This window comes from Schistosoma haematobium, chromosome 1, assembly GCF_000699445.3.
Source record: "Schistosoma haematobium chromosome 1, whole genome shotgun sequence".
NCBI classification, from domain to species: domain Eukaryota; kingdom Metazoa; phylum Platyhelminthes; class Trematoda; order Strigeidida; family Schistosomatidae; genus Schistosoma; species Schistosoma haematobium.
Genome location: NC_067196.1, coordinates 48,343,940 through 48,404,887, shown reverse-complemented (window position 1 = coordinate 48,404,887; position 60,948 = coordinate 48,343,940). Strand labels below are relative to the sequence as shown.

Here is a 60,948-nt window from a genome sequence, read left to right as displayed (position 1 = left end):
TTTTAGGCCTTCCGACACTACGTTGGACTTTTGGCACGTATTATTATCATATAATACTGTTGGACTCAGTCTTCCTCATAACGCCGTTGGTGCAATCACCTGCAGAGGAATCTCCGTCAATCAAGTGAACTCAGTTTGTGGTTGTTATCTCAAGAGGCAGCTTACAAGTAACATTCATTCCATAATAACTGTTATTATCTGTTTGTTAATATACCATTTGTATCCTAACTGTATTTTGTTACCCTTGGTTTTACTCGCAGACGGACACCTAGGGTTTTTACTGTTAACTTCCTTGGTATATTATTATTAACCTAGTGTATCGATATATATTGTATAAGCTCCTTTTGCTGGGAACCACCACAGATGTAGCGGTACAGGTTCCTACCACACGATACTAGAAGTTGGACATTTAGTAACGAAAGTAAACTTACATCTTTTGCGATAGTCGCCGAATGTCTTACTGAATTTACTTGACGTATTTCATTAAAGTGGACAGGTCTGTACAAATGGTCCTCAACCGTCATTCACCAAAAAGACCTAAGTATGAATAAGTAATAAATTCCATTTCTCATGCGAAAAAAATATTAAAAATATAGTGGAGGAATTATTTGTGACAAAATCAAGGAACTAAAAGAGTGAAGAATATGACTTTCCTACTTATAAACTATCCTAATTTGTGCATATTCTAGTTATTCAAGATTGTTTCGAAGGTCTGAGTAGCGAGAAATCACCGTCAGATAAAGGTTCGTTAATCAGGCCAAACAAGCTAGATACCAGAAGGTTATACTTCAAACAGATGCAAAGGGAAGACATGCTGGAAAATCTCTAGAGTTTTCAGGGAGCGAGGGGAGCATATGAAATATCGCAAAACAGTTATGATACACAGAAATCAAAAGTGGTAGTGAACATTTGTTGAAACTTAGTGATCTGTCCAACAATATGTGTTACTCGGTTATTAAAATAGCACAATAATGTTTATTTCTAAACATGTCTTTAAATTAACATGGTTCTTAATATATTTTTGGGATATGTCGAAAAGAGTTATTAGCATTTTGGGGACCGTAAAAGACACACGCCGTTCCGTTTCAACGGCCTAGAACAGCCTGACGTGAGGTGGCCATTCCGTATTTCAATTTATGTGTTTTGGTTGGTTATCCGTTGGGTCACATGGATTTTAAGTGTTCTTATATTTAAGTGGCCCGTTAGTCCAGTAAAATCACAAAATCACCACAATAAACAACAACCAAACTTTCTCCACTTTGTGGTGTACACTCTAATTCGTTTGCTGATTAGTAACTTGATCTCGCATACCGATTTCTCTACTGAACCTCACCACCTTTACTTAAAACCTGGGTAGGTTTAGAAAATAACATGATGATAAAAACTTAACGGTTTCGGATAAACAAACTTTTTGTCAATCACTGTTGTACGCGAACTTTAAGACGAAATGTCAAATAACCGGTAGGTTTTAAGCTTTCACCTTGAGTGCAAGTAATATTTCCTGATGTTGGTAAAATGTTACCGCAGTAATTAGCTGTTTGTATTCTTTTATAATTACTCGAGACGGTTCTTAGTGCTTCATGATCAAGAGATATCTCTTTCGAAGTGAGCGAGGCGTTTCAACGTATAAAACTGAGTAAGCATTCCGGAAACAGGACTGAATTCGACAGTTTACTAAATGGATTGTAACAATCCAAAAAAGAATTATGTTATCCCTTTTCGTACTACTTATACCCATTAAATGCATGTCGAAAGCAATGAAATTTAAATGCATTTTTGTGATGTTTCAGTGTACATCTGGTCATAATCCAAAACCATAAGGTTTAACACCGTGAGAACTCTAGGTAATATGGTAAGTATCATTACCATGGTTTGACTTGACGATTTCTAATAAATTGAGCATTGGGTAGATTGTTATAAATAATAACATATTTGTAATATCCCGATGACTAGAGAAATTAGATTTTCCGACTTCTCGTGACTTAGTGTAAGCTACTCCTTCAGAGAATAAATAACCAAATCAAAATTAGTCCAGTTTTCAGTTTACGGTCTAAGTTTCCAAACTTACAGTGTTCTAAATGACTTTGAAGGAGGAAGAATATGTCATAAAAGTATTCACGGTGCTTCACAATCATCCTAGTGGTACCTCATGGATGGTTTGTGATCCATAGATTAGAAGAGTGTCTTCAAAAGGTAAAGTTAGAAGCTGGTGTTACTGCGATCACTATCAATAGATGAAGCAGTTGAAAGTATTAATGAACGAACCATGTGGGCAGATCAGTGCTGCAGATGTAAAGAGCAGGAAAGCTCATCACTCCACAGGTAAGCGTATATAAGCACTGAAGATATGACAATAGCCTGTCGGTGCTAAAAGTATGATGCACCATGACGAGTACTTCCGATTATCAACCATCTCAAACCCTTTTCACAGAAAAAAAGCTATATTGGAACCCAAAATGATGCGATTTGTTTATATGGCATATGAAAACGGTGGTTCGATGTTTATAATTTACAGTGTCAGACCCTATGAGGGAGATACAACCATTTGCGAGTGCGACTGTTGAACGTTTGTAACATCCCGATATTCTTGCCGCCATATGCCACTGGTATACATAAGGAGATGGACTCTTGAAGCAAAGCCCAACCACTTGCAAAGTATAAAGCGCATAACTGGTCACATTCTTAGGCACTCCAGTTGATAGAAGGTATACAACACAAATATCTTCTATCATAGTGCATAAGTATAGTCCCTTTAATGAAGCAAGCAATATTTACAGACTCGACGAATCCAGAAAATGAACAAAAAACAGATTGGATAAATATGGTTAGCGGTTTGCGGTGATAATGGAAAAGGAAGCTGACAATTACTATCTGAGAATAATCAGTAACTAGGTAATACTCCAGATTCTCTAACGACTATTTTTGTGTTGTCTTATTAACGATAGAAAAAATGATCGGAATATAAGAACATGAGGAGACGTGACAAGAACTGTTTATCATAATTTTTCGCGGTTGCGATTCAAACTAACCTATATTTATAACTTGTAAACTGATTTTTCTGCATCAAGTGATGTCCTTTATTTACCAGTAGTAATGATGTAATAATAAACCTTTGCCCAATTTTTAGTTTAGCCTTAGGTGTTGTTTGATGGGGAGGTGTACTGATAATCTTAAAGGGTAACTGTTTGTGGAAATTGGAAACAGCTAAGTGTTTGCAATTCTGAAAAACAGCAGATTAATCATGAAACAAATGGCTAGACTGCGTTGTGAGTATCACATTCAATACTCTGATGGAATAGCTGCCAACATAATGTAGCTATAAATGTCTTACTTGCTGTAAATAATGCCATCCACTCTCCAACCCTCATACAATGTTAACTGGCCGTTTAGCATTGACGAACGAATTGTAGGCACCAAATAATTTGACTCACGAAATTCAAGTAGTACAATGAAACGTTTGGAAAATATAATTACGACGTCCATAATTCTGACGGTAACGTATTATTTACATACAATATGAAATCATCGGAGGGCACAATCTAGATATTACACATCATATGCATCAGATCTCTGTTTATAATTTGGTCGGTGGCTGCAGATTCTGTTTACAGAAACCCATTCGTTAATTATATAACAGAAACATAATAAATTAGTACTAACGACATATTTCAGTTAACATGTCCGAAAAAAAACATGCATCGTTCTACTTATAGAGAGTATGTGACTACTTAATACGATACCTACAGTAATGTTCTGTACAGTTGCTGTATGCGCTCAGAAAGCGGGATGGAAAGGCTATCAACGTCACTTATGGCTCATATAATTTTTCTCCCTCAGATACGTTACATATTGATATATCATTTCCATCAAAAATGATGATACTAATAATCGTAATAATTGTTTGTTACCGTGCACCAGAAACTCATATAACATTTAAAAATGGTTTAACTCAGAATCACATCGACTTTTACTTAAATGTAAGTTGTTTAGCACTTGCTAAACAACTTTCGTGCCTTAAGGTAACCCTCGTGCTATTGATAGAAGAAACCAGAGAAGTAGTGAATAGGTCTTTATTTCTATCTTCGCGCAGTCACAGTGGAGTGTGGGATTATCCGTTCAGACAAACAAAGGCTCTCAACATTCAATATAAGATAATAGCGAATATAACGCTTATAAAAAATAAGGAAGTGAATGAATACTTGAACAGTACTGTTTTAGCATATGCTTGGTTGTTTGGGGTCAACTCTTAACCAACCAACCTGAGCTGTTACACAACTACTAGATATCCTTGTTCATCAACATCCCTCGGGATGGTAAATCAAACGTTAAGGGTTTTCAGAGCTCATTTTTGCTGAACGAATCTAACCACTATTTCAGTTCTAAAGAATCTATCCTGAGCTATACGTTCGGTAGATTACTTTTTTTAGTTTCACCATATTTAATAGTTACCTGTGGTTTTGCCTCAGCTTACTATTCGTTTTTTTTGTTTTTCACGTAAAGACTAGTTTCAGTTTATCTCACTCGTTTTATCCGTTTTTGTCCGTTTTCAGTGTGCTTTTTAGTGTTTTTTAAGGGTCTTAGGCTTTTGCAAGCATTTATTACATAGTTTGCTTCAACATAGTCATGAAAAACTCATGCAAACGTCCGGGATGCCGTTTTGCTGTTACAACTGGCATGCAGTGCGACAACTGCAAAGGTTGGTTCCACGAAGCATGGACAGATATGACAGCAACTGCTTACAACAGACTCAGCAAGTCAGACCAAAAGTGGGTATGTGTCACTTGCAGCGCGGACGCTGTAGTCTTGCTGAGTAACATCATTGTCCTACTGACAGGCCTGCGCAACAAGTTATCAGTTAACTTGGATAACGGTAGTAAAAAAACCGGTAGACAAACAAGAGCGTGCGACGAACACAAAAATAGGGATGTCGACAGGTATACCATCGATGGAGCATCCACCAAAACTAATGATGACGTGTCGAGGCTCAGCACCATCATTACGTTGACGGTATTAGACTCCCTAAGCAAACTCGGGTCCCCCAGCCCAGGGTCCCTGAACACAACAGTGGTTCCCAAAAACCCTGTAGGTGATTCGATCCACGTTAAGAGAGCCCGAAAGAACCCGGCGTCACCGCCTAAGCCGAGCAACCCAAGTGTTGCTGTACGGAAAACAACTGGTGATTTGGTCGCACAGTCTACCCCCAAGACCGTTCGCCCGGTCATCAAACAGCCCAAGACCCCAAAACGCGCCTTGATCTCCAAACAACAAGGTATTAAACCTGAACCCATCGTGAAACCTGGTAAATTAACAACAGTTCGTGACGATTCTCTCATTATCATGAACCTCGTTGACAATCCTGACCTTCCTCTCAGTCTGCAGGACAAAAATGACAGGATGCTCTGGGGTGAATTGAACAAGAAGCTCGAACTTCCTAGAATAGAGCCTTTGACGGTCACCCGGCTCACTTGAGGGAAGGATTCTAAGAATCTAAATCACCTGAAGCTTCTCCGAGTAACACTTAGGAATGCTACCGACGTAGAGGACGTCTTGCTAGCAAGTCACTCGCTGAAATTCGATGGTAACGTAAGAATATTGCCCGACATACCGTACTCTGAGCGCAATATCATACGGAACACCCCTAAAGAATCTCGCGAGAAGTTTTTCCGCAGAAGAAACATAATTGTGCAAGGTATACCGGAAAATGTAGACCCTACTCAATGAAATTCTGACATCAGGGCATGGAAATTCATCAAACAGTCCTGACTCAGCATGTGACGAGACTAGCCAAGAAGGATGGTGATCCTAGACCTCGTCTAATGAAGATAACCTTCCCATCTTCCCACATGGCGGCTGCAATTCTGGAAGCATTTCGTGCCGACAGACGTCGATTGCCAAGTTGGCAAGTTGGAGCTGGCCGTTTCACTTGTGGACTGTCTAAATGATAAAAAACGTGTAAAGGACAGGGCCTACCACCTCGGCAAATCTCATAGGTGGGCTACCTGTCCATTCACGTAAGGCTCACAAAGAAAAACAGGACGAAGCTCACGCGTTCCAAATTGAAAGCATAAATTGCTTATATATGAACGACGCGAGTCTACCAAACAAACTGGATGAATTACGTGAACTTAGTAACGCTAATAAGGCCCGTCTGATAGGAATATCTGAAACCTGGATATCTTCTCAGTTCTCGGACCAAGAGTTAGCATTGCCTGGGATGACTTTGTTCCGCAACGACAGAAAAACAGGAATTGGGGGCGGAGTAGCCATATACATAGGCTCTTGCTTGGAGGTGCACCAAGTTCACAACCTCGAGTTTAACAATCTTGAGGAATCCATATGGTGCTCTGTTAGATTGTCAAGTATTCGGGGTGTCTAGTCGGAGTCATTTACAGGAAGCCAACTGCCGACATCGAGTACGATAGTCGTATGCTGGAAGGACTATCCCGCTCTACCCGTCTCGGTTTCACACACATTCTGATTCTAGGGGACTTTAATCTCCCTAGAGTCAACTTCGCGGAACACACGTACACTGGAGGCAACAACTCATTAGAAGCTCGGTTCTTCAACCTCATTGAGGACTTGAGATTACATGAAAATATGAAGTCGGCAACTCGTTGGAGAAACAGTCAGACACCATCGCGCTAAAACTGTGTATTCACAAACGAAGAATTTCTAGTTGACAACCTCTCAATCCTGGCTCCTCTGGGAAAAAGCGATCATGCCGTCATAGCCTTCAGTTTTGTCAGCAAAACTAAGCTAAGGTATCCCACCAATAATTTGCGTTGGAATTTTAAACGGATGAATGTGCCAGCTCTACACGACTATCTACAACAGGTGGTTTGGGATGTTCACACTCAACTCGATGTGGACGCCCATTGGGACTTATTACTGCACACGCTCTTATGTGCTACAAATCATTCAGTTCCTCAAACGGTCCCCAAAAGCTGCAAGCAACCTACGATCATCAAGAACCGCACTCTTCGCCTGCTAAGCCGCAAAAGGCACTGTTGGGCGGAATACAAACGAACTAATAACGATGGAGCGTATAGGCAATACAAACATATAAGGAACATATGCACGAAGGCTATAAGAGAAGAAGACTCCAGTACCAGATAAAGCTTATGGATAAATTTTTCACTAATCTGAAAAGCTTATTCCGTTATGCAGCCTCTCTTCGTCAAGCCAAAACTGGAGTTTCCCAACTGCTAGGTCTTAACGGCCCGACCAATAACGATGGCGACGCCGCCTACCTTTTGGCTGAACAATACTCTCGGACATTTCAACCGACCCACATCAACTTTACTGATGACAGTTTCATCTGCAACTGTAAAGGACTTTCCGAAGTGAACCTAAGCGCTGACTTGGTGTTCCGGAAACTGCAGCACTTAAGAACAGACACGTCTGGTTCGGATATGGTCCATCCTGCTATACTAAGGGAAGCAGCCTCAATCCGGGCAACGCCGCTTAGCGTGATGTTCCCACACGCGCTAAGCTGAGGAAAACTACCGGAAAATTGGAAGCTAGCTCACATCACACCAATTTTCAAAGGAGGTCAACGCAGCGAACCTTCAAGTTACCGGCCTGTGGCTCTTCTCTCTACACCTTCAAAATTCATGGAGTCCCTGATATGCGACGGTATAGATGACTATTTACTGTCCTTAAATTTCTTCTCACCCCAACAGCATGGTTTCAGGAAGGGCCACTCTTGTATAACCAACCTGCTGACTGCGGTGGACAGATGGACAAGCATCCTCGATCGCAAGGGGAAGGTTGACACCATCTACCTAGATTTCTCAAAAGCTTTTGATAAGGTTAACCATTTGTGTCTTATCAATAAGCTCAAACGACTAGGTATCAAACCACCTCTAATCAATTGGCTCACTTCATACCTGAAAAATCGACACTTTAAGGTCAGGACTAATTTCACGTTTTCTCAGGCTATGGAATGTCCTAGTGGGGTTCCCTCGGGCTCAGTACTGGGACCTCTTCTCTTCTTGATCCACATCAATGATCTTCCTAAACAGGTAACGTCAGACTTATTACTTTTCGCCGACGACGTGAAACTTTGGAGAGAGAGACGCAACGAAGACGATATACAGGCACTTCAGGAGGATCTGACTCGACTTCAAAGTTGAGCAGACGATAACGGACTTACCTTTAACACTTCAAGGTGTAAAGTAGTCCATCTGCGACATGTCGCAGACTACAGTTATAACTTAGAAAACTCCTCTCTAGTAGTATCCCAAGTCGAAAAAGATTTAGGAGTCCTGGTGCCCCATGATTTAAAGTCTTATGCTAACTGTGACAAAAATGCCTTCCGAGCAAACCTTGCACTGGTAACAATGAAGCGCATTTTTGGACAGTTTGACGGACGAACTTTCCATACAATCTTCAATAGTTTCATCCGTCCCCATTTAGAGTACGGAAACATAGTACTTCCTCCCTCACTCCAAAAGGGTAAGGACACTTTGGAGTGTATCCAACGGCGAGCCACGAAATCAGTTCGAGGACTCAAATTTAAACCTTATAAAGGGCGCCTCCAATCACTTAAGCTTTACCCATTAGAGTATAGGCGTCTTAGAGGTGATTTATCAATGGCTTATAGTATTCTTAACACTTCTGGACATCCTCTTAAACACCTACTTAAGCTTAGTTCGAATAATAACCTAAGGGGTAACACCCAGAAGCTGGAAACACAACATAGCAAAACGGAATGTAGACATAACTTCTACTCCTTAAGAGTTGTCAAAAGCTGGAATTCGCTGCCGGCCGAGCTAGTCCAAGCGACTTCTCAGGAGTCCTTCAAGAGGCAACTTGGCCTATTCTTAAGGACCAAGGACAGCATTATACTATGATTTACCAATTTCTTTTCCTCTTTTATTGTTAACATACCTAGGTTCCTGCCTGGAGGATTTGGTGATCCCCTGCTACTAGACACGGAAGCCTGTTAAGAGAAAGCTTCTTCTATTTCGTCCACAACCATTTGAACCACTTAGAATCTATCTCGGACTTCATAAATAGTTCGTTTTACTTGCTTGGGTTCAGGTTGATACAAATAAGCATATTACAGTCGACTTAACATTGATCGGACAACTAGGTCAAACTACCGACAAACTGGGATAAAAGCTATGAGAGAAGCACAAACATTACGAAAACTGATGTGTGACAGCGAAAATAATGTTCGCAGCTGATAAATAAAGACATCCAAAATACTCGACATGTAACATAATCGCAAGAACTCATCGCCTAGCTTGTTCTTCATGTCTTCACCTACCCAGATAATCTTCGCATATTTCCAATTCTCACCCACTATATGTCAATGCCTCAGGATTTGATGTGCATTTTGTGCATCCAGCGCGAGATTGAGAGCTTTGGTTTTACGCGCGTCTTTAAAGTGCAGTGTGACCTGGTCAATGTGTATCTTACTTACAAGGAAATTCCCTGATTAGTTCGTTGTGATTTATTTGTTAACTAGGTTTTCGGTACAGTAATTAGGGAGTTTGCGCTAATTTTATATATTCATGCTAATCTTGACGTAATTTCATTGAAAATTAAGCTGAACTACTACTGAGCATCCCAATGGCTTTGGATAACAGCGTTCCACTATTGTTGACACAATCATTTCTTGATCTTCGTGACGAGTGCTATTCCCTCTTGGACAAAGTGGTAACTTGTATTTTTGTTAACCTGCCCGTTAGAGATTTACGAGTAACAATCGTTTACCAAAAAACACGCCAATATACGCCTACGCCAAATTATTCGCCCAATTCTGCTTATTATCTGAAGAATTGGAGAGATGGCTTAAAAGAGTTTGTAAAATGGCTTTCGAAGGACGTTTGTCCCATGTTAGTCGTTCAGAATCTTACATGAATCAGGTATGTTCGCTAAGTTCAAACATGAACTCACTTTTAATGTTCTGTAAAATGACTTAAATGTAGTTAGGAGTTCAATTTCTCTCCCAAGTAAGAAAACTATGACTCGAAGTATTGCATCATTACAATAATACACGGGTTGTCGACTGAGCCATGCAGGTAGGCGCAGACTATATGCTTAAGATTCACGTGACCGTGGTAACCAATAATTAAAGACCTAATATGACTGCTCATATGCATCCACCTTTTTTTCCTTAGCTCCAAATCTGATAAAATACCTTACGATTTTTTAAAATCTACCCGACTGATCCATATCTTCTCGAATCGTTTTCGATTCCTGATCTTTTCTGTTGCCACTAATGCTATTTCTGCCCCTCTTACTCTGGTATTTGGTTGTGGCAAGTTAAGGAGTCGACTCATCTTTACCAGTGTGACCAATCAAGAGTTTAGGAGTTCCGTCTTCCAATTCTCTCCCTCTAAATGCAAGTTGTTGCTTCAGGACTGGTCTGCGTCAACACCTGAACTAAGGATAGGGAGTGAAGTAGTGGAACGCGTTGGCAACTTCACTCATCTTGGAAGTCTGACCAGCCCTAATGGGTTGGTGTCTGACGAAATCTCAGCACGGATTCGAAAAGCTCGTTTGGCTTTTGCCAACTTACGTCACCTGTGGCGAAGGCGAGATATCCGTCTATCAATAAAAGGACGGGTATACTGCGCGGCAGTTCGTTCTGTTTTACTTTACGGCAGCGAAACATGGCCATTAAGAGTAGAAGACACTCGTAAGCTACAAGTATTTGACCACAGATGCCTTAGAAATATTGCTGGCGTCTGCTGGGATCACAGGGTAAGTAATAGAGAGGTTAGACGCAGGGTATTAGGGAATGATGGTAAATCAGTTGATGAGGTTGTGAATCGTCATCGACTGAGATGGTTGGGCCACGTGTTACGTATGCCTGAACACCGACTACCACGACGTGCAATGCTATCCGGTATTGGAGATGGTTGAAAGAAAGTTAGGGGCGGCCAAACCAAAACGTGGCATCAATGCTTGAAGACACTAACTTCTAGTCTGAGCCATGTTGGTAGTTGCAGACTACTTGGTTGGGGTCCGCGTGACTTTCGTAACCAATGGTTGGAGACTCTTGGTGACATGGCTCAGAATCGATCACAATGGCGTCGGTGTATACATTCTCTATCTTCTCTTAAACTAAGAGATTAAAATCGCTTCATATCTTTCTTTCTACGAACTAATTCTTTCTTCCTGTACTATATCCTTATTGCAATCTTTCTTTTATATATTACCACCTTTGGCCTAACCACTCCTATGAATCCGGTGTTCATCTTGTTGTGCTGATGCGGTATGGCAACCTGGACCGATGCACATATGTGCCTGGCCCTACGTTGTAGCTGACTGACTGACCGTCTTCCAACCTCGAGTTCATGGTTATGACTTAGCTACACCATGAACTTGTAATCAAACAGCATCTCTTAATATAGAATGTGGTCATCATCCAAATTATAAAAAAATCGCTTTCTGGAAAGTTGCATTGTCGTATAATTTACAGTGGTGATTGAAGCTTGCGATATAAAAAAATACTGCACTGTTAAGCTGCTGTCGCCTCTACAGCAAAATCATTTAAGATATTGTAGTGTAATTGGATTTTTGATTTAAGCTAACTAGTCTGGAAAAATGTTTTTGACGTTTCTATCTGTTAGACGTAAGTTTAAGTATGATTTCAACTGGGATAAGTGACAATCTGACTTATATACATAGTAATTACATGTTAATAGTAATTGCATGGGGTCCACTTAACGTGTTAATCCAATTAATACTAAATTAAGCCTAATCAATTAGCCCTTGCTATCACGGACTACGACAGTCGACAGAATAAAATTTAGTTATGCTTCGCTTTTGAGCACAGAATATAATGTTTTCGGGAACACATTTAACAAAAAATTCCGACTACAACTTAATTTTGAAATTAAGGCATGTTTTTCGCCCTTACAGCGCTTCACGTATTCCAAATCCACTCAAATGAGGTATGAAAAACAACCTAGACTGTAACTAGTGGACTTTATATACAGTTATTTCATTTTGAGCAAAATATTTCCTCTAAAAAGTAGATACAAATCTACTTTACATATTACATTTTCACTGCAAGTGTATAGTCGTAATTAATTCTATAACCTTTACATTGTCGGTCAACTGAGATTGTCTAACAAGCTCCTGATTTCTTGAGAATCCAACACGCAAACATCCTCTTTAATAGATTATATCCTAGCTGTTCCAAATGGACGTGGAAATTAGCATGACTAGGGTAATAACAATTTGTTACCAAATTTGGAAACCTGAAGTATCTGTTGAGATTAGACTTTTCATCATGCATTTAGAGATGTGTGTTTTTCATTGATCGTAAGGCAAGTAGACAGAGAGTAAGTCAAACATATTTCACATGATAGAAAAATGTTATTTTTCCTCTGAATGATTACCTTTCCTAATATGCACCCTTTTAATGGTCGCCCTTATTAACTTGCATTTTTCGCTCGCATCCTTATTGGTGTGAATCTTTTCTGGCGATACTTCATTTTCTTGAATATAGCATTATCGGCACATACTTTATTGCCTTGTAAGTTGGATGCCAAATTTTTGTATGTCTTGTCTTTTTAGTGTAGGGCATCTAGATTATAGGTATTCGGTCGTAGGTATTTTTAAAGAACTACCTGGATATAGTAATAAAAACATCAGTCTGTATATCTGTGAATTTACATAAACCGAAGGGGCTACTAGGCTTTATGTCACGCAAGGCACTTCATCTTCTATAACGACAGGTGATTTATGCTGGGAAAAGAAAAAGCTGTATGAATTAAAATGTACCAGCTATCCATACATGTATTAGAAATATGAATTTTTGTTAGGAAGTTATATCGATGTCATTTTTGATTTTCAGAATTACCTTGGATGTATTAACAATCGAGACGTTGACCTTAATCGTTTACGTTCCCTGGCCAACCAGCTTTTGGTTATGTCCGGAAAGACCTCTGATTACGCAACTGAACCAGTGGAAGATTTTCTTGGGGTCAATATTTCCAGTAGATTTCAAGAAATCGAAACCATATGGAGTGATATTACAAGTCTCGTTCAACCGATGAGCTTATTTCACGACCCATCACGTACAATAAAAGGTTAGAGACCGTAATTTTACACGATTTGAAAACCCAATGTTGTAAAAAGACGATTTCAACTTCATTAAAGCGTAATTATTTATTTATAGATGTTGAACTGGACGTTCAAGAAACTGAGGCTAAGCTTCGCTCAATCAGTAGACGTAAGTTTACCACTATTTGGTTATTTGATTAATTTTCAATTAGTGTGATAAATATACGAGCAGTTGTGTATTCTTTGGTAGTGGTATGTTCTCTGACTCACATAGTTTGATTGCTTAGCTTTGCCGTTGGGAACACCACCTTCTACTCCATCCATCTATCTATGTTTCAAATCAATTCCACTTTAAAGTTATTTGTTCATTCACTCAATCGATAAACTACAGAATTTTGTTTTCCACCTATCTGCTCCATAAGTATTTGGCACCTTGTGTAAAATTGTGATGGAATACAACTTTTTCTGATTTATGGCGAAATTAATGAAGTTGAATGCTTTAGTCCTTTAAGTTACTTTATCAACCAAACGTTTACAGGATCGGAGTATAAATTATGTCAATCCTAATCAACAAAGCCTTGGGCCACCCTGTTTAATCTCACAAATCAAGTGACTTGTATTCGGTGCCCCCTTGTATCAATATTTATGTGTTCAAATAAATTAATAAATAATCACTGCTTGAATGGTACAGTGGAGGGAAGTGGTTGTATGTCCTCACCATGCCTGTGGTGTTTGTACATAGGGCTTTGAAGATGTTAATAAACTTCTCAGACACATCTTTCTTCCATAGACAATCCCAGAGAATAGTCCTGTCCAACGACTCGAAGGCAGCCCTGATATCAAGAAACACTACGATTGTTGACCTGTGATAAGTATGACGGTGTTCTAACATTTGGTGGAGGGTGAAGATATAACCAATACATCCTCGACTAGAATGAAAACCAGCCTGCTCTTCGCGAGTCAATCTTTCTCGGGTTTTGAACAATCTACGAAGTATGACGGAAGCCAATAGCTTGGACGCAATCGGAAGTAGACTTATCCCTCGATAGTTGTTACAGGAACGACGTGAACCCTTTTTAAAGATAGGGACAACTATCGACTCATTCCATGACTTTGGTACACTCTTTAGCTTCTAGACCTTTGTAAACAACACAGTCAGTTCCTTAGCCAGAAAGTCGCCACCATCCGTAAAAAGAGCCAGAGGTAAGTAATCTGGGCCAGGTGATTTGTAGCGCTTCAAGAGTTGGAGTTCCTTGCGGACTTCCACCTCATCTAGTGGATCAGTCGTCACAGGTCATGGAGGTCAGGACAGTCAGATCGATGTTGCCGAGGCAGCAGACCAGTTGAACTGCTTAACGAAAAACTTTGACCATCGTCCAAGACGTCGATGGATGTTAGTGATTGGTATCCCGTCATCTTCGCAGATTGTTCCGCTCACACCAGACTTCTTGCTGCCAGTGACTTGGATGAGTTAAGAGCTTCCAGCTGTTACCAGATGCAGCAGCTGCTTCCAACTTAGTGGCACTCTCCGACCACCAGGCTTCTCAGTCCTTACGTAAGCTTTGCCTAATTTCATTACGTAAAAGTCGTAGTTTGTGGTCAAACTCGCGGTCACTCAAAGCAGACTAATGGGATTCGATGAGTTGTAAGGAAGCTTGGAGAAGCCCAATGCTTATAAGCGGGACGTTTCACGAAGACGCAAGCGAATTTACTCGCTATTTTCATGGCGTTATGCAATTGCAACCAGTGCAGTATTGTACACAACCACACCAGAGGTAGCTGATCGCGACGTGATCAATCTAAGTCCAGGCTTGGGACGTAGAGGGAGGACGCCAATTGATGGCAAAACTCGTCCTTGGTAGCATCCGGACTGCAATTTGTTGGAGCATAGGCGGAGATGGCGAAAAGACATCGTTTCTCACGCCGATTTCCCACTTTGGTGGAACTTTCTAATTTAACAACACATGACCGACTGTTAATGGGGATCCAATCAATCAGTTCTGTCTCAGCTCTAGCGTTCAATGCGACATCAACGCCAGCAAGACCAGATGAAGATGCCACAGGGTCCCCGGATAAACGCACGTGAAACAAGCTTTTCGAAGCGACAGATGGAGATCGAATTTGTAGTACTTCACTAGAGTTTTAAATGCGGGTCACGGATAGACAACAAACATCGATATTAAGACTTTCTAAAGACATAACCAACCCTATTTGTTTTCAGATCTGCATTAGTGTGTGAACGTTGAAGGAAGCCATCTTGAATAGTATACTTAGTTTCAGAAAGACTTAGTAATTGTTTTCGGTGATAGCATTCAACTTTCGACGAGTCGATGACCCGAAATCTTTTAGGTAGGACAGGGTTTTCACTATTGGCGAGCTGCTATGTAAGTTGTAAAATAAGAATACACAAGGTGAGAATAGAAGTGAGTAGATAAATGGCGTAGTATATAAAAAGTGAATGTTATCAAGTGAATACCTGCTTCGGTTTGGGCACCCGGGCAGTATCACAACCCGCACACATATCGAATGAGATCTGTGTGGCGCATATGTATTTGGTGCCTCCTTGTACCAATATCTATGTGTTAAAATAGATAAATAAATAAATAAAATATCAAGTGAATGCGAATTATGTAACCTTTAATTAAAGCAGGAATAGTATTTCCAGTGGTAATTTTCATTTCATTTGATTTGTGCGTGGGCTGTGATGCTGTCCTGATGCTCATATCGAAGCAGACGGTTTTCTTATGGGGCCACACTCGGAGCCTTCGACCTAAAGGTCTAATCCACAAGGTAGTAAAGCAACGTTAGGAGATGCAGTCATATGGTAGCCGGTGGTGAACAATAGGTTCATGCGTCATTCATCCCCTCAGGATACTGGAGCCCATGTACGCCATTCTTTTGGAATCAAGGTTTTCCAACTCCCCTAGGTGAACCCTCCGTGCCGTTTGAATATCTTTAAAAAACCCAGAATCCATTTTAAATTTAAATTTAAAGATCCTCTTCCTCAAGTTGGAGTTATCATCGATTCTGACTTATGAAAAAGTTGGAAAAAATAAGGTGGTCACACCAAAACAAAATTATTTACTGAAGACTAGGAAGATGTACATATCTTTACTTAGTTTTATAAGATGATTATCATCTCACTAAGGATGCAGTAAAATAACTCAATCTATATCATTTGTGTATTTAGTTTCTATACTCAAAATTTCTATAATCTTACTTTGTAAATCCGACTGTCCGTTCCCGCTTTTTTCCTTGTTACTTGCTACTATTGGTTATTGGTTATTTCTTCTCTTTGCGTTTATGTAAAGTATGGCATCTCGGGACAGTACATGATTGTTCCATTTCCCCACTTTTTCTCCTTGCACTTCCAAGCTCATACTATAGTTTGATTACTTTTTAAATTTGTAACTAGGATCTTTTGACCTACAGACCGTACTAACCAAGTCGATCAGAGGAACATGTGACTTAAATTCATATATGAGTGTACTTGAGGTTAGTTTTCTTTTGTCCATGAGCTTGTGTTAGTAGACTCTTTTTCTTTCCTTACATTACGCCTCCATTATTTATCCTAATTCCAAAAATTCCCCTAATCTACAAATATATAGGCAAAATGTAATCCATAATTTGTGTCTTTAGTCGTCTAAAATTGAAGTAACTGGGACAAACTGATTATTGAATTATTTCATATAATCAGATTACGTCAATGTATACTTGTTTCCCCATTTTACGTGTCCAGATTTAGACATTATTCAAGGTTAAAAAATGTGAGTTTTTGTCAATTACCTTGCCGAATACGTATTTGTGTTTACTTAAATGTACTTAGGGGGCGAATATAATAAACATTTTGTTCTGAAGTATCCAAAAGACCAATAAATATTATTTCCATCTAACGACCAAAGGATTTATAGTTGTAAAACAGCAGATGGTGGACACGGAGAGTCCACTTAAGGGAGTTGGGAAACCCTGATTCCAAACCGATGGTGCACATGGGCTTCTTCACCCTGAGGGAACAAATGGCGTATGAACCAATCGTTGCTCACCGGTTACCATGGGACTGCATCACCTTATGATGCTCCACTGCCTTGTTGATTAGACCTTCAGATCGAAGGCTCCGGGTGTAGCCCCCTAAGAAAACCACCTACTTCGGTTTGGGCACCCGGGTAGTATCACAGCCCTCACAAAAATCTCAGCTGATTTGTGTGGCGCATATGTATCTGGTGCCTCCTTGTACCAGTATTTATGTGTTCAAATAAAATAAATAATAAATAAATACAGATAAATTTGAGTGTAAGATTTTATCTTTTTTCTTCAGTGTCAATTATACCACGTGATTACGTGGATTACGTTTGAGATATGTGACAGTCAATCATAGTTGATTGGAAAAGTGAAGCACAATAAAAGTACGAAAATGAAGGTTTTATTAAGCGTTTTAGCCCCAGACAGAGGTTTATTATTCTGGAAATACCACATAGAAATGTCTCACTTTTTTAGTTAGACATTATTTATTTTTTCATACCTCCCAATCTTAGTTTTAATAAAGCACTGACACAATGTGTCTCAAACCTTCAACAGCTAACTATTACAGCAGCTAAGTACTGCTACTAGTATAATGTTTTTTGTTTCTCATTAAGTTTAAGAACGAAAAAGAAAATCTGCTCACTCATTGTGTTAAAGGATCAGGTTTTGGATTTGCGACCCGCCTTTAATACTTTTCAGGGGTTTCATAGATCGATCCTACTACATTTGAAAGCTTTAGTTTGTACACATTTATGTATATCAAATCACCATAAGTCAAGTACTGAGTACCGCAATGTTCAGCGGTGGTTTCTAAAATGATAATTCTCCTGTAGTTCCGTGTGAAGCCTATTTCAGTCACGTGCATTCTTAGAAGAGTACTAGGCACTCTTTTCTCAACAACAAAAAGAAACAGCAGGTTCAGAACTGTTTAACTTCTAAATCCACATCTGATTGTATTTTCGACCCCTCTAATTTATTTCCATTCACAAAGCCATCACCAACAGAAATTTTACCACCAATCATCATGAGGGAAGTGGGTGATCCATTGCATGGAGCTTTCTCTTTTTTAGGTGTAGTATGTTCTGTGTCCAAATACCTCACTTTTTAAGGTATATCATTATATCTTATTCGAATGATATAACATCAAAATGTTTGGGTTTTTTTTCAAATAAATTCTGCTCATATTTATTGTGGTTATCTCTAGAGGTTGTATATATCACATCTATATAGGCGGAGCATATCTCTCTCAAACGATCTATGCAAACACTGTCCGCCGCTAGCTGTATACTTTCACAGCTCCATATGTTTAGTATCGAAAATAATCTGCATTCATATGGAGGTGAAACTTTTGATTTGCTTATCTGCAGACTTACTGAGAATATCAACAAGTTAACTGACGGAGGCTGGTCTCTTTGGTGTATGCACCTGGAGTTACGTGAACGCTGGAAGTATTTATCTAAAGGTCGAAGTTCTTTTGAAAATGTGAGTTATCATTTCGTACACAATCTGTTGTACGTTTACGGTTTCAAAATATATGTGTTATCTTGACTTCGTATTTAGTTCACATTCATACTACTAATAATAAACTCAGTGAATCCACTTGCTTTTCATCCAAATAACTTATTTTATAACTGTAGATCCTTTTTGGAGTTATTTTTACATAATCAGGCCATGATTATAGCTATCATGGGACCCAGTCGTTCTTTTTTAAGAAATGGGCTGATGCTGAGAGCTGTAAATATGACTGGTATAACAATTCATTTAAAAGAAATAGAAATTCTTAGCACTCATCAAATTGAGTGCGAGAATTACATACAATTAAAAGATTAATCAATGGAGTTTGATTATTTGGCTTGGGTTCCAGTAAAATAACACTTTTAAGAAGTTAACTATCTCTGCTTGTTGTATAATTCTTGACAATTTGTCATCAAAAATTATGCATATCCTTTTGTAGAGTGGATTGTGTATATCCTCACCATCTACTACTCAGCGTTCTGTTACTGACCTCAAAACATGTTTGTTATGTGTATTTTCCCGACCGAAGCTGCTACCTTGACGCGGCGGTCGGGCTTGCCTATCGTGATGACCCAACCGAGCTATATTGACTGGAACATAAGTTCCTGTAGGTTTCACCATGCCAGGCAGGTCGATTGGAGAACGGTAAGACTAAAAGCAGCAACTCAAGATCTGAGGGCGAAGTCGTACTGCTGACTGTAGAGAGGTGTGACAGCAATAAGGTGTTTCCCTCGGACAACCAGCATCTGTAGCGATGCCGCCTTCTGACAAGGAAGGAAGGGGTTAGAAAAGGTCGACCCTAAAAATGTCACACCTCACCTTACCTCACGGATTTCTGTCTCCAGCGGTAAGGCCCTTTGAAGGACGGAGCTAACACGTCAAAATCCTCCCACGAAAAGGCCGTGCGCGACCGGCCTCAAACGGTTGTCCCCTGGGCTCTGTGGTCACACTCCCGAGTCGTTAAGGCCGACATTAATCCGATTTCTTTTTCAGGTTCCTCAAGAAATACCCTTCCACGGTGTGGGCAGCCGGGAAGTTACACCAGCCCTCATACCCATAACGGCACACGAGACCAAGTTGGTCACATTCAAATCCTTCCTATACCTCCTCATACCTCTCTTATCTCCACGAATAACCCTTTTCACGTCCCTTTGTCGCCTCGCATCGCTAGGGCAAACGATTCGAGTACGCGGAACGCTATTCCTGGTCTCCTGAAACCACGCTCTAAACTACACGTAGGAGCTTTTAACGTCCGAACAGTGCCGAATAGGACAGCAGGCTTCCTTAGCTAAGACTTTAGAATCTCGCGCCATCGATGTGTGCTGCGTCTCTGGAACGCGCATAAAGGATCCAAGTGGCGTCATTCATTTGACATCAGTATGCCAAAATAAAGAACCGACTCAATTCACACTTCGTGTATCTGAAAGCCCTGATACTGCTTCTCGTGGCCTCGCCGGCGTAGGTATAGCATTGAGTCCTAGGGCAGAACTAGCTCTCTTAGAGTGAATCCCAGTAGACAGTCGTTTGTGCGCTGTCCGACTAAACGGAACAGCAAGGATTTGGAAAGATAGGGACACTCGTCGTTGCCTCTTCGTCGTTTCTGCCTATTCTCCCACTGACTGCAGCTCAGATGATGTAAAAGATGAGTTTTACAGGAAGCTTTCGGACCTTCTCCGAAAAGCTAAGCGCTCGGATGTAGTAATAGTGGCCGGTGACTTTAATGCTCAAATAGGTAAACTAAGCGAAAGGGAAAGACACCTAAGTGGATCTTATGGTGTCGTGGCTCAAAGAACAGATAATGGCGACCGTCTGTTGCAGCTATGCTCAGATAACCGCCTGTTCCTTGCAAATACTAACTTTAAGCATACGGAAAAACATCTTTTAACATGGCGACCCCCGAATTCGTCCCAACGTTGGACCCAAATAGATCACATCGCTATCAGTCACCGGTGGAGGGGCTCGATAGAAAACTGTCGCTCATTCTGGAGCACATGCTTAGACTCAGATCATGCTCTAGTGCGAGTACGTATTTGTCTGCATCTTACTGGACGTAGGAAAGACGCTGCAAGGAAACCGCTTATGGCCCTACTTAATGATAGTCAAGCTAAGAGTATATTTCAGGAACAACTAGAAAAACAGTTAGGCAGCCATGTGTGTGATGCCCACCTCGAGGCAGCATGGAATGATATACGAAAAGCTGTGGAAACGGCAGTGATATCTGCTAGTACGGTAAACCACAAGGTTAGGGAGAAATATTGGATCTCAGCAGCATCTACCTCACTGATAGTTGCTCGAAAACTCATTCCATCTGGCTCTGAACATGACGAAGAGCGGAGTCAGCTTAGGCGCAAGCTGACAAGAAGCCTACGCAATGATCGCGAACAGTGGTGGGTAGCGAAAGCAAGAAAGATGGATAAGGCAGCGGCAATAGGTAATAGCAGACAACTGTCCAGACTTGTTAAGGAAACCGGTATTAGGAACCCGACTGTTAGGGAAACAATCTCAGAGAAAGATGGACATATTATTCATTCTCAATCCAGGAGATTGGATCGATGTGCAGAACACTTTAGGGATCAGTTCAACTGGCCTTCAGCCACACTTTGGTTTCCCACGATCTCCAGTCAACCTGAATGGCAAGTTAATGTACGTCCTCCGTCTCTTTACGAAGTTGAAAAAGCCATAGGAAATCTGAAACGAGGGAGAGCAGCAGGCCCTGACAGGTTTACTCCTGAGATTTTTAAGGATGGTGGTCCAGTATTAGCAATGAGATTAACCGAGGTCTTAGGTAGAATTTGATAACTGGACGTAATCCCATCTGACTGGTCTCAATCACTGATTGTGCCAGTCTATAAGAGAGGACAAAAGTCGTCTTGTGACAATCACAGAGGAATCAGTTTGACTAATATAGTGTCTAAAATATTAGCTTCAATAATACTTCGACGCCTAATCAAAGCTCGTGAAGAGCAGATTAGAGAAAACCAGGCCGGTTTTCGACCTGGACGTGGTTGTATAGATCAGATATTCACACTACGTCAGGCTCTAGAACACAGACACACGTTCAGACGCTCCACAATCGTAGTATTTCTCGACCTTAAGGCGGTATTCGACTCTGTTGATCGTGAGGTTCTATGGCAGTGTTTGTCATTGAAAGGAGTACCAAAGTACATTAACCTTATAAAGGCTCTCTACTCGAACACAACTGGTCGAGTGAGAGCTTATGGCGAACTGTCATCAGGATTGATTATCTCAAGTGGTGTTCGTCAGGGCTGTCCACTCTCTCCATTCTTGTTCAACTTTGTCGTCGATGTACTTTTAGAGATAACACTCTCCTCATCTAAATTTACAGGAGCTGAACTTCTACCGGGAGGTTCACTTGTTGACTTAGAATATGCTGATGATATAGTTTTATTTGGCGAAGACGCTGACAAAATGCAGAGTCTTCTGACCACTCTAAGCAACAATGCATGCATGTTCGGGATGCGATTCTCCCCCTCGAAATGCAAAATGTTGCTTCAGGATTGGGTTGCACTGACACCCGAACTAATGATAGGGGGTGACTAGCTTTTACCAACTTGCGTCATTTATGGCGTAGGCGATATATCCGTCTATCAACCAAAGGACGGGTTTACTGCACAGCAGTTCGTTCCGTCCTACTTTATGGCAGTGAAACATGGCCGGCAGGAGTAGAGAATATTCGTAGGTTACTAGTATTCGATCATAGGTGTCTTCGAAGCATTGCTCGTATATCCTGGGACCATCGAGTAAGTAACGCAGATGTTAGGAAACGGGTATTAGGTAAGGAAGGCAAATCAATTGATGAAGTAGTGAAACTTCATCAGTTGAGATGGCTAGGACATGTGTTACGAATGCCGAATTACCGAAGTGCGATGTTTTATAGTGTAGGAGTAGGTTGGAAGAAAGCTAGGGGCGGCCAAACCAAAACATGGCACAAGTCCATGAAGTCACTGATAAGTGGACTGAGTCATGTTGGTAGGTGTAGACTACCTGGTTGGGGACCACGAGATGATAGCTACCGATAGTTAGAGACCCTGAATGACATGGCTCAAAATCGTTTGCAATGGCGCAGGTGCATCCACTCCTTGTGTTCTCCCAAATCCTAATTTTCTGAATTCTTTGTGTCCCTTTTTTCCCTTCCCAAATTTATTTCACTGTATTATACTCCTTGAATAACATCTTCAAACCCTAATATTTCCGATTACTGCTTATACTTTTACTACATCTAGCACTACGGGATTTGAATCGACCACTGCATCTCTGTGCTAATATGGTGTGGCAACTCGAACTGATGTACGCACGTACGAAGTTCTTCGTTGTTACTGACTGACTATGTGTATTTTACTATTATCATACAAACCTGTCATCCTGTTACATAACTTTTTTAGTCTTATGCCTAGCTATGTCTGTAGGTCTATATGTGTAAATTATGATTCACTAGTGAATTAGTGTAATTTTAGGGTTCCGTAAACAGAAAAATAATTCTTCTGGAGATGTGTTCCAGCGACTTGATAACCTGGTTTGGGGTCTTCCAGTTGAACGTTAAAACCTCATGATTAACACTACCAGTAGTTGAATAGTCGGATAGTATAATTAGCTATACTTTTAATTCCTAATATTTACAGTAAAATTGTGTATGATTAAAATTTTATTTTTTTCTAATCTGTTATGCTATCTATGTTTGGAGTATCTTGAAAATACTATTTTTCTGTGAGCAACCATTCATATCTCAGTCTTGCAATTCCTAAACTGCGGGTAGAGTTTCAGTTCCGAACCCACTAAATTGTTAATGATTGACCTATGTAATCATATCAGATAAGCTGTTTAAATACCCAAACAATTTTATTATCGTCCGCTACTACAGCTGATAACTTGACTTAATATTTACTTTACTAGTTCGCTTTAGAAAATTGCCTGTTGGGTCGCTTGTGAAGTCGTGCTGATTGAAATCTAAGTCAAGTTTGTTAAACACTCGGGCTATGCGTCGTCAGCTAACAAGTCTCTAATCGATACTATTCGATAAAAGCGTTTCTATAGAGTAAGGTAACTACATATCAACCACCTGCCGATTAAGACGAAAAGTTATCCAGTTTTTTTGTTAGTTAGTGTTGGTTTCTTTTCTGTAATGATAACCTCCATACCATCTCTGATTCATATTTTCACACGACCTTTTCTGTTCTCTGATTGGTTATCATTCTTAGTTTGCTAATTTTCCTGTATCTCGAAGCCATATTCTGTTACTGTGCACAAATAGTTCAATTTTCCCTCATTATATATCGAGCTTTTTCTGCACTTCTACCTTCTTGGGTTCCATCGTTTGGGGATTACTGTTGAGACATTGAATATGTTAGTTACCGTATTATCGTACTCTTATTAGTTTCTATCCTTGTTAGGTGGATCTAAATTGTTCGTAATTAAGCTTTACCGTAATCCCAGACGAACCAATCACAATCCACAACAACAAATCAATGCAATACATGAAGTTAAAATTAAACTTATTATTAAATTACGGTTTGGTACATACTAGGCTTCTGCCTTTAGGGTAATTTAGGAAAATTTCACCTCTTTAAATTCATTTTGTATTGTTTGTCTGAATATCCCCACTGGTGTTTAGGACTGCGATTGATCAGTCTCTTATTGGCATATGTACATCCTGTGCGGATTGCCTCGATATTACCTTAATTCACAAGCATTATAGGCAAAGATGCATTGTAGCTAGCAGTGAAATCCAGGACGCGCATTTCGTCTTATTCCACTGCTAGCCACTATCCATCTTTTCTTAGAATTTTATCACTTTTGCATACGGTCTAGTAATTCTGCACTGAGGGAATTTATCTGCTCTCCTCTCCGGATCTTTGAATTTTGCAGCAGTAGTAGGATTGACGTTTTTTAAGGTTTTGGAATTTCTTGCTTGCACATGAGAATGAGGAGAATTCGGAGTCGTGCACAATTCTTCGCACTTCACTTCAGTAGCTAGCTAGTTATCAAGCTCTTCATTAGAATCGCCTTCATTGGTCAGTAAAGAAAGCTGTCCCTGAAGCATTTTTAAATTTCCTTGACCTAGGATAGATTGTTTGCAATCAGTAATGAAGAATTCACAGTGAGCCTATAATTTATGGACGACCTTTGAGCAACGCTAAGATGACCTTGAAAATGTCCACCTACTAACTAGGACTAAATGAGGGTTATAAAGCAGTGTGAGGAATTATAATTATGGTTCACAGTTGATAGTTAGGGTTAGGAATTCGATTTAGGATTTTCATCACGAGCTGACATAAGCTATAATGCTTAAATAGTATTTAGCCAGGTGAGTGGATAAATTTCGCGCCAAAATCCAACACCTGTTGTCTCAGGTCTGATTGGTTCGTCCATAAATTATAGTCTCTCTGAATTCACAATTTAGGATTAAAGATTTATCGTCTCTAATAAGCAAATTGCAGCACCGAAGAATAGAAAGTTTACGACCTGTAATACTCGAAATAGAAACTTTTGTAGGCTTGATTATGACATCGGGATTTAATGACTTCAAATTCTTAACCGAAATTATGGACTTGATGCTGCCAGTGCCAACAATTAAATCATTAAAAGCACCACTGAATAGATGTAATCGTTTTTGGATATGAAATGAATTACAGAAAGTCATAAATAAGGATAGTATATGACTATTAGGGCTATTCGAATTAATATAATATAATGATAATAATAATAATTCATATTCTGAAAATAATAATTACAGAATTCACGCCAGTTTACAGGCATGATCAATTTGATATAAATAGTAACGTTAGACGTGCAGAACAAACATGTGACAAAAGAAAGTTTTAAGTATCCTAGTTCAGTAGTTGTTTAAGTAGTACATATATTACAGCGATCCAATGCATCAGCCGGGAATTTTTAATATTTTTTAAATGGACAGCCTGTTGATTTATTAACGAAGTAGTTAAGGTCAATTCGTGTGCTAGATCGAAATAATGATAATTATCTACAACTAGAGAAATTAAAACGAAAACACAGAGCACGGAAAAACAAAGCAGTAATTACCAGAATATGCCAATAAGGTCTACCTAAATGCGTGTGTCATGTGACAGTTATATACTGTTTATGTTATTCGAATTAGTTAAACTTGCTAGGGGCGGTGTTAACATATTGACAGCAAGTGGGTGGTTTTACTTAGGGAATTCACTAATAAAGATGGCTAAACATTTAAGGTTCCTAAAATATCACTTGTGGAATGAGATACACTTAAAGGCGCTAGACCATTCAATGCATTTTCAGAGGAGCAGTATGCATCGATGCAGCGAACAAATAATGGGAGTGATTTTATCGTGTGGATAGATTGTGGTAGGTTATTCCAGAGTCTAGAAAATTTACAGGTGAAGTAATTCATATAAAGAGATGATTTAGAATGAGTCTGTTTCACTAGTGCCAAGGAATTACGGATGTCATAATGAGAGGTTTCTGCATATTGAATCGCGTGATTAGATGTATTACACCACTTCTAACAGGGACAGCGTTAGACAATGAAGAGTTAATTTCAACTATTTGATGTCGATTGCTTAGAAAGGAATCAAACCAAGCAAGCAAATGATTTAAAACCCCATAAGATGCAAGCTTACCTATAAGAAGTTGGTGGCTAACCATGTCAAAGGCTTTAGAAATGTCCAGATATAGCACTAAGACTAGATATCCTTGGCTACGTAGAGAATAGACTAAATTAAAGAAGTCAAAATGACATGTCATGCAAGAACGATTTTTAAGAAATCCATGTTGAGTATCATTGATTAATTTTCCAGCAAGTAAATAGTTGGAAAGTTCATCACTTATAATTTTTTCCATAATCCTAGAAATAACTGGAGTAATATTTATTGGCCGGTAATTGTTCATGTCAGTCTTATCTCCAGATTTGTAACGTGGTATGATGTGCGCGGTTTTCCAACAGTAAGGGTAAGGACCGGTTTCCATAGAGAGAGTAAACAACTTTAGAAGACGAAGTGGAATATCTGGACCACCATATTTGTAGAGAAATGATGAAATCCCGTCTACTCCATGACCTTTCGAAAGCTTAAGGGTATTTATAGCCTTATTAATGTGAATGCATGTGAAGGAGATATATTTTATTGAGTTGCTAGTCACGCACATAACTCTTGAAGCATAGCCACTTATGTTTTCTACACCATTCGCGAATATACTACTAAAAAGGTCGGCCATGGTTTTAGAGTCGTATATAAAAGTGCTATTATGCTGGATGCACGGTATATCAACATTTCGAGTTGCTTTAGTGTGTTTATTGAAAAGGAGAGTTAAGTTTTGTACTTTCGAGTTAGTATTAAGGGCTGACAGCTCCTCATTAATGGCTTTTAACCTATGAATTAAAACGTTTAGTATTACTTGCGACGAAATGAACAGTAGTTTTACGAACCGACTGAATGTGTCCCCTTTTAACATACTTAAAGCATTTAGCATGATGAAAGACATATGACTTACGTGAGTGAAATTTACTCCAGGATAAACATTTACCAAACTTGTGCTCACCTCTGTAACCTGCTTTGCAATTCTTGAATGAATTGCTATTCATGTTTTCACGAAAATAAGGATTATCGTCTACGCCTACCTGTGTGACCTTAAGTACGCATCGGATTAGGACAACTAGGTAACGTAGTAAAATTCTTGATGTCCTGGAAGTAAATTTCATGCACTGCCTCATAATTAATACACACAGTTCTAGGATGTTGAGAGGAACATTTCGACATTTGCATAAGCTTTTTTTCTACATTTGGTATGCTAATTACTACAATAAACCAGTCACACAGCTGTACATGAAGTTGATCACCAAAATTACACTGCAATTCAAGGATATATTCTCTGACCTTTTGGTTGTCGTGGCGAATCATTTTGTGAAATTTCGCTCTTTCACAGCATTCGAAGACAGTACTCTACATGATTTAGTAGTTCTTTGAGAGTTGCATAGGGAAGTGAAGTAAGTTTATCTGGAAATACCAAATTCCTTAATAAGAGCATCCTTTCTGATGAATGTAAGGAAATGGGCTATTATTTCATTATCCTTAACTTCTTTCCTTGTCATACTCTAGATTTCAAACCTATTCATGTAATCTTTGAAAGCTTCCGAATTCGAATGTATATCCAACTGTTCAATCACAGGCTCCATCGTGGCGCCAATGTAAATATTCGAAATATTAGAAATATTCTAATTATTGTACTAACTTGGAATTCCCGAAATAGTACAATTTACAGCAAGTAGAACTAGATGAGCACAAATGTATTATATTTGGAATTTGGAATCAGTGGGCAATCAGGTACAAAAAGAACCATTAGTTCATACAAATAGTGCAATGTCCTATCTACCTCCCGCGTCTTTCCCTATTTTCTCTTCATCTGGAAGTTAGTTTGTTCTCTGCCAGAGTAGGTTGTTGCTGATGATATCTGGCCAACAGACATTGAGTAACTTAAGTGGACAAGTGTTTAATATATACTTATTTATTTACTTTAATAACATGCTTATATAATAGTTAACAAAATTGGGTCATATATTTGAACCCTATTCTATCCACTCCGTTTTGGGGACCAGGTAGTATCATCTGCTCTTTCATTTAAATGCAATGTCAAAGCCAAACATAAACATCGTTACTGACGCAAATTAGTTTAATTTAGATTTCAATTTTCTGATTCAGTTGAGAATTAATGCATTTAAAGTTGAGTTGTGAAACTTAATGATACTGTTTCATTAATCACTGTGTTTCCTGCATATTCAGTAGTTTCCTCACGAGCATATATTTTTAAATACAGTGGTTTCCTTTTTCCTGTCTACAAATTAAAAAGAACACTCGATAGTTGTTTTTATCCAGAAATCATTTGCTAGGAGAGGTTTATCGAAGGTTGATGAACTGCAATTTTCAGAGGATTTCATCGGTGAAACGAAAATAGGACTCATTGAGTGTTTAGAAACTAAATTTGCACAAGTCACTTTGTAGGCAACTTTACAGTGAAAGAATTTTACTTTGTGATTGAACTAAAAGAAATGTTCTGTGCTTTGTCATACATATTCAGTTATTGTAGATCAACAACATACGTGACATTGTTATCAATTGTTTTACGTCTAGAATAATAAATGAATCATTTTGTTACACTTTGGAAGTATTCCATAAGTAAATACGAAACTGCTTATTTCCCTACGGTCGATGTTCATCTTAAGTCAGAGGAGTTTCTGGATTATATTACGCAGCTTAAACATTTCGATTCAATGTAGTGCTTTACTTTTATTATTGGTCTTTTGACTAGTGTGACATTCTCTTTTTGATTGTATACATCAAACATTCATCTCAAATTGGGTACTCCTCTAAGCTAAGTTTATTGAAGGTTAAGATAAGCTCCCACTAGTGATTTATTGTTTATCTGACTAGTTATTTGCAATGTTAAGGACGCTGGCTATGTTCAGTAAATGATGTCCTTGATGTATACTGATTAGTTTTCTTTATTTTTATTGATTTTGGCTAGCAGTGACGATTTGCATTAACTTCATAAAATGAATTATTGTTTGTTTTTCTTTTGTTAAATTTCATGGTTTCAAACATTGATTCCAGCTGAATTTTGATGTGAACAATCGGATCGATTATTCAACTTCCAGTGTATATTCACTGTGTTGTTCAGAATCAGGATTTGCAAGTGATGCTGACCAATTCCTAACTTGTCAAGCAGTAGACCAATTAGGTTTATCTAATTCTAATTTTGTTATTTCTGATTTATTCACTACGAAGTCCAAAAATAGAAAATCATTTTCTTCTGTAAATGATAATATTCTTTCTCAATCCTCGGACTGTTTATGGACTGCCAATACAGGTAAGTAGGTTTTTAAGTTTGAAGTATAGGATTTGAAATAAGTGATTAACAACCTAGATGATTAGACATCGTTTGTACCTATCAACAGTTGATATCTGCATTCATGTTAAAGTCGCGTAAACGCAGAAAAGCAATTTCATCCATTTAGTTTTGCGGATTAGGTATAGGCCCGGAGTTAATTCATTTTAAACAATCACGTTATTTAATATAATTGAGTCCAGTTAGCTAATTTTGATAGACTGAAACGTCTATAGATCAACCTGAGATTGCGCAACTAATAACTTTCATCACTTACGTAATCAATAATCGTCCGTCACACTCATTTTGACCAGTGATTCGTTCTAGCTTCTGACTGGTGATCTGGACTCTCTTTTTGTATTACTTTGTTCTAGGTATATTTGCAATGTTTGTCGTAAGAAGAGGTGGTTTTGTGGTCATTCGACTTTTAACTTCCTAGTTGCATTTTTTAAATCCGTTCTATTTATTTGGACCCTGGGTAACAGTAATATTAGCTTTTTTTTTACAAAGTTTGCGACTAGAACTCGAGCACACAATTTATACTTGATTAATAACTTATGTCAATAATACTGTTATAGAAGGATACACGAAATTTCGGACTGAAAATACTCTGTTCTATAGATTTCATATTTTTGTGATTATAGTGATAAAAATGAGTATATATATAGGGAAAGCGATTGAATGCAAAAATAAAATGAAACAAAAACGAATTGATCAAATATTTTAAAAAGACTGGTTTGTATGTCTATAGTCATTAAACAAATAGTACATTATCTGGAGAAAATTAAATTTAGATAATGATTACTTAATTACGGATTATTAACAGTAATTTAGATTGAGGTAACTCTTACGACCTAATGGATATAGAAAAGGGATTTCAACTAAAACAGTTTATTTTTTGACATTATTAGATGAGGACAATCATTCAATAAAAATTCTCTGGGTTTCTGTTTTGTAGTCAGTAATACCCCAGTTGATACAGTTCTAAAACCCCACTTCGACATAATTTTCAATCTTGGATTTAAGGTCTATTTCTATGCTTTGCTCGACAGATATAAAACTTTATTTAAAATTGCATTATCTGATCTAAACAGCGCTGCAAACTTTCATGGGTTTTTAGGAAGTTATGTTCATGTAAACACAGTATATTAAATGCACATACTTAACTATGTTCAAAGATATCAATCCTGGTATGACGATTGAAATTTATTGGAAAATGTTTTGTAAACAGTCGTTAGTTTTCGATGCTATCTATACTTATTTAAAATTATCCAAAGAATCTTGTCATGATTTTCCTGGTTATTTTGTTATGATAAGTGTCTCGTACGCAGTTCATGAAGTCTGGAGTAGTTTATGCTCCTGAACTTTTCATTTGGTTTTTGTCATTAGCTAACTTTGAGGTTTTTAGTCGCATTTAACCCACATTGGATAATGTCATGTAGGTAGTTCATTAGTAAATAAAGCATGCCACCTATTTTATGTTGTTCTAAACATATAATACTGAATAAAGTCATCACCAATAATAATAATAAACAATAGGTTTTTCAAAATACTCGGTCACTTTACGTCAGTTTCATTTAATTTTTCACTCAATCATTTTATTTTACACTGCAGTAGATGTTCTCGTTTTTATAATCATGTATATCGCTCAAAAGATTTTCGTTATTCTCAGATTCAAATGATTCAGACGCAATCAGTGATTCACCTTCTGGTTTATTCCATGAAATTTATAATCGTACACCAACTAAATTGGTCAGTTCTTCTATGGAGCCTAATGGGAAGAGTGACGATAATGATAATGACAAGACTAATAAATATAAATACTCTGCAAAACAGCCGAAATGTCCGTTTGATATTTGTTTCGAACAAACAAATTCCTTAGAAGATTTTAACCGTGATAACCTGAGCATGCATGTAGCAGATACTCATGATTTGGGTTCTCTTTATTCACGTTTTCATTCCAGTGATTCTGGATTGAAACGCAAATGGTTAGTTTGAAATTTTATCGGCGTTTATTCCATCACAATAAAATGTACATTTATCTGATCCACAAATTATTAGCCATGTTGAGGGTGATTAAGAAAGAAAATTAGTTTTTATATGTTGAAGAATATGTAATTTTTTTCCATTGAATCTCACTGATTTACCTAGTCCAAGCGACTCATTGTCATAGTGCAATTTTTTAATGTTATGTGGTAGTCTTACTATACATGTTCTTGTAATTAGTCTTTTCATAGACGCCATGTATTAGGTTGATATAACCAGTTAGGTGGATATGTCTGTTTGATTTAACAAAAAAGTTTTTTGCGATTTTGTCTTTTTTAAAGACTAGTAAAAGTACTTTTAACCTGAAATACTGTATTACTAGCTGTATAATATGTACTTAGAGGATAATGAATATACAATACAGCGGATATTGCTCAACTTGTAAGTAACTTCGTGGACTGACTTTAACCAAACAGTCGTCTGGAAGTATTGGTTGGCTTTTTCACTTTAGTATGCGACTCACTCTCCCTGAAGCTTAAAGGTCATTGGTTCGACCCCAGTTGTTGTACGTGCGTGTCACCAAGAAGTCTCATGCGAGAATGAAATAACTGTCTAGTGTTCGTTGATTCTCAATGATTATTTAAACAAAATCAATTTGCGATGTAAACTACAGTTAATTTAATTGTTTGAAATTCAATATTTCAAAAAACGATTGCGCATTCTTCTTCCAAAGTGTACCTCTCTATATTGTAGTTGTTTTTTCCGAGGTCATGATTTACCTCTCTCTACTATTTCTCAGTAGAATTATTTTTTATGTTGACTGTCACACTATCCAACAATAGTGTTACAATACAATGCAATCAAAAATTCATGAGATTTTAGTTTACCTGAAGTTAAGTAAAATGTTTTTTGTTACCGTGGGTCACCAAGGATCTTGATATCTAAGTGGTCGCTCTACAAGCTGAAGCTGCGCCATCCAGGTCTCAGAGAGCCTGCATGGTGCCTAGTTCTGTAAACCACAATATTGATAAATTACTTTAACGCAACTGCTGAATTACTGACTAAATTACTCGATTTTCAACCAGTAGTTCGCCGGTTCGAACTCCGTTCCATGTCCTTCGGTTTGGAGTGTTGAGAGTATCATTTGTCTTTGCACTTGATGTCTGTTTGAAAACTAAATAAACTTGTACTTGGTAAATGAGTTTCATTATAACTAACATCCATTACTCAAACAACTGGAAATGGACGGTTTTATTTTGAACTATAATCAAACTGTCATTATTAAGCATCGGCTAAGTTTGTTAAGCAGTTGAATTTTCTTTGTTTTCGTTCCTGATTAGCAAGTCCGCTTTTTTATCGCAATTAATAATGATATGTAATTAAATCTGTTTAGATCATTTTTTGTTTAAAGTGATCAGTTATATTTATATATATTCATAGCCTTACTTTTCATGTTTCTCATTTATGGATTTATTTATGTTTATATGGATTAAGCTTTATCTAGCTTATATAAAATTGTCTAATCAAATAGCTAGCACCCACGCTATCACATACAATTGTATCTAACCTTGACATATAGGACTATTTATTCTGCATAGATTATTTTTGTGTTTACATATTTTCCATTTATCTGAACAGCTGTTTGTTTCCATTTATTTTGAGAAATTGAATGCAACTTGGAAATTATTTTATTTGAGACTTTATTTTTGTTTATTAATTTTTATGTGAGTTTCTTTATCATCGAATTTTTTCTATTGATATTTAAGCAATGTTCGATATATTATATCACTAAGATCTTTGAATTAATCTTGTCATCTTTGTTTAATCAGACAACGATTTCGTTGAATAATTTTTTATCAACTGTAATACTTTTTCTGTCTATAGTAGAAAGTGGTATTTTCGATTCATCACTCTGATTTATCTATCAGACTGTATGAAGTTGTTTGTAGATGATACTGTTTTGTTCTTTATGTGGATTATTATCTTTTATACAGAAATTGTGACATGTAAACCTGGTATGATGTCTCTGATTATTTCTCAATAAACGCGATCTTAGATGTTGTATGTCAATGTTTTGTATGGTGTTATGAAAGAAGTAGTATTGAACCATTCAATGAGACGGACCAGTGTATGGCCAAACCAGAGTTAATTTGATATTAGGTCTTTTGTTTTAATCTACGATTTGTATTCTGTTTTCGTACATTTTTTCTAAATAGGTGATAAATCTCAGGGTGTAGAACCTTCAAAGTGCTTCAGTTGAGAAGCTATCGAATTCGCAATAATATCTTAAAAATTGTTCGCACCAAATTCTGGTTGAATATTAGGTGTTACAATGGCTGAATATCCGTTTACCTTACTATGTAGTCATTTAGTTTTTTCATAGTCTGTACATAGTTCGTCGAATGCATTGTGTTAAAAAACATTTTTGCGTATCCTTGATAACCTTAAGTTTATTCGATTCCACTAAAATCTGCATGTGAGCTCTTTTGGAAAATCATGTTGTGTATAAGTTAACTTGGTTTTTGTACACACTTGACTCCATGTATTGGTTTAGAGGTTCTTTATATTCACTAAGTCTCATACATAAAATATGGCTTTTAAGAACTGTTATCAGGTTCTGCATCAATTAACTGTTTTGTGTGTAGTGTATTTTGTTCTGATTTTACCATCCCTACTTTTTTATCTTCTCTCTTTCCTTTCAATAGCTCTTCTGCAAATCGAATTCGGCTTAATTCTTGGAGTGGAGAAGATATATTTAAGATGCCCATTGGTATTTTTTCCTCAAAGGATCATCAACGTCTTCAATTCATAGCAACATGTGGTTTTTCTTCCCCTGGCACTTTAACTAGTCCTAAACAATACAATTATAGAAAGTTACGAAGAAATTCATTTTCGTCTTTGTTACCCCGTATAGATCACCATTCAAATCCAAATACTGTTGATCTACGTGAAACAGCGAATTATAATTTGAATGGCACTACCTGCTCAGAGTTATTACCAACTACCGAATTCAAGTCAAATCTATTTCGTTCCAATTCTCAACAATCCCCTGATCTTTTATCAATAATTATTCCTCCGAATAATTCAAACGATAATCATAGTATCAATGGTAATAATAATTCTGAACATGTTGAAATATCAAAGAACTTTAATCATGTTCATAAGGACCATGGTCTGGTGTATGGTATCCATGTTCATTTCGATGAAAAACCCTCTAACATTCATAGGGACGATAATAATGCTGATGGACTGGAATGGGATGATTTGGGTGATTTACAAAGTAAGTTTACTATTTGTAAAAAAGCTTCCGTATCTTTTTCTGCACGTGTCTATTTTTTGCTAATCTGAGAATTAAGCCCCTAGAGTAATGTTTCGATGGAAGTAAACCAATTTAAAGTCTTGATAACGATAACTTTTATTTTTAAAATCACAACTGTCATTTGTTTCGATTGTGTAAGCAGCAGTATTTGAGGTTACCAAAATCATGTTTTTTTTATTTTAACATTCGACTATTAAATTTGGGTTATGTTAGTTTACTGCCTGTTTTCCCGAAAACCACAAAACTAATATTGGTAAAATGTTGACCATGGAAGGTAACGTACCACTCTCTTCTGGTTCATTTTTCCAGTTATTAAGTTTTATACTAAATTACTCGCTTAACTTTTATACTTTGAATTGACTGTTTCTAACTAATTTAATTCCACCTTTCAATCTTCATCTTGGAGTTATCTGTAGCTATTTAAAGTTTGCGCTTCAAGTGTTACTTTCATGAAATATTTATTTCATAGCATTTCTAACATATTCTTTGCCTTGTGAAAAAACTACATTTTCTCTTTTTTTTCTGTAAATAGTTTACACGAACTATATAACACTGTTCTTTCAGATAGAATGAGCCTCGATCAAATAAACTACAATCACATTCTCTTGTGATTAAAAAATCGTGTAGGTAACCAATGATTTTCTGTTGGTAAACTCATTAAATTGCCAGTTGAAGTTTACATTTCAAATATCTAATTTTAAACTGACTACTATACTTACCGATGGGAAATGCTAGTGGACGGCCTATGCCCCTCCACGAGGGGTAATAGGCGTAAGTAAGTACTATACTTATCAAGTTCCGCAGTTATTTCATCTAAAAAACTTATTTACCATGATTTTGGTTCATTGTCACTTTCATATCTAAAATGAATTGTATAAATAATTCCTCTTTCATTTATGAATAAAGTGTTTAACGTACTTGTTTCTGCATAAATATTAAACAAAATAAGAACCCAGAACATAAAAATGTCTAACTTCTGGTATCCGCTTAGATGAAGCACTTGACTGTTCTGAGTTGTATAGTGAAGCAATTAAAATTCGTTCAATGATTGCTAGATCTCATACTATCCCAACGTACATTGTTAAAGTGTAGAATTCATGCATAAAAAGTTTACTCAATCTTTGAAGTTATTGATGATGAAAATTTATCAAGTTTTTATTTAGGGTTCACATGGTATTGGGAGTTCATGGTTAAGCTCTCCAATTGACCTATGTTTATCTCTTCCTAGGACAAATTTTTACTACATACCCCATCATTTTGTATCATTCAAAATTTGTCACTTTATTGATAATTAGTAACTAGTTCTTATTTCCCGTTAAAGTTGCAAAGTCTGATTCCCCATCACTGTTGCCAAGTAATGAATCAGCCGACACATTGAATGGATCTATTCTTCCCTGCTCTCCACTTACCCTTGCTGCTGAGGCATTAGTTTCTCCTCGTTTTCAGTTAACTGAACCCCACGTTCAGCATCTCAGTCAAATTGTTAACTCACAACAAAAATCTCACGCAGAGGTAGGTTTACCACTTTTCATTGTAATATTTATATGTCGATTGAGTGATAATTGAACCAGCTTATCACTGGCTTGTTCTCAACCGTCAACTGACCCCACATATCGTCTGTCGTACCCTAAGATATTCGATTATTAGTTATTCGCTCTTTTTAAGTGTTTCTTAGGACCCGAGACTACAAAATATTTGTAGTCAAAACTGTCGGCTCATTATATGAATACAAGAACAGTGGAAAAAGCATTATGCTGTAGCCTGAAAACCGCTGACTTGTGTTCGTTTTTTTCTGAAAATTTACTTAGTCAGTAGCGATTAATAGCATCTCTAGAGTCATAGTTGCGAATTTACAGAGAATGAGCATTGTCGTTGATAATTATCCTCGATTAGTCCTACTACGCATGATAGAATATTACATTTCTTGTCGTTTTACTTCAAATAACTAGCACCAATTCTGTATTCTAAAGTTGGGAGGTAGCTTGATTTAGGATGAATATTATTGTCCTTAAATAGTTTCACTTTCCACAAATGTATCATTCTTATTCTTCGACACAACTTTATCTGCATTTTTTATTAAAATTCCAGGTCTCTTTACATCCCTCACATCATTCAGAAATTTCCATACTAATAAACAATTTATCTGTCAGTCAAAATAATTCTTATTCTCCAGAATCAGTGAAATCCTGGGAACAAACTATTGAGGTACAGAAGTGTGATTCGTCTTGTGCTAATATTGATTTTCTTGAATTGCATACACCTGCACATCCTGATACAATAGTAAATAATGTTAGTTTATTAACTTAACGTGCAGTTTTTGCATCCCTTTCTTCAAATTATTATCTATTTTAATTACGCTTTAGTAAATCAACACAGATGACGTGAAGATGTTATAATTAGGTTATCACACCATAAATAGAAATAATTTGGTCCATGTTATCAAAGTGATGTTTGTCGTCATACTTTTTAGCTTATGAATAAAGATTACATATAATTGCCTACATGACGTTGTGTTTGAAGATAGTTGAGTTGGTCATTTTGAGTTTGCAATGGTTTTTATTTTCTGTAGGATAATTTTATATCATAGTTGAAAGCTCAAAGACAAAGTTCCATGATCTGCGAAACTGATTACTTGTAACAAAATATTTGTTTCTCTTGGTAGTGGCTATTTAAATTTCCTTACTATTGTCAATAATAAGTTGATTTTTTTGTTAAATGCTGATGGGTTCCCACTGTAGTTATGATTCATTTCTTATTATCTATAAAGTAAATAATACTCAATGAAACAGTTTTAGCTGGCATCCACCACAGCTTCTAAAGTGTCTTGATCTTAATGATAAAATGTGTAAAATCTACTGTAGTAATTAGTTTCTCTTCAAGTGTAATGAAGTGTTTTTTAAGGGCTGTCATTGACATGTAAGTTTAAATTTTTCATATTGTGTTTAAGACAAATATACTTTCGTTTCATCATGTTTATTTCTCTTAATATTCGATGTACTACTAGTTAACGATAGCTGTTATCATCGAAATGATTTAGTCGTGTACAACATCCTACAATTACCTCTTAAACCTTTGGTGTCACTATGTTTTCATCTTGGATAATTATCTGACAGTAAGCTGTATAGACATTAAATGATTTTCTAAAATTATATAGTCTACTACTTTTAAAAGAGTTTTATAAAGATATGTGATTATAGGGTTTTTGTAATAAACTTTTCGATATTTTTACAGAACGAAGCATATTGTTACAATCGGGGCAACAATAATCATACTAAATTAGGAGCTGCTTCTGGTATGTTTTCATGTAATGTGTTTGATAAATGAACAAAATTCAACCTTTGTTATAATGTGTCTTTACAACTAATTCAGTCAGATCATTGAAATTCAATTACTCATTCTGTAGTTTCCAATAACACAGAAGGTTAATATGTAGTGTGAAAAGCCACTAAATATCGAGATGCTCACTTATTTTTGATATATTGTGCAGATATTTATCAGCTTGAAATCCCAGCACAAAAGAATATCATCAGCAGTCAAACATGAATGAAAAGGAATAGAATCATATAATTTTCGAGACTTAAATGAGAAATGTACAATAAATTTATTTGCTAAAATTGTTACTAATTTTGTGGTTCAGCCCTTAGATGATAATTAGACATATATGACAAATCTTATTTATTTCGGTTGCTTTTTATGTTAATCGTTTTGTCAACTGATTCACTACATATTCCGAAAACTGTATCTCACATCAGGATTACTCTTACGTGAGCATTAATCATTAGACATCTGTGATAGCATTCTTGTAATTTACACGAATTCGATACCTTCAAATAAAATATTTTAGTCCTTTAAGTAAGGTGAAAAAAATTAAATGAACTACTGTAAGATATACTTGCCTTTTGTTGAACAGAAGGACAACTCGTTTGCGTTATACTGAGTTTATGATTTCGAAAGGTCAAAGGAACCTGTTCTATGAGATTTCATTTGTGATTCACTTAACATAGAGAATAATATCGGCTAGTAGTACATCTGTGGTTGCTGTGTGATCACCGGCAATTTTAACCATCACATGCTCTCATTCCTTTTTTTGTGAAAAAGACTAGCTTGTAAAACACTTGTTATTCATCATTTTCAGTCATGGATTTGCCCGATAGTTCGTTGGTAAAGGAAGCTGATATTCTCCCTCTTTTAACGTCAATACGTCGGGACGCGTTTCCACTTATTAAACTATTATTACGTTTAGAAGAAAAATCTGTGACTGGACTTTTGGATTCGGCTTTGCAAGTTAATGAAAATCCATGCTCACAAAAATTGGAGGACGAGCGTCGACAACTGGATATTGATAAAAGTTATCTCATGGTATCACTTTATGTTTTAATTACTGGTTTATTTTGTTATTATCCATTAATATATGTCGGTTGTAGATATACGATTAGTCTATAAACCTATGTGCACTTTGACTGTATAAATGGTGAATAAATAAGACTTCTAGAAGATACTACTGTCCTCATCGACTTAATATTTAAATAGAAAGAGAAAAAACGAAGTAGTAAACTTCTGTTTTATCATGCACCTGTAGATTACCAAAGGATAAAGCGTTTGTCCGGGTTTGAACCGTGCTCCATTCACTTCTATTTTTATCTTCATGTAGTATCACTAGCCCTCGTACCTAATATACGGCTCACCACCTAGTACACAAATGGAGTTTCTTTACATAAATTGACTAAAAACAGATTTTTTAACTATTCTTAAAGGCAAGAACACTTAAAATATGTTCTATTCATCCTGAGGTATTTTTGTCGTTATTTTTTGGCATAAATTATAATACCCTTCATGCCGTGTTAAAATCCCTCATTTCAAGGATTGCTATTTTTTCCTGTAATCCTTTTTGACCTCATCTGAACTATTATAGAAAATCAGTACCTTTTGTTTTCCTGTAATTTTACATTCACTACCAGTCGTTATTGTAAACAAATTTAGAGTTTATTTATACCCTATTTGCGTTTTTTTGGATAAGTTCAGTTCATTTAGTAATAGATAGGTTATGTGAAACAATGCATTCCTTTCTTTTTTATTCTTATTTTTGCTGTCTTCGTAGCTTCGATTCACCTATCATTGTTTAGTGTCTATACCTACGAAAAATACTCAAAATGTCTTATCACTGTTTTCTTTGTTAATCAACTGAACTACATATAAGATGACTCAATGTGTGTCCAGTATTTGATCGGAGTAAATATATCGTTGTATCAATTTCGCAAATTACTTTAGCTCAACACTCTTAAATGATGTCCAACAATTATGTCGTTGTTTTCGATATTATGTTAATTTTATACATAAAAGTTTTATTTCCTGTTTATTTATATAGCATTATGGTAAACGTCTTACTCAGTGGACTTATACTATGGATAAGTTATTGGATTCTTTTCGATCTGAGGAAGCAGACTATAAGACACAATCACAAACTTCATTATCAATCGCTTTAAATACATTTGGTGATTGGTTATTAGCTCTTAAGGCAAGGTAAGATGCACATACATTGTAGGGAGTATTGATTATTTTCACTTTTGGATAACTAAAATCAATTCCTAATAGGTCTCTGTGTGCTTCAATCTAGTTCCTCCTAGTGTTATATGTTAAAGCATTTCTTTTTATATGTAGTTTTAGAATCCAGGATATCATTGATGTTCAAAATTTTGTTATATTATTTTTTTTTAATATTTAGTTAATTGACCAATGATTCTGTCTTATGCTTACAAAGATTTAAAACTTGTTCGTTTGAGCTGATTATCTATTTAACCACTTCAGTCAAATTGTCGTATATTTTATCAATCCATTGTTCCTTCATAACACTAAGTCACTAAATTTGATGTCTATAGATTATTAAGTCATTCTGGTCGGTTAGTCACTACTGTTTGGAATGATTTATCGATTTTCATTACATAGCATGTATATTTTTTTGGATGGTTGAAAATGAATAATTATTAGCGTAAACGCATTCATGGCTTGTGTACTTCTGTATATTAAGTGTGTGATTTCACATAGTTAAGAGAAAAATCATAAAATCAATTTCTGTCTGGTTTAACACCATCTTAAAACATTCTCTCACCTAGTCGTTTTCGGTCCTCTTCATTTTCATTTTCATTTGCGTATTTTGTTTTCAAATAACTGTTTTTCTCATTGATTTGGTCTTATGGCTGTTTTGGGGCCCGGTTTTTGACAGATTCTTAAATACATATCAAAGGTTTCTCGTTTTTAGATTGTCTTAATTACATATGCGCTATTTTTCTTGACCATCACTTTTCAGTAAAATATACCTTTATGTCATATGATCAGACCCGTTTGTTGAAGGTATCTGACCCTAAATATTATGTTTTTAAAGTAATATTTCGCATGTAAAACCTTAAAATAAAGTTTAATTTCTGGCATAAGGTAAAAAGCACATTCTTTAGGAGAAGCATAACATCAAAACTACATGTTATGTGTATAGATCTCATAGTATACATTACGTAACATTTTTTCAGGAACAATTTATTCTAAAACATATATGTATGGTGCTTATTATCGCTTGGCAAACGGTCATTAAACTCAATAGGAAATCGTCTTCGAATCTTCGACTGTAAATAAGTAATACACAACTCATAATTACTAAGTGAACTGATGATTATTTGAATCTTCAGTTTCAAGCGTGATTCCCTTGAACTTTTGTCAGTTGAAACTACAAGTAGATCTAACTGATTATCCTTCTGGTTATTAAAAGGTAAATATACTTCACATTAGTCTGCTCCGTTTGAGTTAATTTAATTAATTATATAAAATTTTCCAAGTATAAACGGTTAAGTAGTTGATTAAGTTGTAAACTTATCATCTACGTGAGTATATATTTGTAAAATGTATCTAACCATAGTCCACCTATGTGTGCTGTGCTTCCAAATGTGAAGACTAGTTTTGAAAATATTTAAATTGGTCAGATCAAAATTTGTAACTTGTTCATGTAGTCGGTTGATCTTGGTGTTGCAGACCTTCCTGGTGCTATCTCTGAGGTAACTATAGTTTATGCTTGAAGACCTTTAGTGATATATTCCTGCATCGGCTACAGTTATTTAGATACATTCTCTTAATTTTTCTTAAAATTCCATTTAATATGAACCCAAACTTTTCATTAATTTCTATTAATATTTATCACCCATCTTATTGATATCAACTATGACAGCAGTGAACTGATACGTTGATTCTATCCTCATGTTTTTGGAGGATAAATTGTGTTCACTCATTATTTTTGTTTTCGTTTCATTTAACTCAATGTATATCGTGTAGGAACTTTCGATCCTGTGGAAAACATATGGTCTTGAATGGCAAATAAGTACTCTGATCCAGTACATAGTAATGGAGTACCTGATTAATCACTTATGGTTGGTAACTTTAAATAAGTTTCCATAAAATTATTTGACTGTAGAATCTTAATTTCTGATTTTACATTCTTACAAGTATTAAATTTACCTGTATCTGTATATTCATTTACATAATTATGGTTATTCTTCTGCGGTATTCCTTTTTTTTTGTAGACATACTATGGCTTTTTGGGTTGTAAATTGGCGTTCATCTATGTTTGATCATTTGGTGGGAGAAAGCTATGACGCGAATGTATCGTTGTTGGGCATGAAACAACGTGTTCAGACAGCGATTCATAGAGCGCAGGCGGTATTGAAACCACTTCTACAGTCTTATGATGAGTTTACGTCATCTGCTGATAATATTGACCACTGCTTAAATGAAATACATTCTGATCTTGGTGTAATTTCAACCTATTCATCCAACGAGTTCGTAAACACTTTAGAAGAACTACGTGTAAGTAGTGTGTTTGATTCTCTTTATTTTTAATGGCACTGGTGGTTTGTTATTCGATAACTTGCTGTTGATAAAGGGCTATTACTAAATAAAACCATAATCAACTGCATTAACTCGTCTTTTCAATGAAACACACTTCTACCCATCATATCTCTAAAAATGTATGGAAAAGGAATAAAATGACAGAAAAGTATGAAATTAGCAATGAGTGGGACTAAGAAAATCAATATCTCACAATCTTTCAGGTAGATAACTACCTTTCTACATTTTATGCTCCATTTTTAGAATTTAATTCACGCAATATAATCATAGTTTTAAAGTATATCGATTGTATACCTTTATTTGTTGATTCACTTAAAGAAACTGGCATTTATTATTCAATTGAGTATTCAATTACATCCGTATGCATTTTAAGGTCTCTTCATAAGTTGCTCAAGGATAATTTTTTTCAAAAGCCTGATTCATATGTTTGGATGTCAATAATGTCCATCCATATTTTAGTGAGATGTCTTGACCATTTATTAAATTAATATTACTAATTGTTATCATTCTCTCTTACGGTTATAACCCAGCTATTCCTATTGCTTAGTATTCTTGGACACCAAATCACCCGATAAGTCCCCAAATCAGAACATGGTTGAACAGGGAATAGATTATATTCCAAATAACAAGGTTAGATGGAAGTATGACGCAAGTAAGAAATGCAATAGGGAAAACGTTAGTATATTTATAGTTTTTCACATGAGATTTCTAAAGTGTTCACTAAGTATTGATTAACGCTGATTGGCTAATTCTTATTCAATCAGCGTGCACCAAAGCAATCATGCATTGAGCATGCTTTAATCCAGTCTATGTCCCGCTAACACCTCCCCTTTGAGCAGATTCGTAGGATCTGGTGTGTCGAGGACGTTTACGTTTCTTGGGCTGAGGCGTACGATTCGGTGGACGATGACCTTTTTTATGTCCACGTTTGTTGTACATCTGACATTTATGCTTCTTAAATGGACAGAATCGTACATAATGCCAATCACCACATAACCAGTATTCAGTCGTTGGTTTGTTACGAGTTGTTATCGGCTTCTGAACTTTTAACATAGTAATAGCATTGACACTACTGCAGGTTAAATTAGGATTTGCCTGTTCAATCAACTCGTTGTCGTGTCTGATGCTTTGTAGCCGCTTACACTCATTTGTCAATGTTCTGAGTGTGACGTTTGGGTCTTGATCCAATCGAGCCAAAAGTCTAGTCCTGATCTCAGCATCTTGTGGTGACTAAAGAGCTTTGATGAATATTAAGCATTTAAATTGGTCTTCTGTCAACGAGCGTAACTTGAACCGTTCACACTCTCTGTTGACGATGTCTGCTAGAACATCATATTCATCAGCTTCGCGTTTCACCAAATTTGGACACCGATATCGAATACTAAACAATGAGGATGACTCACCGAATATCTCTGACAATTGAATTACCGTCTCCTCGAAACTGAGCTGTGAGGTAACTTTGGCAATATATGGTCAGTATAACGTGCATGTTCATTGCTTCCCAACTTACGTACCAACAGTCGAGTCTTCGACGCATCGTCTAAATGTATCTTCCCAACGTTTGAACCACGTGAGAAAAGGATTTCCACTTTCGGGATCATAGATGAATTCTGGGATGCTGCTAGCAACTGCATCACAAGACGTACTTGAAACAGCATATGAACTCGAACAGTGGATGTTAAGCTGTTGGGTCAGAGTCTCCAACATCCGCATTTGTGCATCAAGTTGTGCTTGCTGTTGTTGTAGTATTCGACTAAGCTGGTCATCTGATATGGGCATCTTGAATTTTTTTTCCTCGTCGGTCAGTGACTTCAAATAAAGCCAGAACAACTATTGATGCACAATAATATGAATTCATTATATTTCGTGGTTTCTCCGCAGATCCTTACAACCAAATATGTATTAGAATTTTACATTAAGATAAGAAATAGTATGGAACAATTGACATAAGTGAATGTAAAGGATTGGAATGACAATGGTTATCAATGATAACTATATATATATATATATATATATATATGCAAGAACAGGTCAGTGACTTCATGATCTTATGTCATTTCCTAATTTCCCTAACTCTATTTCTGTCTTACTCTCATGTCCGTCGACATTGAACTTAAGGGTGGGTTGTCGGCCAAACCAAATCATGGCACAAATCCATGAAGTCATTGACAAGTGGACTGAGCCATGTTGGTAGGTGTAGACTTCCTGGTTGAGATCCGCGAAATGATAGCAATCGATGGTTAGAGACCTTGAATGACATAGTTCAAAATCGCTTACAATGGCGCAGGTGCATCCACTCTCTGTGTTCTCCCAAATTCTAATCTCCTGAATTCTTCATGTTTCTTTTTTCTCTTTCCAGATTTATTTCACTGTATTATACTCCTTGAATTACATCTTCAAACCCTAATATTTCCGATTACTGCTTATACTTTTACTACCTCTAGTGCTGTGGAATTTGAATCGACAATTGTACCTTTGTGCTAATGTGGTATGGCTACTCGAACTGATGTACGTACGTAAGAAGTTCTACGTTGTTGACTGGCTGATTGTAGGTTGTCTTCAGGGATTTATAACATATTCTAACTACCTCCGATAATAAAAGTTATGACCTTATCATCAGACCTGCCTTTTTCTTACCTGGTATCTTACAGGTAACTTCGATATTGCTAAATCGGCTCATCATGTACAGGCATTGCTTTTAAACTGCTTTTGATCATTTACTCGAAACTCAATTATGTCTTCTACCATCACACAAGAATACAGAGCAAATATCTGTTCAATATACTTACCTCTTAATTGAAACATGGATATCTCCCCTACACCAAATGTGGCACAAGTTAGCAAATACTAAACGGTCTTTCGGTATACCTGCTGAGGTTTCGTCAGTCATCAACTCACCGCGGTTGTCTATAATTCTACCATTTAATACTTTGAATATACGTAAACAAACCTGACCACAATATTCTCAAAATAAGCATTAAAAAATATCCACTGTTACATGGTTTAGATTGATTCCATCTCTCTAGTTATTTAGTGACAAAGAACTTTTTCAGCCTAACATACTTGTCGTAATAAAAGACTAAATGACTAAAATTTACTTTGAGTTCCTCTTAGAACTTGTTTAGATTTTATGTTATTTGGAATAGTCACTTTTTTACATTGAATATGAATTTTGGTAGCGAATGATAATTTACATTTGGTGTTGCTAGTTTCCTTTCTCACCTAGTATAATTTACAAATTTATACTTCTTTTTTAGGATTTAAATGAAAATCTATGGACTATCCAGTCACGTTTGGGTTCATGTTACTTATTCAATGACTTCTGGAAATTTTCCTGTAAATCAAACATTCTTGTACAACATGATAGTCATGATCATCATGGTAAAGAATTGAATGTCAATATATCAAAATGCTCCATTACCAATTTAATTCATTTTTCTTGTGAACTTCGTCAGAAAATTCTAACTATGATTCGTGATTTAGAATCGGCAATAATTAACAAATCAAATGCAATTATAGTTAAAACAAAATACTTGTCAATTTACCATGCAAAACAACACTTAATTGATTCAACTATTCCTTTTATTGTAGAAAAAGACAAAGAAGTGATTGACAGTATGATCTCATCAAATGACTCGGTACAGTTGGACAACTATTATCTCGATACTGCAGTTGGTCATTTACACTCACGTTCTTTTCACGAATCACTGTATTACACATTTTTCTCACAAACTTATTCTAATATTTTACCACATTTTATATTCAGTATCGATAAACGGTCATTCGGAAGATGCTTCTTAATCTTTTTACTTATTTCTATTGTATTTATTCTATTTGAATCGTTCTTTGGTGAACGTTCCATAATTTCGCTAAAGTCTCTTGGTAATGGTTGTCATAGTGATGGTCCGGTCGTTGAACTAAGCACAAATCATTTAGTGAAATTCTTTACCTGTTTTCAACTTCCCAATTCAAACAATGTGATTTGGTAATTCCTTATTCACACTTTTATGAATTTGTATGTTTTGATTACAATCATGATTATAAATGTTAAAGTCATTTGTCTACTGGACTCTGAGTCTAATGCGTCTGCGATCATATGAACTAGATTTCTTTCTACTTTTATCATGTTTATTTGTACATTTACCATATCACGAATTTGTTTTGTACAGTTGTAGTTTTCTTTCTTAATATTTTCTTTCATCCCGTATAATTATTAGCTGGATTAAAAAGCTTTTATTTCCTGATGATGATAGTATTTTTCCCCATAATATTGCATGACGTTGTTCCGCCCTCAATGTAATTTGGAGCGCTGTGACTTCGGTTGCGTTTTAACAGTGTCTACTGATAACTAACGATGGGATCAAGCATTTTGATCTTTTGGATACTCATCATTTTAATCTTTACATATCTGAGTAAAAATTGGTACTTTCATAAGTTAAACGACGTGTGTCTCTTCTGAGATTTTAAAAATTTCCTCATATACATCACTTCAATTTTCGATTTCATTCGTTCTAGCAGTTGATTGGTGTGCTGCATGCTTGGATTTAGCTTGGAATATAGAATTTCATGAAAGGTTCGGTATTACTGAAGTCCGTTATTTATCGGAACATGTCAACTATGCATTAAACGTTAAATTATTCTGTCAATATTTAAATGAATTATTATCGATGCATAACTTAATTGCTTTTGTATACTTCAGTTACGCGATTCTTTTTCTTTTACACAAATCGGAAGTAAGCAGTAAATAATTCAAGGGGTTTAATTGAGTTGAATATTCTACTCATTGTTATACATATATACTGAGCGAGTACTAAACAAATGAAACTTAAAGCATGTCTAATTAATTTATGGCAAAATTTAATCAACTGAAATTAAACGGCTAAGTAATCCCCTCTCTTATCCTTCCTGATAAATGTTGATAATTGTGGCTCCCTTCAAATATAAAGTTATTAACAGAAATTTCGAATTAGACCAGTGCACGAAAATTCATGCCGTTTTTTAAGGACTTTCTTAGTCTTCTTCTGGGATATCCATTTCTAAAAGTTTTGAGTAATGTTATTCAACAGACAAATTTGGTCATGGTATTGTATGGAAGCATTTTGTAAGCATTTTATTTCTGATTGCCTTATATAGAATGAAACACATTGATACCCAACAGATGTAGAATATTCGGTTTACTTACTTACGCCTGTTACCTCTCGTGGAGGAGCATCGACCACCCACCAGCATTCTACATCCAACTTTGTCCTGCACATTTCCCAGTTGTCATTGATCTATTTCATGTCTGCTTCCGATTCCAGACGCAGTGTTCTTTAGCCTTCCTGTTTTCCGTTTCCATTCACGATTCCAATTTAGCGCTTGCTTTGTGATGCCGTTTGATGATTTCCACAATGTATGTGCTATCCACTTCCAGTGTCTTTTCCTAATTTCCTCTTCAACCGGAAGCTGGGTTATTCTCTCCCACAGTAGGCTGTTGTTGATGGTATCCAGTCAACGGACATTGAGTACCTTGCGTGGAAAATTGTTTATAAATACTTGTACCTTTTTGATTATGGTTGTCTTAGCTCTTCGAGTTTCAGCTCCGTATAGTAGAACTGTACAGAGCTTACCTTCAATAAAATAGTGGTTAAACTTTATTACCTATAAATAACCAACCAGATTAGCAACTTTGAGTTCTTTGCATAAGCTTCAAAATGTAGTGCGAATCATCATTTACTCTTTGAATAGATTTCTTAAGGTTACTTTTACTTAGAACTGAAAACCGCTCAGTTTGGATAAGAAAAAGTTTATTTTATCACATGGTGAAAACGTCAGTCACGTCGCATAAACAGTCTTATGGTGTAGATCTCAGAAACATTTTATTAAGAACTTATTTCTTTATTTTTGGAAGTCTGATCAGCCCTGATGGTTTGGTGTCTGAAGAAATCTCCACACGGATTCGAAAAGCTCGTTAGGCTTTTGCTAACTTACGTCACCTATGGCGAAGGCGAGATATCCGTCTATCAATTAAGGGACGAGTATACTGCTCGCCAGTTCGTTCTCTTTTACTTTACGACTGCGAAACGTGGTCATTTAGAGTAGAAGATACTCGTAAGTTATTAGTATTTGATAGCAGATGTCCTAGGAATACTGGCAGCATCTTCTGGGATCATCGGGTAAGTAATAGGGAGGTTAGACGCACTGTATTAGGAAATGATGGTATGTCAGTTGATGAGATTGTGAATCTTCATCGACTGAGATGGTTGGGTCACGTGTTACGTGTACCTGAGCGCCGATTACCACGACATGCAATGTTGACTGGTGTTGGGGATGATTGGAAGAAAGTTAGGGGCGGCCAAACCAAAACGTGGCACCAGTGCTTGAAGTCACTAACTTCTGATCTGAGCCATGTTGGTGGATGCAGAATACTTCAGTTGGCGTCCGCGTGACTTTCGTAACCAATGGTTGGAGACTCTTGGTGACATGGCTCAGAATCGACCACAATGGCGTAGATGTGTACACTCTTTGTCTTTCCTTAAACCGTGAGACTGAAATTACTTCATACCTTTCTCCCTGTATCATATCCTTATATGTAGTCTTTTTTATATGTTACTATCTTTGAAGTGACTGCTTCTATGAATTTTGTGTTCATCCTGTTGTGCTAATAAGGTATGGCAACTTGGACCAATGAATATATTTGCCTAGTCCTATGTTGTAGCTGACTGACTTTGTTCAAAGTGAACTCACAAAGAAATATTAGTGAATATAAGTGTATCGTACAAATTGGTGTTTCGGTACCCTGTTGTTGATTCTAAGTGCTTTATTAGCTTCATTGGTCTATGGAAATATATGAACGTTGTTGAGTTCTTGTACGTTCGGAGTTAGATCTCCTTCATAGATATTTTTTACTTAGATTTTTGGAAGAAAAATAATTTTGAATTGTAGAAAATCGCTTATAAACTTCGGAATATCATATGCAAGTTACAACCACCATATACTCTGATTTTATTACGTTTTCAACAACGGAGGCTCAGTTTTGATGTTTATTTATTCACGGGCTTATAAAGCGGATGCATTAAAGTGCAAAATCGCGCATGGAGGACAGTTGACAGACTCGTTCAAGGTAAAGACCGGTGTCAGGCAAGGTTGTTTACTCTCACCCTTTCTCTTTCTCTTGCTGATCGACTGGATCACGAAGACGTCAACATCTGAAAGGAAGCACGGGGTACAATGAACATCTAGGATGCAGCTGAACGATCTGGACTTCGCAGATCATGTGGCCCTCCTATCGCAATCGCAACAACAAATGCAGGAGAAGACGACCAGTAAAGCAGCAGCCTCTGCAACAGTAGGTCTCAACATACACAAGGGGAAAAGCAAGAATCCCCGATACAACACAGCATACAACAATCCAATCACAATTGACGGAGAAGATTTGGAAGATGTAAAATCCTTTATATATTTGGACAGCATCATTGATGAACATGGTGGATCTGATGCAGATGCGAAAGCGCGGATCGGCAAAGCAAGAGCAGAATATTTACAACTGAAGAACATCTGGAACTCAAAACAACTGTCAACCAACACCAAGGTCAGGAGTTTTAATACAAATGTCAAAACAGTTCCACTGTATGGGGCAGAAACCTGGAGAACTACGAAAGCCATCATCCAGAAGATACAAGGATTTATTAACAGTTGTCTACGCAAAATACTTCAGATCCGTTGGCCGGACACTGTTAGCAACAACCAACTGTGGGAAAGAACAAACCAGATCCCAGTGGAGGAAGAAATCAGGAAGAAGTGCTGGAAGTGGATAGGACACATATTGAGGAAAGCACCGAACTGCGTCACAAAACAAGCGCCCAAACGGAATCCTCAAGGCTAAAGGAGAAGTGGAACACCAAAGAACACATTACGTCGAGAAATGGAGACAGACATGAGAAAAATGAACGAAAAATTGTACAGAAGTGGAGAGGAAGGCCCAGGACAGAGTGGGTTGGAGAATGGTGGTCGTCGGCCTATGCTTCATTAGGAGTAACAGGCGTAAGTAAGTGAGTAATAAAGCGGATAAACGGCTTCAAGGGAGTCTTTCGATTCACTCAAACTCAGTGACATAATATAGTTCCTCTGAAGTCTTATTTAATCAGTAAACTTTACATCAGGGATCGAGATCAGTTGAGAGTGACTTGGACCCATAACTATCAATAGGCTCGTACAGTTCTTTAGTTTTCTTGTTTATAGGATCAAAAGCAGTGGATTTAGGTTTACATTTACCGTCTAATGTACCTAGCTGGGTGTTTTGTGATTGACATACTTGAGATGGTGGAGAAGATTTGTAGCTCAGGTCGATGATTTTGGTGGAGTTTTGTTCTCTGAGTTAGAAGTTTGTGCTGATGATGTCGTTTGGAAAAACAATGAAAGCTCCACGACCAAATCATCCAGCTCAGAGAACAAAACCCCATCAAGATTGACATACTTAGACATAGCTAACTGTTCAACAAACATAAAAAATGTTTGATGTAACATCGAAAAGTATATGAGCTAATATACTCATTCTCCTACTCCTCTCAAAATTAATACTTCCATTTACAAATCAGAACTGGTATGCTTATGTAGGAGGTCTACTGATATTAGTTTCTATTAAAGACAGCTTAACTTGACTGTTTAAAATTATCAGAAATATTTTTTTTCATTAATTTAAAGAATATGCTATTTTATAATTCACATCATAATACTCTACTAACGAAAATGTGAATAATAACAAATATTAGGTTACCCCCTATTTTGAGAATGTAGTTTCTTTTAGTATATAATTTATGCTATCATTTATAACGTGCTTAGTGAGGCATTCAATTACAAATATATGTGTCTTTACCCAAATAGTTTGGCAATAGCGTTGAACATTAGATAACATTTGTGGAATATTAGCCAATACTTTATGTATGCTTTATGTATTACTTCATCATTTGTTTCTTTATTCAATAGACTCAAAAATAACCAAACTATTTACGCATGGTTATACAACATAGGTTCTTTGCCAACAAATGCACTAATAAGCTGAATTGGGCTTCATGACAAATATTGGATTTGTACTGGCAGATATTTACCAAGATATGAAAATATAAGTAGAATACCAAGTTATTATTATTCCGTTTTCCGACCCGATCTGAATATCAGCAAAGTAGAGGAATCTAGAAAATTATGTATAGCTTTCTAATGACTATCAAGAAACATGTTTAGATATATAGATAATATGTGGATAGGAATTTAGCTTACTTAATTATACGTAAGTAATATAACAACATTAAATGAAATTTGTGCTCTACCTGCATTAGTGTTAAGAGAGTAGGAACTAGGTGTTTAATAACTTTGCAGGAAATATAACAAAACTAGTGGAATCAACGCGCACGAATGCCTAACCTCTAGACCACTGATCCGGCACTTAACGGTGTTGATGTCTAACTTCTATCGACCAATAATATTGCGCAACCCTTCATCCATTGGCGTCCAGTGCTTTCGGGTTTTCAATGGTAGTCTAGCTTAGATCGACTCGTGAATTCAACTGTGGAAATATTACTTATCTTTTAAGCTACCAGTAATTATTATAGGACACTGTACAATACAATAGATGCTAATAGTGGTAATTAAGTAAATATATTCTTATTTAGTAAGAAGCGAATGTAAACTAGAAACACTCAGTTTCATATCTATAAAATTAGTCAGTAGCAATTCTATCACATTTTAGAGAGACTTATAAATATTTTGTGCATAATTTGAGACAGTTTCAACATTTCCAAACCTATTTGCAACAATATATCATATTATTAAAATATAGGGCACTAATGTCGAATGATGAATTTAATTATATCTCAAAAGCATATTAATACATATGTGGATATTGTTTTATAACTGTCAGAAGTATCGTAGAAAGATTGTTTATATATTTCATGGCTTTGAGAAATAAAACTGTGATTACCATCTGATTCATAAACAAAACTTTCGTGTAAGGTATAACCCATGGAATTTTGTTCTCTCTTGGTTAAGAAATTAACCAAGTAAATTAATCATAGCAAATCTTGATGTTATTACTACTATTATTGTAATAATGCGATCATATAATGACTTCGTTTTGTTATGAATAAATAATCATTAACTATTTCGTTTGAAACAAAAAATGACCAAGTTTCGCTGGTTTAATCAACAAACCCTATTATTAGGCAAGAATATTTAGTCAAAATGCTTTAATTGTCTGAAAATGGTACAGTGTACCCCAACAATCAGTCATTATATTTGTACATCATACTACATTACTGGATTAAAGACACTGATAGTCATTGTGACATTATTAATCAAACAACAATTAACATGAATTTATTATGTTTTAAATAGTAAACATAAAAAATCTCTTATTTTCTTTTTATCTCCTTTATTTATTAATCATAAACATATAAGTTGATGAAATTAAAATCTCTTCATATCTTTCTTTCTACAAGCTATTTCTTTCTTCGTGTACAATGTCCGTATATGCAATCTTTCTTTTATATATTACCACCACTGAATGAACTACTTCTATGAATTTGGTGTTCATCTTGTTGTACTAATGAGTTATAGCAAATTGTACTCATGCACATATATATGCCTAGTCCTACATTGTAGCTGATTGATTGACTGAAGTTTACTTTCAATAGTAAGCCAAAAAAAATCTTTAAAACAATGTATATTACATTCATTATTTTCTGTCAACATCATTGTCATTTAATGATTAGTTTTGTCCATGTCTTTCTTCTTCTTTTTTTTCAGCTTGAAATAGTACATCATATTTCTTTATTCAATGAAGATTTATTAAATAGTCTAATAAACTATTCATTCCAATATAGTCTTCTTATAATGTAAAATTTCATTTAAAGTAGATGACAGTCAGTATGTAAATATAAAAGAATAAAGTTTGTGAATAAACTTATAAAATCTATTGTTTTTTCGTTTTTTTTGTTTTTTGTTGTGTTTTTTTTGTTTTTTGTTGTTTTTTTTGTTTTTGTATACTTAACTAAAAAAAATGAGCAAACATATTCACTAAAATTTATGAAAACCAATTCTATGTCATGAATATGATCATAAAAAGGAATTTTATGAAAAGTTTAATTAATCTACATTATGAATCATAATTCATAAAATTCCTTTATATTTATTCCTAACGCCTACACATTTCAAGATTAAAATAGGTGGGTAAAACAAACAGAAAGGGGGAGGGGAAGTGTTAAGTTCAATTAATAGATTGAATATTTCAGACAACATTGATTAATGTTGTACTTTCCTTTAGACTTAATCATTTTTAACAATATAATTTTAAAAACAATGATAATTTATAAAATTAGATTTGTTTATGAATGAGATATGTAGTTTGATGATCTGTTTGATTAGTTTGAAAGTAACTTTTTTTTTATCAAAAGAAATATGGCCCTAAGTTTTTGTTATCTAACAGAGCAATTTTTGTGAACAATGGTGATATTCATTACTGTAATAGAGAAAATATATTCGGTACTTATTTTAGAATAGTGATTGTTTAATCTATTACTATTTTATTAAACCGGTAGCCATTCCAAATGGTTTGTTAAAGTTACTATATAAAGGGTGTTGTACTATTTAAAGGTAATTTGATCATGAACTCATATAAGTTAGTGTGTTATTGAAGTCGAAGAGTACTGAACATGTTTTACCCTAGTTACTGCAATAGATTAGATTTGAACCTTCTGATTTGATGATAATTACAATATTTGTGGTAGTATTACGGATAGCAAATTAAATTTGAGTAATGTTCTACCCTCATTAGCATCAGATGGATGATTAAATAAGAAATAATTCTGTTCTAAACTGTAGCACGTATGTCCAAAGACTTTACAATGTTTGTTTAGAATAATGGAGGACTTAGTTTGAGGTAAACTAAATGCTGAATGTGACATCTTGATATATTCCAAAAAGATTTGTATGAAATTCCAATGTCAATAGTTAATTTCAATGACAATATACTCACTATTTTCAGCTATCTGTATATGTGAAATTTGCTTTTACTGAATGCCTCTACTTATTGATTATAAATCAAAGAATACTTTGAATAGAAATTCCATAATATTGAATAATATATATATAGATCAATCTTTTAGCCAAACCAACTGCTACCTTGATATGGTAGTATGCCCTGGAGATTCCATTTACTCATTTGAACAATATTATCTGAGAAAATGTCTTTACTTTGTAATATGTTAGAATGATTGATGGAGATTTAGAAAGGTCGAAAACATTAGTCAACGAAGTATAAAAATAACCCAATTACATGGTTTTGAGAGTTAAATTTAACCGTTAGATGACTGATCATGACACAAAGAAATTAACCTTTTAACTAAAAGTGTGTTGTAAAATCATCATACTTTGAATATACTTCCAGAACTTCGTTTTATTAATAAATCTCCAGTAGTAAAAAATGAAACTATGTATCTAAACTGACAATTCTTAAATGGCTATAGTTGGTGAATTTCTTTCAAACTTTTGGTCAATTCTAAACGAAGCTCAGGGCTTGTAATCGACTGATTGACTAAAATTAAGTGCGGATAGAAAATTTTATTCGGATCATATATTAACTCGGATAGGTTTTGTTAATTTAGACTTATTTTATCTCTTTCTGTAAGATAATATAATCAATGTATAATAAAGTCATTGACTGTTTTACTGATATGGGTAGCTGTTTGGCTTGACTTTTATCTTCATGACAGTATTCATATATGGCTCTAAATGAGATCGAAATCCGGACTTTCAGTTCTTGCTGGATGAATGACATATTCAGGTCACTGCATCGAATGAGGGTGCTACGTATTTATAATCTTAATCAACGTGATATAAAGTAACCATCCCTACTGTCCTCACCACATGTGAATCCTAGGGTTGATTCCATGCAGGATCGTGTGTGAAATTTTTCTAAAGTCTCCTAATCTATGATGAGACAACTATGTAGTGTTTCTAGCATTTTTAATGGTTCTCCAAAAGACGTCAGTTGATGGTGAAAATTGTCTCTCTTCACAAATTTCAGTGTCTAAAATTACATTTATTTAATATTTCTTTTTACCATTGGAAGTGGTATTATCAACGATAGAGAAGCAAACATATACTCAAATTAAAAATGCTTTTTTTCAAGAATAAAGTTTCATAAATGTGTCTGAAATAAATATTGTCCATTTTCAATGCCAAAATACAATTATCATTTAAGATTAATAGCACATTTTCTTTTTTTTCAAACTATCAGTCATGCCTTACATACAATCAATGTAATTGAATCTATTTACCGAGAAAAATAAACATTTTATTAAATTATTGAAGAGGTAAACTTTCTCAACTAATTCAGAATATCAATTCATTGAAAGAAAAAGAAACATTCATAAAGGTAAAACTATTCATTAAATTGACCAAGCACAATCTACTTGGACGAATCTTTAGTAAAGTAGGTAGATTTTTTTCTTTTTAAAACAGCGAGATAAGCTGTTTTGCAAAAAAAACAATCGCATCTCATTCTACATGCTTTAACATGATTTATATATATATATATATATATATATATATATATATATATATATATATATGATGATGATTGACGGTTTTCTTCTATTCATATATTAGTGTTTTTACTGGTGGATTATATGTGAATATGTATACTCATGAATGTACACTTTTTAGTGATAAAGTATCCCTAACTTTATTTTATGTACTTTTTTGCTGAGCTCATGTGAAGTATTTGTTGTCGACTTTTTTTTTTAAAAAAAAAGAAAATCTTGATATGACCACTTTTCTTTGAGTGTGAAGAGAACAGTCATGACTATTAAGTTCTTTTCAAAGAAAGCTGAGATTGTCTTTTGAAAAATTTTCAAATAGAGAATAGAAATTTGTTTTTATTCAAGAGTTACCTTTCGCATATTTGAATTTAATGCATTATTTGTAGTGAATGAGAATTCAGACGGCGATAACCAATTTATTATTAAGTACAAAATTACAGAGTTCTTACGTAAAATGTGTAAACCATACGTTTAATACATCATTTGCAAACCCTTGATTAATTGTCTAAAACTGCATCGTTCCCTCATTGTTATTTCAATTAATCTCTGTTTATTTTCCCGTTTTTTTCGATTCGATATTCTCAGTCTTCTGCTGCCAGTCATTTTATTTCTGATTGGTGTTATATACTACTTATGTCCGTCGACATAAATAGCATACACCACATGTTGACCTTTTACAGTTGTTTAAACTATCAGCTTTCTAATTTATTTTAGGGCTTTGATTGAATAGGTCATAAGAAGTTGAAGTTAGCGTAAGTAAAAATAACGAACAAAAAGAATGAAAATGACCCAATAATAGGTTATGGTATGGTACTTGCTACATATACTGGCAGGTATAAATAGTATTTGGCAGCAATCGAAAGTGAAATGCCTACTAGTAAGAGATTTAAAAGATTGAATTGAAGAGAAAAGGAATGGAAACAAAGAGAAATTGTAATGATAATAGAATTGGGACAATCAAGAAGCATGTAAAGGATAATGGAAGGAAAATGTACAAATAATATATTTAATGTATGGTTTTTATATTTTTGAAGCCACTCTGTAAACAACAAATTTATTTTCCCCGCCTGAGTTCTCGTTCACTACAAAAATTTTAGTGTTAGAAACATGAAATAATTCACATTTGTATTCTTCATTACTTGTTTGGAGATGCGAATCTATAACGTTATTTTTCTGTCATACTATTTAAACTAGTTCTAACTTATTTGTAACGGCTTGTGTTCTCCTTTGGTTAATGTTAGTGTTTACAATTATTCAGTACATCTTTAGTGGATTGGTTCGATATTGGCATCTAATCTTAGTCTCAGTCATCATTTTAAGCACATAACATCGACAACGGATAAAATGGATCCATACTTGTTGAACAAATATGTGTCACCCAAATGCCCTGGTACGGCCGAGAGTCCGCTCTCCCTCTCGAAATGCTCTCACATGGCCACGCCTATATAGCCTCTGCCAGGGAAGTCCTACTCACTGCCTTCTCGTGGCGGGGGTGTTGTTTACGAAATTGAGAGGACGAAAAGCGAATGTCCGGCGCTTTAACCGGATTCCGAACCAATGGTTCAGATGGGCTCCAGTATCCTACGGGAACAAATGGCATGTGAACCAATTGTTGGTCACCGGCTTTCATGGGACTGCATCTCCTGACGATGCTCCACTGCCTTGCGTATCAGACCTTCAGGTCGGAGGCTCGGGGAGTGGCCCCCTAAGGAAACCACATGCTTCGGTTTGGGTACCCGGGCAGCATCACAGCCCTCACATATATCGAATGAGATTTGTGTGAAGCATATGTATTTGGTGCCTCCTTGTACCACTGTCTATGTGTTAAAATAAATAAATAAATAAATAAATAAATAACCCATGGATCAGTAGCTCAGTGAACAACAAGCTGGGGTTTAAAACAACGGGTGGTGGGTTCGAATCTAAGTGAAAATGTCAACACTAGGCTGCAGGTACACTTGGATTACGAGTACCAATTAGGACTAAATGTATGCTTTGCTAGCTATAATTCAGTAGCTAATAAAAATAATCCTAACTGACTTTATATTTCTGTTTGATAACTTTAGGGTTTTTTACTATATTACTTATATTCTAAATATCGTAATACCTCGAACCTGTAGTTTGTTGGCAGATATATCATGAATGGCTTCATGCGTTCAGTTAGCTGACTGTATATTAAACAATCTCACTGTTATGTTTGGAAAATAATATTCTGAAAAGCAGTAATTAAATGTGTCGAATCTTACCATACAATCTACCTGGAAATCAAATCGTTTGTAGCCCAATTATTTTTAAATTAATGTCGCAAACTAGAAAATTTGTTACAGTGTATACATATATCTTGGAAAACTTTATTTCAGTCAATAAACGTGTTAGTTTATGATTATTTTGAATGGTTTTTCACCTGACACTAGTATATGATAAAGGCTTACTACGTATGAAGCTGTTTGCTCGAGCTTTGATCTGAATGAAAATGATTATATGCCCGTTACTGTCTACTTCGGAGCCAGAAGCTGCAATAAGTGAAATGTATTCACGTTCCTGAATAAGACAGCCATCATCGATGACAATGGGATATAGCTGAGTAATAATATAAAGTAATTGAAGCTTAAAATGTAGACTTCTCTACTCTAGTTCAATGGCCTAATAATTTTATTCTCAGTATGAAAAATTTAGGCATAGCTAAGGTACTTTCATACTGAATTAAAAATAAGAGTATAGAGGTTTATAATCGGATTTGTATAGGATCTTGTGATTTATTCGGCGGTTGAGTGATGATCTCGAAAAAACAACGGTGATCCAATAGTCAACGGAAAATCAACAAATCAAGTAATCATCTGATTTCGTTTAGCAATTGTTTATCTAGCTATCCCGGTTTATGATTGCCTCTTATCGAACTTCCCTAAACATCCAACTTTCGGCTGAATATCATTCAACATGAAATCCTGTAGCTCAATGAGCATGTAACAAATATTGATTAACAAAATTTATCTGTTACTAACGATATTGGTTACTATGCAATATCTGGTCATATCAACTGTGATTTTACACATTATTCATGCTAAATTACTGGTAAGATGAGAAAATTCATCTATAACTGATATGTAAACAATAAGACTGCTTCCTGTCTTTCAAATTTCAATAAGTTATAGGTAATTTATCTTATGTTTTGTGTTAATTGATCATAATTATCAAGTTTGATAAATCAATTCTATCCTTTGAATATTATTCTATTTGTTTTCTGATCATTTACTTTGAGTTTTGGCCTGTGTAAATAAATCGATAAATCAATATCTTATTTGGTAATCATCTCAAATAATTTAAAACATGTAAACGAAATAACCGTACAGAATTGATTTCTTATTCCCCTAATTCAATGTTTGCTTATTTTGTTTCATAGAAAACATAATTTGTCATATAAAGTAAACAATTTGCTTGTGTTTATTCACTTATTTATTATTCGTGTTTTTTTTATTTCCTTTCTTGATTGTATTGACAAGATAGTATGAATAAATCTTCCTTATTTTCAAATAAATTAATCTGTTATAAATATAAAAGTTTACTTTCTTTATAGGAACCTATTCATTTTCGTGCCGATAATACTGAAGCATTTAAATTCAATCTTTGATGTAAACGTCCATGTGCTTCGATGAATCTAAAACTAGGATGGAACAGTTATCCAATCTTTCCAGGCTTTTAATGGTTCATCAGTTTATGTAAGCATGTGGTGGAAACTAATCTTGAACAATCTGGGAATTTATTATCGACACTTGAAATCGATCGGATAAAGATATATATTTATCCAATACTGAAGAGCTGCTCTATATATTTTGAGGATTGTCTAAAAAATAAGTGACTGTAGACCTATTTTTTCGTTGGCTGAGTAATAAGGCTTAAAGACCGTTGTTATCATCAACAGAGAACTGTTTATTTTTATGTCATAGATATCATGTTTGTTAAAAATATTATAAAGATATAGTGGAGCACTATTATTTTGATAATTTGTTTTTTTTTACAAATATATTTAAAAGAAAAAGTTATCGATTTTTCTGAGTAGATCATTCATATTGATTATATGAACTCAGAGCACAACTTTATTTTCTTTAAAATAATTTCCTCAATGATTTTAGGACTGTTTTTGATGGAGTTTTGCTCTCTGAGCTGGATGGTAGATAGATAGACTTCTATCCGAAGTTTGTGCTGATGATGTCGTTCAGAAGAACAATGAAAGCTCTACGACCAAACCATCCAGCTCAGAGAACAAAACTCCATCAAAATCATCTACCTGAGCTACAAACCTTCTCCACCATCTCAGGACTGCTTTTAGTTGAAACACTCAAAGTTGTGAATTAGTCGGTTTTCCAATTATTTCATTTTTTGTTGCAAATTTAAGAAATAGAAGAAGACTGATTTAAGATTATCATTGAAACTCTGAGTGCTGAGAAAATATGATACTTTTTAGAGCGTGTACTAAGAAATGTATAAACATCGCATGTTATTACAAAGGAAATATATCAGCTAGAGTGATTAAATAAGTTTCTGTATTCATCCTAAGTAAAACCTTTTCCCCAGAAATCTGGTACTAACAAAATTATTCTTGAAAAAAACGTTGAGCAGTTCTCTAAAGGTACCAAAGCTGAATAGTTTATGCAAATTGTACGTGCTTTTATGAAGCCACATTGGGGCTTTGTGAAAACCTTTAAACATAGTTAATAAAATCTACAAATTATG

General features: G+C 35.8%; 1 protein-coding gene across 1 annotated transcript; it reads left to right on the top strand.

Annotated features, from left to right (window-relative positions):
* Nucleotides 1-4,310: 4,310 nt before the first annotated feature.
* On the top strand, nucleotides 4,311-46,632 carry MS3_00010152 (uncharacterized protein; the record flags this gene model as incomplete). The annotated part of the gene is made up of 17 exons (XM_051218505.1): nucleotides 4,311-4,313; nucleotides 9,699-9,875; nucleotides 12,821-13,055; nucleotides 13,145-13,198; nucleotides 16,445-16,524; nucleotides 18,280-18,560; nucleotides 26,424-26,523; nucleotides 29,178-29,433; nucleotides 31,124-31,439; nucleotides 34,143-34,717; nucleotides 36,078-36,268; nucleotides 36,845-37,045; nucleotides 37,988-38,048; nucleotides 38,892-39,115; nucleotides 40,122-40,276; nucleotides 42,319-42,601; nucleotides 45,901-46,632. 17 exons carry the CDS (start codon nucleotides 4,311-4,313, stop codon nucleotides 46,630-46,632), a joined length of 3,924 nt encoding a protein of 1,307 aa, XP_051074306.1.
* Nucleotides 46,633-60,948: the final 14,316 nt, after the last annotated feature.